Raw genomic sequence first — 72,089 nt, forward strand, 5'->3', positions numbered from 1 at the left:
ACAGCAGTACAAGGTAAGGAGAGTGCTACACTCCTAATATAACTAACCATGCTCCAATACCATACCTGGAACAGCAGTACAAGGTAAGGAGAGTGCTACACTCCTAATATAACTAACCATGCTCCAATACCATACCTGGAACAGCAGTACAAGGTAAGGAGAGTGCAGCACTCCTAATATAACTAACCATGCTCCAATACCATACCTGGAACAGCAGTACAAGGTAAGGCGAGTGCTGTACTCCTAATATAACCATGTTCCAATACCATACCTGGAACAGCAGTACAAGGTAAGGAGAGTGCTGCACTCCTAATATAACCATGCTCCAATACCATACCTGGAACAGCAGGACAAGGTTAGGAGAGTGCTGCACTCCTAATATAACCATGCTCCAATACCATACCTGGAACAGCAGTACAAGGTAAGGAGAGTGCAGCACTCCTAATATAACCACGCTCAAATACCATACCTGGAACAGCAGTACAAGGTAAGGAGAGTGCTGCACTCCTAATATAACCATGCTCCAATACCATACCTGGCGCAGCAGTACAAGGTAAGGAGAGTGCTGTACTCCTAATAAAGCCACACTCCAGTACCATACCAGGCAGAGCAGTGCAAGGTAAGGAGAGTGCTGTACTCCTAATAAAGCCACGCTCCAATACCATACCTGACACAGCAGTGCAAGGTAAGGAGAGTGCTGCACTCTTAATATAACCACGCTCCAATACCATATTTGGAACAGCAGTACAAGGTAAGGAGAGTGCAGCGCTCCTAATATAACCACACTCCAATACCATACCTGGAACAGCAGTACAAGGTAAGGAGAGTGCTGCAATCCTAATATAACCACGCTCCAATACCATACATGGAACAGCAGTACAAGGTAAGGAGAGTGCAGCACTCCTAATATAGCCATGTTCCAATACCATACCTGGCACAACAGTACAAGGTAAGGAGAGTGCTGCACTCCTAATATAGCCAAGCTCCAGTACCATACCTGGAACAGCAGTACAAGGAAAGGAGAGTGTAGCACTCCTAATATAGCCACGCTCCAATACCATACCTGGCACAGCAGTACAAGGTAAGGAGAGTGCTACACTCCTAATATAACCATGCTCCAATACCATACCTGGCACAGCAGTACAACGTAAGGAGAGTGCTGCACTCTTAATATAACCATACTCCAATACCATACCTGGCACAGCGGTACAAGGTATTGAGAGTGCAGCACTCCTAATATAGCCAGGCTCTAATACCATACCTGGAACAGCAGCTCAAGGTAAGGAGAGTGCTGCACTCTTAATATAACCATGCTCCAATACCATAGTTGGCACAGCAGTACAAGGTAAGGAGAGTGTTGCAGTCCTAATATAACTAACCATGCTCCAATACCATACCTGGCACAGCGGTACAAGGTATTGAGAGTGCAGCACTCCTAATATAGCCAGGCTCTAATACCATACCTGGAACAGCAGCTCAAGGTAAGGAGAGTGCTGCACTCTTAATATAACCATGCTCCAATACCATACCTGGCACAGCAGTACAAGGTAAGGAGAGTGTTGCACTCCTAATATAGCCAAGCTCTAATACCGTACCTGAAACAGCAGTAAAAGGTAAGGAGAGTGCAGCACTCCTAATATAGCCACGCTCCAATACCATACCTGGCACAGCAGTACAAGGTAAGGAGAGTGCAGCACTCCTAATATAGCCATGCTCCAATACCATACCTGGCACAGCAGTACAAGGTAATGAGAGTGCTGCAGTCCTAATATAACTAACCATGCTCCAATACCATACCTGGCACAGCAGTACAAGGTAAGGAGAGTGCTGCAGTCCTAATATAACTAACCATGCTCCAATACCATACCTGGAACAGCAGTACAAGATAAGGAGAGTGCTGCACTCCTAATACAGCCAAGCTCTAATACTGTACCTGGAACAGCAGTACAAGGTAAGGAGAGTGCAGCACTCCTAATATAGCCACACTCCAATACCATTCCTGGCACAGCAGTACAAGGTAAGGAGAGTGCTGCACTCCTAATACAGCCAAGCTCTAATACTGTACCTGGAACAGCAGTACAAGGTAAGGAGAGTGCAGCACTCCTAATATAACCACACTCCAATACCATTCCTGGCACAGCAGTACAAGGTAAGGAGAGTGCTGCACTCCTAATACAGCCAAGCTCTAATACTGTACCTGGAACAGCACTACAAGGTAAGGAGTGTGTTGCACTCCTAATATAACTATGCTCCAATACTGTACCTGGCACAGCAGTGCAAGGTAAGGAGAGTGCTGCACTCCTAAAAGGTAAGGAGAGTGCTGCACTCCTAAAATACCCATGCTCCAATACCATACCTGGCTCAGCACTAGAAGATAAGGAGAGTGCTGCACTCCTAATATAGCCAAGCTCTAATACCGTACCTGGCACATCAGTACAAGGCAAGTAGAGTGCAACACTCATAATATAACCACGCACCAATACCATACCTGGCACAGCAGGACAAGGTAAGGAGAGTGCAGCACTCCTAATATAGCCAAGCTCTAATACTGTACCTGGAACAGCAGTACAAGGTAAGGAGAGTGCTGCACTCCTAATATAGCCAAGCTGTAATACCATACCTGGAACAGCAGTACAAGATAAGGAGAGTGCTGCACTCCTAATATAACTATGCTCCAATACTGTACCTGGCACAGCAGTGCAAGGTAGGGAGAGTGTTGCACTCCTAATATAACCATGCTCCAATACCATACCTGGCACAGCAGTACAAGGTAAGGAGAGTGCTGCACTCCTAATATAACCACGCTCCAATACCATACCTGGAACAGCAGTACAAGGTAAGGAGAGTGCTGCACTCCTAATATAACCACGCTCCAATACCATACCTGGCACAGCAGTACAAGGTAAGGAGAGTGCTGCACTCCTAATATAACCATGCTCCAATACCATACCTGGAACAGCAGTACAAGGTAAGGAGAGTGCTGCACTCCTAATATAACCATGCTCCAATACCATACCTGGAACAGCAGTACAAGGTAAGGAGAGTGCTGTACTCCTAATATAACCACGCTCCAATACCATACCTGGAACAGCAGGACAAGGTAAGGAGAGTGCTGCACTCCTAATATAACCATGCTCCAATACCATACCTGGCACAGCAGTACAAGGTAAGGATAGTGCAGCACTCCTAATACAACTAACCAAGCTCTAATACCATACCTGGAACAGCAGTACAAGGTAAGGAGAGTGCTGCACTCCTAATATAACCATGCTCCAATACCATACCTGGAACAGCAGTACAAGGTAAGGAGAGTGCTGCACTCCTAATATAACCATGCTCCAATACCATACCTGGCACAGCAGTACAAGGTAAGGAGAGTGCTGCACTCCTAATATAACCATGCTCCAATACCATACCTGGAACAGCAGTACAAGGTAAGGAGAGTGATGCACTCCTAATATAACCATGCTCCAATACCATACCTGGCTCAGCACTAGAAGATAAGGAGAGTGCTGCACTCCTAATATAGCCAAGCTCTAATACCGTACCTGGCACATCAGTACAAGGTAAGTAGAGTGCAACACTCATAATATAACCACGCACCAATACCATACCTGGCACAGCAGGACAAGGTAAGGAGAGTGCTGCACTCCTAATGTAACCATCCATTAGATGATATATAAAAACAAAGGTTCTCTCTTTCTGAGCTGGTCACAACTCAAGTTGATGAAAACCTTCCTAGGTAGATATAATTTTATCAATATAGATCAAAAGAATTAAAAAAGAAATCATTTTTGAATATATCCTAAACCATTCAGTCCTATAACAGTACAAGCACACATTCCCATTCTTTCTTACCCTTTCTTCCCAACATTAAGCTTTGCCATATTTATAAATGCTGCATGACCTTTGCCCTTTTTGAATGAATGTCATTTGACTTAACCACTACAAGACTTCCTATTGTCTTTCTTCATTCACATTATCATTATTCAACTTTTTGTAAGTTTTCTTGTATCAAAGCACCTAAACTTCCCTACCCCAGTTCCAATTTCTCTACAACCCTTGTTGGCATTTAGTAGCATATATTCATTTTCAGTTCCTTATTGTATCAGTTTTTTTAATAAGTTTTCTTTTTCTGTGGTGTAAGCCACAAAACTTTGGGCTAGGCTTATAAATGCCTTAGGGCAGATAGCCTAGAATAAACCTATGAAGCTATGAACCTATATTTTCTTTTCATCTCTCTTTTCCTTAATACACTCTACTATTTTAATTTTCTTTGTTTTGCCTCAGTACTCTTCTCAACCACTTTCAGTTTCTTAAAAAAAGAAAGGTAAAAAGGACTAAAAAAAACAAGAAAAGTACAGTTTGCAATTGCTACAATCAACTACCCTACCCATGTCTGTACAACACATTTATTTTAACCACATGAAGCCAATCAAGCTCTCAAAAAATAGTGAAGCATATCCCCGAAAACCTACTGTGCAATTAATTTGGTAATATATAAATCACAATGAAATAAACTTTTAAGCAAAATAACCCTGTTTGTAGCATATTTACTTTTTTAAAATATCATGCCAAAAGTTTTCCATACCATCTTTTTTGCCAATGTTTATAGACCTTCCTACAGTTTCCCTAATAATATTTCTCTTCTCACTCTTCTTTCCTAAACCTTCAGATTCATAGGCGCAGAAGCTAATCCTCTTTTCAATTTGTTCCACTACAAAATCCTTACATGCATTTTTTTTCACCTGTGATCCTAATTTCCTTAAAGACTAACTTCCACAAATATCATGCTCATTCCCACTATGTATATCCTTGCATTCTAGAACCATTTTACTAACATAATGGTAGTGTTGTATGACTTACTGTTCTCTGCCTGACTTTTGCTCATTTCTCTTTAAGGTTTGGTTACTTCCATTTTTGTATCTTTACTCTTATTTGGCCTTTTGTTTTGTTTTAAGTTTTTTGTTCTTTTTGGAATTTTAAGAGGTCTTGGCTAAGGTCAGTTAGAAAAGAGCTATTTTACAAGACAGTGAATAACATCCAGCTAATTAGTGGGAGGAGCAGAGAAATAGCATCCTCATTTAATTATAAATATTTAATGGCATCTTTATTTAGCTGTAGTGCTGTATGACTTGTTCTCTGCCTGACTATTGCTGATCTCTGTCTGCATTTGATTTTTACCACCCACTCACCCTACTCTTGTTATGCCTTTAAACATAATGGCTTTTGAGTTGCTCACCCCTACTACAAATCTGAATTTGGAGAATCATCCCAGTCTCACCTCATCAAGTTATTCTACTGAGCAATGATAAATCATCTCGGAAGCCCCCCTTGTCTCTTAAACTTGAACTATCATCTCTTTCCTACCTTCTTACTTACTAACAAAAATCCACTTATGTTCAGCTGCTTTTACTGCATTTGTACTTCGTCCTACTTTATTTAACATTTTGCTGCATGTTCTTAAAGTGTTCAGTTGTATTTAATCTGCTGCATGAATTAGTGCTTGTTAGTAACCTGATTACATTCTAACTGTTATTCTAAGCCTCTTAAGTTCTGTTTTAAGCACTTGGGGTCCAAACTACTTATCTTACATTAGGAATATTTGTGGTCTACACTGCTGTGGTAGGAGAGGAAGCTTACACCTTTTTGAAGTGGGAACTGCTTGTTTAAAGCTTAATGTGTCTGCTACTCTAAAAGTGTCTTAGCCATCCTTTAGGCACTTGTACTCCAAACCAGTATTTTACATTAAGAATATTTGTGGTCTACAATATTGTGGGAGGAGAGGGTAGCCCTCACCCTTCTCACTTGGGAATTGTTGGTGAAGGATTATTGTGTCTGCTACTCTAGGTGTCTTTGTTCTGTTGTAAGCATTTTGGCTCCAAACCACTTATTTTACATTAGGAAGGTTTGTAGTCTATACTATTGTGGCAGGAGAGGATAGCCTATGCCCTTCTGAGCTTAGAATTACTGCTGTTAAGTTTCATTGTGCATTTATTTGCTCAGCTAGCAGGCTAACTTGTTTAAAAATTTGATTTGCTGTGCCTGAAGCATTTGGCAACATTTGGTGACCATGTTCTTGAAAAGAAGAGTGCTGCTGGTTTCTGCTAAATTCTACAAAAGCTAAGACTTAAATTACCATATCCACTATTTTGGCACTTGTTTCTTGTATTGTTTTTGTCACAGCTGCATTAGTTGTGTGTTTCTGTTTTGAATAGCTACACTTTTTCATGTCTTTAGTTGGAACTGCATTTACACATTCCTGGGACAGAAAATGACTCAGGTCCCCTCTCTCTACCCTCACAAAAGGAAAGAAGAATGTGCTGTTTTTTGAAGTGAGACAAGCTCGAGCTTGCCAATCATGTATCTCAGGGTGGTATGAGTCTAGAAGTGAGCAGTATACTACCTTCTCCAAGGATGGTGTCACATTGCCAACAGAAAATGATCAATTTTAACAATTGGCTTGGCTTCTGGTGTCAATCCAAGGGGGTACAATATTTGATGGCCTGGGAGGCCATGGTTGACAGATCATGTTGCTTTGTCAGGGATGGTCTGCACTTATCCCCTCTATGATTCTGGATATTGGCACAGACCTTTTCCACCTCCATAGAGCCTTTTATAGGCAATGCCAAACCGATAAGCCTTCCAACTTAACTGAACCTATGAAGGAATATCTGAATATCAGAAGGTGGTGCTGCTCAGTGCTAGAAGTCTTAACAAGAAACTGCACTCCCTACAAGCCTTCCTCTCATTGGAGAGTGTAGACATTTGTTTAGTAATAGAGACATGGTTTCAAGTCATGGAGAGTACCCCTGCAATGGAAGGTTATAGTGCCTTTCACACCTTTAGACCAACTACTGCACAGGAGGTCACTAAAGGTGGAGGAGTCTCAGTCTGTATTAAGCACAACCTCATATCTAGTATAGTTAAAGTCTATGACTCATTGGAACTCATACATGTACAACTCATCATAAACAGGGTCTTGTACCATACCTTGAAAACCTATAGGTCCCATTCCATATCCCTGGAAAACAATACTAAGTATCTCAATGTACTACAGTCCCTCACCACACAACCCAATATGATATTCATGGGGATCTCAACTACCCATCTATAGACTGAGAATCTTACATCACTTCTAATGCACAAGCCCAGATTAATATCACCATCCTGAAACAGTTGGTACATTCTCCTACCTGGGGTACAAACATCTTTGACCTTGTGCTCATAAACATTGGGGAGCAATGTTCCTCATCCAATGTAATGTCTTTGCTCATCAGATCTGGCCATCAGGCAGTATTGCTTGAAATAAAAATTAAATCTGGGGACCCAGCAAAACCAAAAACCTTTAGGAAGTATTTTAATGCTAACCTCTCTCTAATAAGTGACACCGTGGCTAAATTCCAAGCAACCACAAAACCAGTAAAGATCATATTCATTTTTTTAAACAAGAAGCATCTTTATTGAATTATCACTTATGACATAAGCAATCATAAATTTATATAAATAAAAACAAACCATATTGACACAGTCCCAGCTGCAAGTATTTCACATCACAGACTGTACTGACACAGTTTTAGTTGCAAACATTATATATCACTTATAATCTATCTAGTCATTGTCAGTCAAACCTTACATAGCTTATTCAAATCCTGCTTTCCTGTAAACCTCCTTCCTCTCCTGTATGCATTGTTCCCACAGTTACTATTTTTTCTTTTATAATTTGTCCTTCACTTTTTCTAAAGATCCTACTTACAGTTATTTTAGCTCTGTTACTATTGTCACTACTTCTAGTACAGTCGGTTTAGAATTTGATTTCATTTTCTAGTAATTGTTTTTTTGGCAGCCACCATAATTAGACTCAGTAAGGTTTGACTATGTCTAGGCAATTCCAATTCTGTATTATAGTTCAGAAAAATCATTTCCCTAATTACACCAATTTGCTCATCCAGTATCTCTGATAGAATAGTCTGCAGGGGAATCTTTAAAAACTCATTACACTCCCAGAAAATAAGTTCCCAATTACCTCTTCCTTCCCTATCACACCTCCAGCATTTGCTGTCTACCTCAGAAAAATTCTCTGGAGTCTACTTGGGGTATAACATTATCTATATAAACATTTCCAAGCAAAAATCCTAAATCTTGTGGATTTTGTTGTATATTTGGGAGACAAACATATATTCCCCATTGTTTCTTTGTGAATTGCTTATCCAATCTCTCTTCCCAATTCTTTCTTACCTACACTAATTTATTCTTATAGTTATCATTCAATATTTTGTATATTCTACTAATTATTCCTTTTTTAACAGCAGCTTCTGTTCTAGATTCTACTAAAATCTCCACCATTGCCGGTCTTTCATTTAGGACCCACCCCTATTTCCTTTTCTTTGTCTATACTCTGATAGGGAATGCAGTCTTTAACCTGCAGTCCAGATAAATTCTTGGCATCATCCCGTTCTATTACCTTTCCCTGTCTAGTTTCTTGCTCCCAATACCTTGATTCATTTGCCATTTTCCTCCAATAAATTCCAGACCACTCTTGCCTATCATCTGTACTCCTAGTTACAGTCATCCCTATCAGCAGAATCTCCTTTCTCCATTCCCATTGGCTTAGTTCTTAAAATAGTTTTTACTACTTTATGGATATAATATTCTGTATGATTATTATTATTCTCCTTTAAAGCCTGCATCCAAAATCTCAGTCTTACCTTGTTTCTTGAGTTTCCCCCGTGCTTCTTCAACATCCCTTACTTCTTTGAATTAGAAGTTTCTGCTTATGCTATGTGTAGGAGACTTAAATGGGAGCTCGGAAATACTTCCTCAAATCAGGCAATCCCAATCTGGCTTGTTCTATTGGAAGAATCAGTTTATCCCACTTGAGTCTTGCTGTCTTCTCCTCACAGATAAAATCCTTCAGCTTTTTATTAAAAGCTATCCACAACTTTTCCTCTGATTGATAAAAATGGTTCCACTTGAAACCATCGAATTACCACATCATCGAACCATAAAACATCAAGACCAGAACGTCACAAACTGAGATCATCGAAAACTAAAATTATAGAGACGCGTAACATAGAAAACACATTCTCTACATGTTAAGTGTGCAAACATGCCTAAACACAACAATCCAAGTATCAAAACATATTCAATGTTACACATCTCAATGATGTCAGTTTTCGATGATCTCAGTTTGCGACATTCTGGTCTCTATGTTTTACGGTTTGCTGATGTCGTATTTCGACGGTTTCAAGTGGAACCATAAAAATATTCCTGACCTCTTTATAAAACTAAAGGGACTAAAAAGATTTTAACTGCTTGTATCTTACTATCCATATCCATATAACAATTTTTCCAATTTCTCAGTTTATGTATTATCTTTTGTTTGGTCTCTTCCCAGATATTCTTAGCTGCCACACCAGAATCAATTTTAATCCATACTCCTAAATACTTCATTTTATCATGTCCCCATAAATATGGATATTGCTGAACCAATTTGTGTGTGGGTACATTCATTATAGCTATTGCCTTTGTTTTAGCTTCATTAATTTTGTATCCTGAATAAAACTAAAAATGTCTTAGAATGTTCCATATCACTGTAATGTCTGTCCTTTTCTGGTTTTATCAGGCATAAAATAATATCATCTGGAAATAGTGCCAGTTTTTATTGACTACCATACCAATTATATCCTTGAATTTCAGAGTCCCTTATTTCCTTTGCCAATGTTTCTAAATATAATGCAAATAACAATGGGGAAAAGGACATAGGCGCATAGGTTCATATGTAGGTACTAGGCTATTGGCCCTTAGGCTTATACAAGCCTAGCCAAAAAGGTACTCTGGTTTTCACCACCCAAGAAAATTATTTTCCTGTGCCCCTGTCAAGCAGAACCACATAAGTGATCCCAGGGTGAATTTCCTATTACCCATCCAATCATCAAGATTTTTTTTGAAGAGTGCTAATGAGCTCTGTTTGACATAGATAGGTAGTCTGTTTCAAAGCATGGGAAGTCTCTGGGACAGGAATCTATCCCTCCAGCATGTTTTGTTTATTGTGGTGAGACGGTTTAGGTCCCTAGAGGGTGTAGCTCGGAGGGATTGGGATTTCTTTAAGTGGAGCATGTCCAACAGCTCTGGGTTTGACATAGCTTTGTATGTTAGGCAGAGAGCTCCTCTGAGTAGGCGATATGCGACGGAGAAAAGCTGGAGTTTTTTGAGACGGTCTGCGTAAGGCATCTGTTTGAGGCCAGTAATCCTCTTTGTGAGGTATTTTTGTGGCCTTTCCAGTTGTTATAGATGTCTTGTGAGATACATACCAAAAGGAGCGTTGTACTCTATAATGGGTCTAATGAGTGATGAGTAGAGGGGAACAATTACCTCTTTTTTTCTGGATGAGAAACCTTTTGTGATGAGGTGTGCCATGTAGAAGGATTTCCTGACCACTGTGGCGATGTGATTATGAAAGGATGGACTACTGTCCACCTGTGTCCCAAGGTCTCTTATCACACTTTCGGTGTTAAGTAGATTACCGCCTATGTGGTAGTTCATGGGTACAGAGTTTTTACCAAAGGGGATGACAATGCACTTTTTGGCATTGAGCTTGAGACAATGAATTTGACACCAGGCCTCTGTCTCAGTGAGGCCCTTTTGTAGAATGTCCACATTGTTAGGAATTTTGATTATGGCTCCTAGTTTGCAGTCATCTGCGAATTTAGTTAGCTAAAGACCTTCTGTGTTAGCCTGTACTTCAGAGGAGTAGATACCAAACAGGAGAGGACCCAGGACTGAACCCTGTGGTACTCCACTTGTCACTGGTCTGAAGTCTGATTTGGAGTCTGCTACTTTCACAGTGTGGGTTCTGACAGTAAGCAAGTTGGCAGCCCATCTTGTGACATAGGGATTTATACCTAGTTTAGTGAGTTTTTCTATAATTCCAGAGTGGAGGATGGTGTCAAATGCCTTGGCGAGATCTAGATAGGCTGTGTGAACCACCTTACCCTCATCTATGGCTTTGGTGACTACTTCAAAGAAGTCTGTCAGGTTTAGGAGACATGATCTGCCTTTTACAAGCCCAAACTGTGTGGGGTCCAGAGTTTGGAGATCTCCAATGTCTTTGTTTATGAGTTCCATGATGATACGTTCCATGGCCTTGCAGACGAGTCTCGTCAGGCTAATGGGGCGGTAGTGGGGTCTGTTGTGGCCCCCCCTTTGTGGAGTGGGATAACTGTCACAGTGTGCCATTCAATGGGCACAAAGCCTGAGGTGAGGCTATGACTGAACATGGTACTTAGGTGGGGTGCCAGTTCATTCTGTAGTTCATGTAGAAGGCAGCCTGGGATGTTGTCTGGTCCCACGGATGCTGTGTTCTTGGCTTTGGAGAGTGAGGTTTTTACCTGTGCAGCCGTGATTACAGGAACTTTGCATTCTTCCAGTATAAAGATGGGCCCTTTAGGGGGTGAGAGGGGGGTAAAGTTAGCACTGAACCTATCTGCCAGGATGTTGGCAATATCAGTTGGTTCTGTATATTTAGTGTCATTGTGCTGTAACTCAGAGCAGATCTGAGTGTTGCCATTGAGAGTTTTGACATAGCTATAGAATGCTTTGTGGTTGTCGTTAGAATCAGTGGCAATTTTGTTTTCATAACTAGCTTTGGAGGATTTTATGAGGAATCTCAGCTTCTTACTGAGGCTGATCAGGGAGATTCTCCAATTGTGGGATTTTACTCTTTTTTGCAACAGTTTCTTTCTTCTGTTGTAGAGTTTGTTTATGGCAGAAGACCACCAGATTGGCTTCCTTTTTTTGGAGGATAGCATCCTGGTTCTGTTAGGGATAGCATGATCCATGCGCTCATGTAAGTGCTTATAAAGCGCATTTGTGTAGGATTTAGCAGTCGTACCTCTATTGTCCATCTGCATAGGTGTTGTGAAGTTTGCCACTTCTGTCTTAAGAAGCATGAAATTGGCTTTGGAGAAATTTTTTATGGTTGTTTTCCTAATGGGGGGTGGGAGCGGGATGTGGATGTGGATGTCTGGGGTGATTAGCTTGTGGTCGGATCTGACCAACGAGAAGCTGACCTCTGGTGTGGAACACCAGTCACCCATGTTGATGATGACCAGGTCTAGGATATTGCTGCCCCTGATGGGGGTGTGGATAAGTTGATCCAAGGCATTGGAATTGATGATTTCCAGAAACTGTTGAGCAAAAGAGTTGGTACATGAGTAGTTTTCCCAGTAAATTGTAGGGTAGTTGAAATCACCCATTATTAGAGTGTTGGGTTGTACCTTAATATTTTCCAGTGTATCAAGAAAACAGGAGTGGAAATCCTGGGGCATGGTGGGGGATCTGCAGCAAGCTACAATCTGGATTGCGGTTTTGCCCAGAGTTAGTTGAACTTTGTTAATCCCGGATGCATTATGCTGAGCAACTAGGTTGGAGGTGTGGATATCTTAATGAATATGGACACACTTCCACCTTTAGTGTTTCTGTACGGGTTTGGTGGCCGAAAGGTGTAGTATGAATTATAGCCTGGTAATGCAGGGGTGCTCTCTGGAGCTTTGAACCAGGTCTCTGTCACTGCACAGATGCCAATGTTCTCCATTTTAAGGAGTGCCGCGAGTGAGTGCATTTTGAGGTTTAGACTTCTAGCATTGAGTAGCATTACCCTCAGATATTGCTTGCTTGTACCTGTTACGGTGGATAATTTATCATTTGAACCTTGCCTAAAAAACGCACTATAGGGGTGGCAAGAACCTTTGCCAGTATCCGGAATCCCAAGGGTGACAGGTGCAGGCCATCTCTGGAAAAGCAGCTTGGTCTGTCGATCATGTCATCCCAGGCAGACATATACTGAATTCCTTTAGAATGACACCAGAAGCTTAGCCAATTGTTAAAGTCAATCATTTTGTCCTTATACTGTGGTGTCATTCTGGGTGATGGCAGGATGCTACTCAGGGCTAGGGTCATACCGGCCTGGGCTACAAGATCGGAGAGCTCCTCCATGTCTCTTTTCATGTAGTTCAGGGAGGTACGTCTCAGGTCATTCACACCAACATGGACAATGGCAGTCATATTTGTACTTGTTGTGGAGTGACCTGAGTGCATGCATTATGTGGTGGATCCTGGCACCTGACAGTAACTTTTTCCTTGTTTAGCCTGCTGAGTGGAACATCAGTGTGCCTGACTATAGAGTCACCTATGACTAGAGTGTTGGGTACGTTATGCCTTATGGGCTGTAGCTGAGTGGCACACTGAGTATGTGGGCTATGTGTCATTTGGGTTGTCTTGGGGGTGGAGGTTGCTTGCATTTCTGCTTTGGAGGTCTCTGTTGTTTTGGGCAAATTTGTACTGAGAGCCTCCGCGAATGTAGGTGTGTGTTTTGTGCTTCTGTATGTGTGTTTTGGTGGTGTAGGTTTTGAGGGACTATGTGATGAGTGTGGTGCGGTGCAAGTGTTTACATTCTCCTCTTGACTGTCTAGGCCAGTCTTTGGTGAAGAGAGCTTTGCTTCCAGTTTGGCTATATAAGTGCATCTCTCACAGGTCATAGTGTTGGGTGGTAGGATGAGAGGGATGCTGTGTACATGAGACAATTGCTGCATTGTCCCAAGATGCCCAGATTCATCAGGTAGACAGGAGAAAACATAGGTAGCTGACCTTTTAGACATGCCTGAATAGGTGCTTATTTATTAAGTACTAAAAACTGTTTTCCTCTAGACAAGTGAGGAAAGTTGAGTGCTGTAGTAATTTGTAACTTATTTAGCGCTTACAATGAGTTCTGAACAAGTGCTGAGATCAAAGAAACAGATGAGTGCTAAAACTAAAAAGCTGGCTAGTTGCGAGGGAAATTTTGAAGAACAGACTTTATGGTGCCAGGAATAGCTTAACCCCAGTTAAGTGGGGGGGGGGGTTAGGAGCTCACAAACAGTCCTGGACACAGCACTAGCAACAGTATCGGACCTGCCACAGGAAAGTGGGGAAGCAAGCTTAGAATTTTTATTTCCAGTAAAGTGGAACTGGAGAAAGATGGAACAGAAGTTAATTCAACGTTAAGAATCTGAGTGAGTTGGCCTTCACAAATGTTCTCTATTAGATTGAGTGAACTAATAACACTAGACTGGGAGGAGTATCACAGATCAAATATACAGTATGGGCAGGCAACTGCAAAGCCACCAAGTATAAGAACACACAACACTAGGGAGGGTGGGTGGGAAAAATTACAGTTCCAAGCTGTAGCCACTAAATAAAAGTTTTAAACAGATCAAGGAGCAGACTCGAGAATGCTCTTAACTGTAAACAGACAAAAATGCACAGAAAAGCTCGGATAGAGCACTCACAAACAGAAAATACAACTCTCGGTATGAAAAAGCAGTTTACAGTTAAGTAATGTTAAGACAGTATAAAGCAGTACATAAATGCAGTAAAACAATAAAAAAGCTTTATAACTGTGCAAAATATAGTAGATCAACTATATAGCACAATTATAAGCATTTCAGAAGTGCAGTTCAGTGAAATACGTGTAAGAAATAACTTATCCTGCTCTTGGAATCTTAAGGAATTTCCACTTATGCAATGCAATCTAGAGCCTGGCAATACAATCAGAACTTTTATAAGACACAGGTTTTATATAGCAGTAAGAATGGAAGAGTTGGAAGATCAGATTACTACTCAGCCCCTGCTATTACCCAATCACTTGTACTACAGAAGGTCAGGAGGCCTTGTTACTCTCAATAATAATGAAGACAATCAGCAGAAAATGGCTGCCAGAAACACAGGAAACTCAAACAAAACTACCAGCCTAGACAACAGGCCTCTATCAAGATTATGTCACCTGAGCAGAACACAGAAACCTCACTTTAAAAGCATAGAAAGAACACTCACAAAGAGAAAATACAAGCCACAGTATGAAAAAGCAGTTTACAATTTAGTAATTTAAATAAAAACTGCAATTATAGTAATGCACACTATTACAGATCCTAGCTGTAGCCACTAAATGAAAGTTTTAAACAGATCAAGGAGCAGACTTGAGAATGCTTTTAACTGTAAACAGACAAAAATGCAAAGAAAAGCTCGGATAGAGCACTCACAAACAGAAAATACAACTCTCAGTATGAAAAAGCAGTTTACAGTTAAGTAATGTTAAAACAGTATAAAACAGTACATAAATGCAGTAAAACAATAAAAAAAGCTTTATAACAATGCAAAATATAGTAGATCAACTGTATAGCACAATTATAAGTGTTTCAGAAGTGCAGTTCAGTGAAATAAGTGCAAGAAATAACTTATCCTGCTCTTGGAATCTTAAGGAATTTCCACTTATGCAATGCAATCCAGAGCCTGACAATACAAGCAGAACCTTTATAAGACACAGGGTTTATATAGCAGTAAGAATGGAAGAGTTGGAAGATCAGATTACTACTCAACCCCTGCTATTACCCAATCACTCGTACTACAGAAGGTCAGGAGGCCTTGTTACTCTCAATAATAATGAAGACAATCAGCAGAAAATGGCTGCCAGAAACACAGGAAACTCAAACAAAACTACCAGCCTAGACAACAGGCCTCTATCAAGATTATGTCACCTGAGCAGAACACAGAAACCTCACTTTAAAAGCATAGAAAGAACACGCACAAAGAGAAAATACAAGCCTCAGTATGAAAAAACAGTTTACAATTTAGTAATTTAAATAAAAAATGCAATTATAGTAATGCACACTATTACAGTTCCTAGCTGTAGCCACTAAATGAAAGTTTTAAACAGATCAAGGAGCAGACTCGAGAATGCTTTTAACTGTAAATAGACAAAAATGCACAGAAAAGCTCGGATAGAGCACTCACAAACAGAAAATACAACTCTCAGTATGAAAAAGCATTTTACAGTTAAGTGATGTTAAAACAGTATAAAACAGTACATAAATGCAATGAAACAATAAAAAAAGCTTTATAACAGTGCAAAATATAGTAGATCAACTGTATAGCACAATTATAAGCATTTCAGAAGTGCAGTTCAGTGAAATAAGTGTAAGAAATAACTTATCCTGCTCTTGGAATCTTAAAAAATTTCCACTTATGCAATGCAATCCAGAGCCTGACAATACAAGCACTCTTTCCTGGTTCCTTTGCTCAAGCAGAAATTATCAGTGAGGAACCCATCCACCTTAATTTTCACCTCTGATCCCTCATATATCCTCCTAATCAAATTTACAAAATCTCTGTGCAGCCATATTGATAGATGTATAGAGCAAGCTGTGCCAACTCATATTAAGAATTAGGCAAACTCAAAAGACAAGTCACACTGGTGGAATCACAATACCAATGGGTTATACAACAATAGAAAAATAATCTTGGCTAAACGTAGGAGGAACATAGCCATAAATACTAAAAGCCACCTAACTAATCTAAACAGGCAACTAAGAGGTTTAATTAATAATTTAAAATCTAAATTTGAAGAAAAATTAGCTTCTCCGACAAAGGACAACCACAAAGTATTTTACAGCTATATCCATAACCTCAAGGAAAATACACAACAATGAGCAGAACTTTTTTATTGTAAATGGCATCCCCCACACTGAACTGGAGGCCATTGCCAATCTTTTGGCGAACAGGTTCAGCTCTAATTTCTTCCCCCAATAGTCCAAAATAATTCCACATGCCACAATCCCCCAGCTATTTCTAGGGAACAGATCACCAATGTACTTTCCAAGGCCAAAAACACTGCATTGATGTGCCCTAATATCAACCTGGGGTGATTACTAAACAGTATAAAACATGACCTGTGTGGCCATCTGAATCCCTTTTCATCTAGAGCCTACAGTTAGGTTTTGTGCCCAAGGAATCTAAGATAGCTACAGTCATTCCTGTGCACAAAGGAGGTCCAATCACTGATCTGGAAACTACAGCCTCATAAGTCTGACCAGCTTCATATATAAGGCATTGGAAAAAATCATAATGGACAGGATAAATGAGGACACGGGTAACCTGTTAAAAAAGGTTGTGCCTATTAAATGTGTGCTTCTTTGAGAGGGTCATTAAAGGAATGGATGAGGGCAAGACTGTGCACACAGGTTACCACAACCTGGCCGAGGCATTTGCTACAATACCCCACTCATGCATTATAGATAAGCTCACTAAATTAGGTATAAACCCTTTTATCACCCACTGGATAGCCCACCTGGCTCATTTATAAGACCCAATTCCACCAAGAGGCCAGTCACTAGTAGAGTTTCTTAGGGCTTGGTACTGGGTGTGTACCTTTTTGGCATTTGTTTCTGTGAAATTGAAGCAGGTGCTGAAGTTTTATGGCTGGGGGTTATTATTAACTCCTCTGCAGACACTAGAATTCTTCAAGAAAGCCTATCTGACTAACAAAAGGGGCCAAAGCCATGATCCTAAACTCTGTGATAAAAATGTATAATTGTATCCTTTGGGAAGTCAACCATCCTGGTTAATTACCATGTTGATACTATGCCCTTAAAAGTCAATGCAGTGGTCAGCGATCTAGATATCTGCATAGACAACAACCTTGCCTTCAAGCACCACTTGGTCATAGTGGTGAGGAAATCCTTTTATGTTGCACACGTTATAGGTAAGGGCATGATACCTAGGTCCAAAGAGGTCATTATCCCACTGCACTCTGCCCTTAGCAGACCAATCATAAAGTACAATGCTCCCTTTGGCATGTACCTGACCGGGCATATACAGCAACTAGAGCAACCTCAGAGGTTCATTACAAAAAGAATAGAAGGCATAACAGACCTGCTTTACAGAGAGCACCTTAATGCCTTTTCTCCCACTACTTAGTGTGCTACAGATTGCTGAATGGTAATCTATGCCAGACTTGCAAGGCATCTGCAAAACTCAAATTTATGAATCTCCCACATATATGTAAGTCAAACAGTACCAGAAATACAAGGTCTAGGGACTTGAATTTTGTCAGTGACTTAAATAGAACATATTGAAGTGACAGATATGTGTTGCAGAGACTGTCCCTCCTATGGAACAGGCTGCCCATCCATGTGAAGATGAGTTTGTCTACTACCTAATTTAATAGCAACCTAGACCAGTGAAAGGGAAATGGGAAATTTACAATGGACATGGCACCCATATTCCTCATGGACAGAGGTAGCTTATAAATGCCTGTCTGTCAATGTCCTATTTGGATACAGGATGTCATTATTCTTTTGCAAAACCTTGGCTAGACTTAAAAGACTCCACACCTGGGTCATTAGGCTAATAACAATCTATGAATCTCAGATAAAAGTACTGGTTAAAAAGATCCAGCTTTACATACAACAACTATGTCCCTAACAAATTTACCCTTCTTTTCCTATGTATGTATGTTCAGCTCTTGCTAGACTGTGTACATTCTTATTTGACATTTTTTTGATATGTATCTGCTCTCCTTAAATGCATTTATCACAGGTCTCATTATTTCTCAGTGATGATGTACTGGATATATTCTCCTCCCATTTTACAAATACATTCCATAATTTATAATCTTTCAAAACTACTTCCAGTCTCTCATGTGTTTTTAGTCAAATGCATTGGCTACATCCAGACAACATAAATACTCTTTGTTTATATAATTCAGTAAAGCCCTTTCCTCAGCATAACATCACTTTGATAGCTTTCTAAATACTCATTCCTCTTCACCTCATTCATATACTCAAAGCCTCACTGGCAGCATGGAATTAGTGCTTAGCAATGAACTGAACCTCCAGTTAGCAAAATCCTTCTCTGCCACATTTTAATGCAAAAATGTAGCAGCTCTACCATTCCACCCTTCCCGTCTTTGTCGGTCTCTCAAGAAATAGTAACTAATTCCTTATCTGGATTCCAATCAAAACTAACCTTAACTTGAACTTTTTTTAAATTCTTCCACTGACTGTTCTCTGTTAATCCTATCCATTTTTCATTTATTAATCTGAAACTCTCTTTCTCCAAAGACCATGAATTTCACAATTTGGATTTTTCTTCACCACCCACTACCTCCAACATTCTGCTTATTTTCCTCACTTCTTATACCTTCTTCTTCAAACAATCAGTCTACAAAACCCACTTATTTCTTTCCTTTTATTATACTAAATACATTTGCCTCCTTCCTTTCACTCAGTATCTGAGCCATATCTAGGGTAGAGTTAAGAGAGTAGCTGCCCCAGGCTGAAACTGCTAGGGGCATATTCAGCAGATGCTGATTGTACAGGAGGACAGAACTAATTTCTGAAGCCATGATAATATCCTGGCTTCTGAATGAATGTTGATACTTGCAGATACTGCTAATAACCTCACACATATTTAAAACATCCTAGAATGGGCTTCCTCCACTTTTTGTCAATAAACTCTTATATTTGGTGACTTTAACCTTGACTGGTTTACCTGTTCCTCTACCTCTCCCATCAACTTTACTAACTTATTTGCCTTTACGCAATACATACTCACCTCACAAATATCAACAAGGTCACCAACAAGCATTCTATACTTGAGTGGATTCTAACAAACAAATCCAACAATAGTTATGTTACTGGTTGTCTCCCTGATTCCTTAAGTGATCACTACCAGACCTATCTTATCAGAAAATGTACACATAGTACCAACAATGTTACATTCCACTACGTACATAATAAAAAAACAGTCCCCCCCCCCCACTATATTGAACACACTTTTACAGGAATATGACTGGTCACCTCTAAAAACCCTTCAACTGGATCTCACAGTACAATACTTCAATAATGCTTTCCTGCAGGTACCTAACAACCTTGCTCCAATCAGGAAAGTATGTGGTAAATTCAAACAGCTACCTTATTTATCTAAAGAAATTATTCTTCTACTTAAGCAGAGACAAAGCCTGGAGTCTTTATCAGAAAAACAAAATCAATTATGCCTTTTACTAACAGGTCAGAATTCAAGCCAAACAAAAAATTAAACAAGACAAAAAAATTTACTTTCAAATATGTCAACTGAAATACCAAAATAACCCCCAAAGATTCTGGCAAACAATCAACCTCCTCCTTAACCCCGGGAAACCCACCACTCTATCCTCAATGACTAACTGCCCTACAGACTGTATAGCTACTCAATTCAATAACCACTTTATTACCTCAATAAACTTACTACTTAACGATACCACCAATTCTGCACTCTCCATACCCCCTTTGTGATCTCAACACTCCTTCTTTCTCTATTAAACCTATCCAAACTTGTTATATACAAAATCTACTAAGTGAATTAAAACCCTGCACTCTTGCTGCAGATTAGTTACCATGTGAATTTCTAAAACTTACTGCTACAGCCATCTCTTATCGTATACCTATACTAATTGACCATGCTATCTTTGAACAGTATGTTCTTCTGTTCTGGAAAATATCCCATGTCATTCCCCTTCACAAAGGTCTATCCACTGACCTTTCCAATTATAGACCCATAGCTATTCTTTCTCCACTAGCCAAAAATCTTAGAAAAGTGTTTACATAAACAAACATTAAACTACATCCTTAAGTACAACCATTTATCTGATACTGAGCATGGCTTTCACCCCAAACATAGTACTCATACTACTCTAATAAGTTTTATCAATACTGTAAATCACCTCAAAAACAAAAAACAATTTGTCTCTGCCACCTTCCTTGATATATCAAAAGTTTTTGACACTGTATCTCATCAAATACATCTCAACAAACTTGCCTCTTTCAGTTTCAGCACTGAAACCTTATGCTGGTTTCATACTTATCTCTTTAATCATAAACAAGCCACCTTTAGGGATAATAAACTCCCTTCCTTACTACCCGTTACTGTGGTGTCCAACAAGGTTTTATTCTTGGCCCACTTCTTTTCATTATTTTTACTAATCATCTTTTTTCCACAGCCAATCCCACCTCAGTCATTCAATATGCTGATGATTATTCCCTTATCTGCTCAGTCCCCTCCTTGAATGAACTCCAACAAAAACCTCAGATTGATCTGCACAGCAGTAAAAAATACTTATCAGACCACCAACTCATTTTAAATCCTAACAAAACCAATCTCTCCATAAAAAATAATCAAGCTCCTCTCTCCATCTTTTCCTCCAGTGGTACAATAATTGAACCCGCAGGACAAACAAAATGTTTTGGTGTTACTCTAGACAATGGCCTGAAGTTTGATAGGCACATAGCATTAACAATTAAAAAAGTCCATATATAACCTGGTGCTCTTTCTTGGGCTATAGCATATCTGACCAATCATGCCAGACTTACTACAGCCAGGACTCATCTTCTATCTACCCTTCTTTACTGTTCACAAATATTCACCAACCTTCGTAAATCAGACTTAAATAACCTTGAATCTTGGTATAATAAAATAACTATATTTGCTGTCAACCTCCCTCACAGATCACACCATTGTACTGATCTACACCATCTCAGCTGGATAGAACTCCCTAATCTACTCAGTCTTAACCAGTTAATAGTTGCTCACTCTGTTATTCATAAACCAAACCACTGTCCAGCCCTATCTGTCTTTGCTTAACCCTATACTAATCTCACCTCATTTAGATCAGCAGATAAATTATTGCACAAAGTTATCAAAACCCATAACTTTCATGGTGATTCACTATACAGCCACTTGATAGCCAAAACTCAGAATTCATTTCCACAGCACATTCTATCCATTCCTGATACTTGGAACTTCAAACGGCTCCTAATAGAATACTATTCAAATCACTGGTTATGTTCCTGCACTTCCTCTGGCTAAGTTATCCTTACCCTACTCTTCTGTCTTCTGTTATTTTTCCATGCCCTTATCCTGTGAGTGATTAGCCTAGGAATGTTTTTCAAAATTCAGACCTACATCTTCATTTTTTTCACAAAAAAAAATAGTTTTATCTGCTTGTAGTTTTATCTCTAATGAAATTATATGTAAATTTTTGACTATTTTCTTGTCATGTCTCTACCATGATTATTGTATTTGTTACTGTATTACAATGATTATTGTATTTGTTACTGTATGTTTTTCTTATTTGTAACATGTGTGTGTTTTTATTTAACTTGCCATTTCCTCTAATTCTTGTAAGTATTAGAACATGTCAACTTTTCAGCACTGTGACTAAACTGTTTGCATGTTTGTATTTTTAGTACTCAAACTTTCTGATGTGACAACTATAATTTGTTGTGTATACCAGCATTCCAGTTGTACTCTATTGTATCTTATGTTTAATGTTTATTTTACTTTTTATTGCTGTAGACATTATTGGAGCTTTTCTCCTCAGGTCTCCACTGACTTTTTTTTTTGTAACTTAGCTGGACAAATCCAGTTAACAAATGTGAAATAAATAAATAAATGAATAAATACATAAATAAATGAATAAATAAATAAATACATTTACTTGGGAGCTTTACTCAGCGGGCCTCCGCTGAAAATAGGCTTCTGGCCCAGTCGGACATTACCCGGTAATCAAATGTAAATAAATAAATAATTTAAAAAAAAATAAAGTGATGTAATACTTTGTAAATAGAAAACTGAATGTAGTAAGATGCTACATTTCTCATTAAAGCAGGGCTTTCTTCCGTTTTTGTTTTACTCCTTATGTCAAAATTGGGGAGGGGGTTGTTAGTTCAGGGTAGTGAATGGGGTGACATTATCTAAGTAAAGTTCTGTTCAATATTAATTATTTACCTCACATATACCACTACACCTGTTACACCACTACATCCATTTTTATATATTTCAAATATTTATTTAGCGCCCTCTTCTTCTTAAACTACTCAACCCTTGCAATTCTTTATGATATTCATTTAACTACTCTGTAAATGTGTTCAACCTCTTTTTTATGTCACATTCTACAGATATATTTTTGATTTAGTTTTCATTTTATACCTGCTGATATTCATTTACAGAAGAATACAACTCTGTTAACTCCCAGTTTTTCTCCAAACCCTATCCAAGTGTTTTCTTAATTTTTAAGGAGCACAACTTTCATAATTTACTCTATAATGTCCAAGAGCTATGCTCTGCTTTCCTATTCCTTTTACTCCCCAACCAATATACCCAAGTAATCAGAAAAGTCTGTATGCAAACCATTTCCATCAACAAATACAAACAAATGATTCCCAAAAATGAAATGTATCTCTTCCCAATGTTGTCCATTAAATAGATGATCTACAAGTGATACAAACTTCTCAAGCTTGCATCTTCTGGCAGTTCCTTTACACCTCCCTCCTCCAACCTTATCTCTATTCTGTGTTTATGCCCAAACAGATCACTACTATAATCAGCATGCTCTATGACCTTTCATCCCAGAAAAGATCTTCTTACTTAGCATTATTTGTCTCTGCCTGACTGATACAATTTTATTATAAGCTACAGCCCTTCATCTGATTTCTACAGTACCAAAACTCATATAACTAATTTTCTACCCACCTCAACTTCACACATTTGTACAAAGTTCATGTATGCTTTTAACTAAAACCATAATATTTGAACATTTTCCTTTCTCCCGCCTCATAAACATTTCCATTTGAAGCCCATGTCTCCCTCCAGATGCTTAGTATTCTATAAAATACGGAAGATTATCACTTGATCTTTATCTGCTAAAGGACTCTAACACCTTCTTACAAAGAGTTTGTGCTATTAACACTGAAAGGTAATTTCATATTTTCCTTCCCCCTTTTTGCTCATGGCATTGTTTTCTTTCTTGTTTTACCCTTTCTCTGGTAAAACCAGGTTGGGCTACTTTTTCACACTGGGTTGTAGTCTCTGATTCTAAGCTTCACTGCTGCACACCACAACTACTTTTTGGCTTTATATTACCCCTTTACTCATCTAAGGTTCACTTGGCTGCCTTTCACCATTGTGCCTTTTTTCCATATGTTGTTCTTTTCTAGTTCAGAATAATCATCTTCTTTAGTCTCTTGTTTGTTGATTCACATCTTCTGTTATGACTTTTTGTACAGGTATCTCTTCTTTGTTGAAGATAAATCTATCCAGTAATGAAATACAGTCCAACTATTAGTACATCTCCTGATACTTATTACTTCTAATAAAACAATTTCCCACAATCATTTATCCATTGTCCCTTTATATGACTCTGTTAGTCATATTCAAAGAACATTGTGGTTGAACAACAATTTTAAAAAATGTATATCTTTAGTACTGTAACTTGATTTGGTGGTTGGATTAGTTTCCAGAAATACATTTGTAAAGACACTGAACAGGACCATCCAGTCTTCTAAAATTCAAACTGCCCACATATTTTTTAGCTCCACATCAAAAATATTATGTACATATTGTCCACCAAATACCTCCTATCAGTACAAAACTGTTATATCACATTTTTCATAATTATCGTTTTGTCCAAAACAAAATCATTCTGCACATTCTCATGTACAAAATTGTTCCTATTTGTATAAACTGATGAGTCAAAAAGTCCTTCTGTGACATAAAAAGTAAAAAAAAAAAAAAAAAAAAAACAATAAATACAAATAAAATGCATTGTTTCATTGCATAATCTCAGGGAAACTGTAACTAGTTGTAACACAGATGATCAGATTTGGTAATGGTCTCAGGGAGGCCTCCTTTTCATCTGCTGTGTGAACCAACACATACAAAACATACAACATACAATGTGCTTGGGTTCAGTTCTGTAACATTAGAAAATATCTTCTTGCTAGGCCTCCTCATCTTCTATCTAAACTCCTGAGTCATTCTCCCACATGGACACCAAAACTCTTGCTTCTCAGTACAGGCAAAATATAATTATCAGTTTAAGTAATGCAGGATGCCTGCAGGGACATATCTGGCTCCATTGCTGTGGATGATCCTTAGAGCTATCTTATCAGTAACTTATGCCTGTATATCATCTCCTTACTCAACCTCACTATCTGGGACATCACCCAAAGCATGGAAAGCCTGAGCTTGAAATCATTTACTCTCTAACAGAAGCACCGCCTTTTCTAGAAATACTGAATGGTTTGGCTCCCTCTCTTCTTCCTCCATTACTTTTCTCTCACAGCCCATTGTTATTCAACTTTGGGAGAAAAGGAGGCATTTATTTTGATAAATGAGACATGCAAAAAATTATAAACAGATATATATAAAGAAGAAAAAATAGAGAATGTGAGCTCAACAAAGGAATCTGTGGCACTTCAGACAAAGAATAAGAAATGCAAAAAAAAAAAAAATCATGCAAACCAAAGAATCCTTAAAAGCTGCATACATCTTCCTCTTTTCTAAACAAATACACCAATACTTCCTGTATACAGTCCACAAATAAACATTTTAAACACAAATTGCAAGCACTCAGTCACATCTCAAGCTATAATTATAAAGCATATTTAGGCTGATGTGACAATTTAGCAGCATATTTTTTTTAGCCATATTGCTGAATGAATCTTTGATTACTGCTTTCAGTAGTGTTTGCCTTGTGTCCATTTTTAATTTTAATACATGACAGTTATTACAGACATTGGCACTTTTGTTTCAAACTTGTACTTTTGAACCTGAAATATTGAACATTTCTGGCCCCAGCTTTCTATTAGGAAATACTATCACATATAACTCCCCCTACTATCACTAGGGAACAGGTCCTCAATGAATCTCTAAGGCCAATAACCCTGCATAGATGGGCCATGAAAATATCCCAGGTTGCCTTTTAAATAGCATGAAACATAACTTATCTGGAAGCACTATGTAACTATGGCTTTCAAACTGGCTTTATGCCTCACAAATGAAGGACAGCAACCATCATTCCTCTGCATAAAAATGGGCCATTTACAGACCCTGGAAACTACAGACCAGTAAGTGTCACTGGTCTCTTATGCAAAGCCATGGAAAAAAATATCATAGAAATGATCAATAATAACACAGGAAACCTACAGACATTATGTACATCCCATTTTCGTTTCGTCAAGGGCAGATCATGCCTACTCAGCCTGGTAGACTTATTTGAGAAAGTCACCAAAGCAACGGATAAGAGCAAAATGGTTCACACGTGACCTGACCAAGGCATTTGACACAATATCCCACTTTGGCATTGTTGACAAACTCAAGATGCAAGGTATAAAGCCTTGTGTCATCAGGTGGCTAGCCAACTGTCTCACATGAAGGACCCAAGAAGTTAGAATTGGGGAGTCCACCTCTACAAAGGGGACAGTCACCAGCAGAGTCTTGGAACTGTTCCTTTATATCATCTACTTTCTGAAAGCAAGGTCAACATCAAGGGCCTCTGGCTGACCAAATTGCAGACAGTTACAAATTAGGGGCAGTTATAGAATCTACCAGTGAAACTAGTGTTCACCAATAAGGGCTGACACAGACAAATAGCTGGTGTCAGAACTATGAATTAAAACTTAATGCCAAGAGATACATAATAGTATCCTTTGGGAAGTCAGCTACCACTGGTAACTATCATAGTGACAACAAATCCCTAAGAGCTGACCCTGTAGTCTTGCACTTGGGGACACACATAGACAGTAATCTAACCTTTGACAACTATTTGTCTATGGTAGAGAGGAAATCATTCTGTCTTGTGCAACTTATAAACAGATGTACAGCATTTGGATCCAAGGAGGCCATTTTCCCACTGTATTTGACATTCATCGGACTTATCACCAAGTACAATGCCTCCTTTGGTATGTACCTAACCATCACATTCATCAACTGGGGACACACATTGGAATGTCCACATAGGTTTCTCACTAAGAGAATATATTGTATAACTAACATGTCCTTTGCAGACCATTTCAGAGCCCTATCCATATACTCTGTCTCTGGTATTGGGGGAGGTTTAGGCATGGCATATAAGGCTTTATTGGACCCCAGTCTTACAGAACTCTTGCATATCCACAAAACAACCAGCACTAGAATTACTTATTCTAAAGACTTAAACCTTGCTTGTGATATACATAGGACTTGTATACATCCAAAAGCCTACCCCTTCTCTGGAAGGGGTATTGGCTATATTGTACACTCTGAGACATTGTTAGTCACTGAATGTGAAAATGTTGCACTTTTTCATATGTAGTTTTAGCTATTTTTGCTTGCATTACTTGTTTATGAGGATTAGCTCTTGCTGTAATGAATGGGCATCAAAGAAAGAGATTTGAACATCAGATGGGGGATAGGAAAGTCATCCCTGGCTTGGCATCTATGTCTCTGATGGACACATGCCAAATGTAAATGTTTCATCTCCCAAGCCCCTGCTTACACTTATCAAGGGTACCAGAACTTGTCAGAGATTTGGTATGGATGGCTAGACTTAAAAATGTCCCAGCAGTCATTACTGCAGTTCACACTTATGAACCTATTTATTTCTGTTTTATATATGCATTTACTGTAATTGCAACAGAGTGATGCAACTACAATGAGAAGCTGTGTTGTTCTTTGCATCTGTTTGCTCTTTCTTTATAGTTGCACCATCATGGATTTAGCATGTATAGGCCCCTAATGCATGAGAGTTTGCCACTGTAAAAACACTTGTTTTGTTTGCATTCATTCGTTTTTCTACATTTTCAAATTTTGTTTTTGACTAGCTGATTTTTTTTACCTATGATATGTCCCATTAATACACTCCCCTTCCAAATTTATTTTACTTGATGATATATTTCAGCATTTAGAGAGAAGTTTTTGTGAGCTAAACAGTACAGAAAAATGCAACATACCTGTTTCATTAAATGATTTTTCCATCTCTCACCAATTATATTTGAGACTCTGGTATTAATAAATAATTAATTACAATTGCTTAACTCTTCTGTGTCATTCTCTTCATTTCTTCCTCAGGGAGAGTTTCTCTTCCTTCCATTAAACCATTTTAACTTATTCTACCATTAAAGAATTTCTCTCTGAAGCTTCTGTCTTTTGCCTGTCCATCCTCAAATTAAGACACCATAAAATGTGTATAACATTTTCCAGACCTTTTTTCAATAACTGCAGCACAGAAAATAAGTTTTAAGATCCACCAAGGGATTAACCATTCATAATCATTCCTCATTTACATTTTAATACAGCATCCATATTTTAATGCTGTTAAAAATGAATGCCCAAAATAACAGGGTAAAATATCCCAAAAAGTTCCATATCTAAATTTTCCAGAAAAGGATACATAGAGGCATAAAAAAGTTGTTATCTCAAAATGATCACTTTTAATTAAGGAAGGCTTCATTGGATCATAGAAAATACATGGCAGTTGAGTCACAAGATCATTTGCACCTTGACAAAGCCACACTTTGTTGAACCCCCATCACAATAAGGGCAAAAAGTTTAGTTCTAAAGTAAATTTAGGGGTACTCATCCAGTCATCCAGGTTTAAAATGAAGGATGCTAGGATTTGACCTTGCTTAACTTGTAAGGGATGTCTGTTCTAGAGGTGGGGGGTAGGTGCTGAATAATAGAGTTGTCATATCAGCAAAATTAATTCATGTGCTGTTGGAGGTTTATGCCCCTAGTTTTGGTATTAGCGGAACTACCTGACTTACAAAGATACAGGATATCTAGGAGGATGACATTTGTAAAGGGATAGAACACAGGACATAGGTCACTCCACAAGAGCTTATAAGAGACCAAGTAAAGGGATAGCATTTCAAGCCTTCATGGTAGAATCATTACACCAAAAATCTTTTTGGTTAGCAATCTCTGGGCCCATTCCAGTTGCTTAATACATCTAGAAAGCTATATTATAGTTGTACTCAGTAACCCGTGTAATTAGGGCTGCATACAAAGGGATGCTAGCTTTTTTTTACCTAGATGATATACCTTTAGAAATTAATTGTGCTTAGGACTATCTGACTACTGTTGCTACATGGTGGTTAAAGGAAAGGGAATTATCAAACTAGGTTCTAAGATCTCTAACTGCTTTATTCTTTTTTATTGTGGTATTGGCTGTACATTACACTCTGAGATGTAGTTATTTACCAAATGTGACAATTTGCACATTTTCACATTTAGTTTTAGATCTTTTTCTGTATAGCACTTGTTTATGAGGGCTGGTTCTTGCTGTAATGAATGGGTATCAGAGGGAGCTTTGATAATATTACTCAGTTGTATGTTATGTACAAACTTAGTTAATCAAATGTCTTGATTCTTATTCTGGAGGTCAGAGTAATTGATGCCAAAAACAGGGGGTCTAAGTATTATACCCTGATGCACACTATTAATGAAGATTCATGCTTTCTTTGGAAGTGCTAGCCACCTTAACTATGTGAGTTCTATGTTTCATACAAACTGGCTACCTGACTCATTATTTATGGACCTACTTTTAAGGCTGTTAGCTTATTAACAATGTCAGCATGGTGAACACTGTTAGATGCTTTAGCTAGAACCAAGTCAGCTGTGTGTACTGAATGACCCCAGTTTACAGCTTGTGTACATCTCAAGGAAGTTAACTAAACTGTATAGGCAGGACTGCCCTTTGACAAAGCCAAACTTATTTGGGTCTAGTCAGATAAGTTTTTTGATATCATAGTATATGAAGTCAGATATGATGCCTTCAATGTCTTTGTGAAACAGACGCGTCAGGCTAATGGGTCTATAGTTTACTGGTTCCATAATAGGTCTGCTCTTGTAAAGGGGCATGACCACTGCAGCTTGACATACTCTGGAGAGAAATACTGTAGCTAACTGTAGGGAAAACAGTTTAAGAGGGGTCCCCAAGGGTATGCTTAACACTGTGTTATTAGACATCAGTGGAAATTATCAGGTCTCATGGAAGTAGTGTTTTTGATCTTCAAACGTACTGTCAGATGTGTTTTTTTATGATTGTAGGAGGTGTATGGGATTTGGGAATATGTCAAATTAAGATAGCTGTTTTAAGAATAAAGTTGCACTGCATTTGTCTACTAGTGTATCTACTATATCCTTTAGATCCGAGAGGATAGTGCCATTTTTGGATAAGTTCAGAGAACTGCTGGACACCACTTCTTAGTTTTCTAAAATAGCTAAAGAAGGACTTATATTTCAAGAAATTCCAAAAATGCCAAAGCACTGCAAGTATCGCCCAAAACACAACCTCTTTCCACACAGATGCAGGAAACAATTTTATTAAGCTTTAACAATGCTTTTCGTTGTTTAAAAAACCAACGTCTTCAGATAAAAACCTTTTAAAACACTGAGGTTTAAATTCCCCTCCTTCCTATCACATGTTTAAAAACAGTAATATGAGTGGCTGTCCATTTCTTGCTTAGAAAGCAAACTCCACCTCCCTTCAGATAAAACAAACAATTCTACTATATTGTAAACTTCAAGGAACATTAGTTGCATACATAAGACTACCTAAAACACAAAGACATACTCGGAGGCTCAAATAAAAAACTTACCAAAACAACAGAGGCTCCCAAAGCAGACATCCAAAAATCCACCACCTCAAAACAAAACACATGCAACACATACTTCAATAAATCAGTGTGTCGACCAATCGCAGCCCTTAAGGCCAAACACCTTGCCTGATACACTAGTAATAGGTGACTCCATAGTCAGACACACTGATGTCCCACTGACCAGGCTGAACAAGGAGAAGGTGACTGTGAGCTGTCTATCAGGTGCTAGGATCCGCCACATAACACACGCACTCAGGTCACTCCAAAGTAAGTACAAATATGACGTTGTCATTGTCCATGCTGGTGTGAATGACCTGAGACGTACCTCCCTGGACTACATGAAAAGAGACATAGAGGAGCTCTCCGATTATGTAGCCCAGGCTGGTATGACCCTGACCCTGAGCAGCATCTTGCCCTCACCAAGAATGATACCACAATACAAAGACAAGATGATCAGCTTTAACAATTGGCTCAAGTACTGGTGTCATTCTAAGGGGATCCAATGTCTGTCTGCCTGGGATGATATGTTGGACAAGCCACGCTGCTTTGCAAGGGATGGCTTACACCTGTCACCACTGGGCTTCCGGATATTGGCTAAGGCTCTTACCACCCCCATAGTGCCTTTTTTAGGCAAGGCTCAAAAGACAAACCCACCTCCTTAGAAAACAAAAATGGAAAAAAACTAAGCGTAATGCTGCTCAATGCCAGAAGTCTAAATCTCAAGATGCAGGCACTTGATGCACTCCTCAGCATGGAGAACATCAACATCTGTGCAGTAACTGAAACCTGGTTCAAGGCTCCTGAGAACACCCCAGCACTACCGGGCTATACCTCGTATCATGCTTTTCGGCCCCAAAACCCAGGCCGAACCACAAAGGGAGGGGGAGTGTCCATATTCATAAAGGACACCCACACCTCCAGGTTAGTAGCAGCACATGAAGCATCAGAGACCATACAGGTGCAACTAACCATAGGCAAAACTGCTATACAACTGGTAGCATGTTACAGACCACCCTCCCAATCTCAAGAACCCCACTCAGCCTTCCTGAAGACATTGGAGGATATGAATGTATCACAAAATACCATCATACTGGGAGACTTCAACTACCCAAACATAGATTGGGTACATTATTCTAGCCCTAATACCCTAGTCCAAAGGTTCCTGGAATTCATAAATTCAAATGCACTGGAACAACTAGTCACCTCTCCCACTAGGGGAGATAATATACTAGACCTGATCATCACAAACATGGGGACAAAATGCTCCACACCAGAAGTATACCCCTCACTAGTGAGATCTGACCACAAACTAATCACCCTGGATATACATATCCCACCTCCACCCACAGCACAAAAGACCACAGTGAAAAACTTCTCAAAAGCAGACTTCACTCTTCTTAAGACTGAGATGGTATCCTTTAAGCCCACTGTGCCAGTGGATACCACATCCCACAATGCCGAATCCTTCACAAATGCTTTCTATGGACACCTCCAAGAATGCATGGATCATGCAATCCCAAACAAATCCAAGACCCTCTCCACCAAATGTAAGCGTCCTGTCTGGTGGACCTCAGCCATAAACAAATTGTATAACAAAAGAAGGAAGCTACTGCACGTCAGAGCAAAATCCCATGAAGGGAAGACATCTCTGATCAACATTAGCAGAAAACTACGTTCTCTCACAAAAACATCCAAGGCAAACTTTGAGAGAAAAAATCGCTAAGGACACTAAAGATAACCACAAAGCCTTCTTCAGCTATGTTAGAAACCTGGGCGGAAATCCTCAGATATGCTCAGAGTTGGTTCACAACAACAAAAAATACACTGAACCCACAGATATTGCTAACATTTTGGCTGACAGGTTCAGCGCAAATTTCTCGCCTCCTTCACCCCCAAAAGAAGAAATACTTATCCCAGCTGAATGTAATCTCCCTGCCATCTCAGATGTCCAAGTGAGAACCACCCTAAACAAAGCAAAAAACACAGCATCAATGGGACTTGACGGTATCCTGGGGTGCGTGTTACGTGAACTCCAAGAGGAGCTAAACCCACACATAAAAATGCTATTTAACCTTAGCCTTACTTCGGGATATGTACCTGAACACTGGCGTACAGCAACAGTGGTCCCACTCCACAAGGGGGGTGCCTCTACAGACCCTGGAAACTACCGCCCCATAAGCTTGACTAGCCTGGTCTGCAAAGCTATGGAAAGAATCATTATGGAACTCATAAACGAAGACATAGGGGACCTACAGACGCTTGGCCCCACCCAGTTCGGCTTTGTAAAGGGCAGATCCTGCCTTTTAAACCTGGTTGACTTTTCGAAACAGTCACTAGAGCCATTGATGAGGGCAAAGCAGTCCATACAGCATACCTGGACTTGGCTAAGGCCTTTGACACAATACCCCACTCAGGCATCATAGATAAGCTAAACAGCTTAAAAGTAAACCCTTATGTCACTAGATGGGTTGCAAACTGGCTAAAGGACAGAACCCATAAAGTTAAAATCGCTGGAGCAATGTCAGACTCAAAGCCAGTCACAAGTGGTGTCCCACAGGGATCTGTCCTGGGACCCCTCTTGTTCGGCATTTATTTCTCAGATGTTAAAGCAAACATGGGAGGGCTGTGGCTGACAAAGTTCACAAATGACTGCAAACTAGGCACCATAGTCGATACACCAGCAGATACACACATCCTACAAAAAGGCCTCACTGAAACGGACAACTGGTGCCGTAGTCACGGCCTTAAACTAAATGCCAAAAAATGTATAGTCATCCCTTTTGGAAAAAACAAAGTACCCAGAAATTATCACATAGACAGCAACCCACTGAGTACGGAAACAGTAATCAGAGACCTAGGGACCCAAGTAGACAGCGACCTCTGATTTGACACCCACATTGCCAAAGTGGTTAGAAAAACATTCTACCTTGCACACCTCATCATGATGGGTTTCACATCCAGATCCAAGGATGTCATTGTACCCCTATATTCCTCCCTCATCAGACCCATGATTGAGTACAATGCCCCATTTGGTATGTACCTCACCCGGCACTTGCAACAGCTGAAGAGACCACAAAACTACCTCACCAAAAGGATCAAGGTTTTCCAACATATGTCTTATTCTGCCAGACTAAAGAAACTTCAGCTCTATTCAGTAGCATACCACCTGCTCAGAGGTGATCTCTGCCTGACGTACAAGGCCATGTCCAATCAGGATCTGATGGACATGCTCCACCTCAAAAAATCCAAATCCATCAGGACCACGAGAGCTAAAGACTTAAACCTTGGCACAAGTATGAATAGGACATGCTGGAGGGATAGATTCATAACCCAGAGGCTTCCCATGCTTTGGAACAGGATCCCAGTTCGCATTAGGCACAGCCCCTCACTGACTCTCTTCAAGAGATATCTTGATGAGTGGATGGGAGATCGTAAGTTTACCCCAGGGGTCACATCTGTGTCACTGCTAGACAGGGGCACAGTAAACTAATTCTATTATATAAGGGGACCTTCACTGTGTCACTACTAGACAGAGGCACAGTATTCTGGATTTATTCTGTACATTTTTGTACCATTTCATGGGGTGGCAAAAGCCACATCACTATGGCTAGGCTTACAAATGCCCCAGGGCAGATAGCCTAGTACTATACTATGAAACTATGAAACTATAATAAATAAATAAAAACATTTCTAAAAAATGTTTACAAAAAATATATTTTTTAAAAATACTGTATTGTGAAGCATATATTTATATACATCTGTACAAAATATGTTTTAAAGCATGTGTTTGTATGTATCCAAGCAGTATAAAAAATATTAATGAAAATGCATGCTTCATAGCAAAAATATTTCGTAAGGACACATACTCTAACTCTTTCTTGCAGTACTCTAGCTGTCATCCCTTTACACAAAAGAAATCTGCCTTTATGAGAGATTTATTCTTGAAAAGAGGCTACCCCGTCACCCTAATCCAGGACTTAATTGAAGAAGTCCAGTTAAAAAGGGAAAGGGGAATTTATTTGCCCATCTTGAACCAACACAGTGGACACATTATGGAACTACCAGTTGTCAGACAAACTATTAGCCCTTACAGCTTTATTATTACATACAGCCTAGATGCTAAAAGTGTGGTTTCCATAATCCAAAAGAACTGGGACATATTAATGAATGATGGTGTATTGAGAAACAAATTCCGGGAAAAACCTGGGATTGTTTTTAAATGGGGAAACAACTTGAAAAAAATACTGGAAAGGAAACCAAATAGGCAGGTAAACACAATGGGTATGTGTAAATGCAACATGTGTAGATATTGTAAATACATGGACACCAGTCAAACATTTGAGATTAGGGGCAAGAGATATAAAACAAGAGATAAACTTGACTGTCAAAGCAAGCAGGTAGTATACCCAGCAAAGTGCACATGCTCCCCAGTATTCTATATTGGAAAAACCGACAGAAAACTCAGCGAATGGGTATACGAATATGTGTATGCCATGGGGAGACACAAAGCGGAGAATGCACTTGCAAGACACATCATAGAGTACCCACAACACCAGTTTACATTCCAGGCAATAAATCAAGTTAGGAATGAGGGGAGAGGGGGGCCAGATTCATTGATTTTGGCAATTGAGGCTGGACGCTTGCCATTACCCCGGGATAAATGAACTAAGTTCCATTATGTGTATTTTAAAACTAAAAAGCTTAAATCGGTAGTAAATTTTTTTTTTCTTTTTCTTTTCATTAATATTTTTTATACTGCTTGGATACATACAAACACATGCTTTAAAACATATTTTGTACAGATGTATATAAATTTATGCTTCACAATACAATATTTTTAAAGAAAATACTTTTTTTGTAAACATTTTTTAGAAATGTTTTTATTTATTTATTAGGTAGTCTTATGTATGCAACTAATGTTCCTTGATGTTTACAATATAGTAGAATTGTTTGTTTTATCTGAAGGGAGGTGGAGTTTGCTTTCTAAGCAAAAAATGGACAGCCACTCATATTACTGTTTTTAAACATGTGATAGGAAGGAGGGGAACTTAAACCTCAGTGTTTTAAAATATTTATCTGAAGAAGTTTTTTTTTTTTTATAAATAACGAAAAACATTGTTAAAGCTTAATAATATTGTTTCCTGCATCTGTGTCAAAAGAGGTCATGTTTTGAGCGATTTGACTTGCACTGCTTTGGCGTTTTTGGAATTTCTTACAGTGTTTACATTTTTACATGTTTGTCTTTTGTGAAGGACTTATAATTCTCCATTGTCTTCAGAAGCCTGATTAATGCTAATAATATGCCTTACTAACCCTAAGAGTAAAGTTTAGTTCCTTACTCATATTCTTTATTCAGTCTTTAATATAAGGAGTTTTATCTGTTGAATTATTTAAGAAGTTTTCTTTTCTCTTGCTCTAGATTTTATTTATGCTAGTAAACCACCAGGGAGATAGAGTTTATTTAAGATAGTAAACCACCAGAGTGATCTGTGCTTAACCATCCTGTTATAGCTGGCACAAGGAGAAATGGCCAGGTCTAGGCACTTATCCATATGAGAACAGAACTCCATTGTATAAATATCAGTTGTGACAATGTTGGGTTTGGTGATGCTACAAGTAAATTAGGATAGTTCATCATAAAATTTGAGGACGTTTGTCTGTTTGAAATCCTTGAATTTAGAATTATTGATTGTAGTGGATTTAGAGATTTTTGAAAGAGAAAGTTGCACACTCATGGTCAGACTTAAACTTGGATGGAGAAACTAGATGGATGGTAGATGCAGTGACTGTATTAGCTTGGACCTGGTCAAGAATATTCTATCCTGTTGTGGGTTTGCTAACTATTTGATCTATGTAGTCTTTATATATTAAGCCAAAGAAACTCTGGGCATACCCAGCATTGGAAGTATACACTAGCCCTGTTTATTAAGGTGAAGTTGAACTCTCCCATTATAAAGGCATTTATGGCAATATATCGTTTCTAAGGCACATTTAGGAATATTGCAAGGTCATCCCAACAATTGGAACCTTGGCTCTAGATGATTGTTAATGCTGAGGTGACACCCTGATCCCATGTGCAAAAATGGGAAAAGGGGTTATGGATGGGTGGATGGATGGATCCAGATACATGAAGCAGACCCTTTCTTGTTTGGGTTATGTTGGAGTTGAAAGGGTTCATTTTGTGGGTCTCAGGGAATGTGTCTAAAGATGACAAGGTCCTTGGCAAGTATGGAAATGCCTCATATTTTCTTCAAGCCTGAATGTATGGTAGTCACAAATCTCAGGAAGGACAGAGTGTTACCTGTACATTAAGAACAAGTCTCAGTAATTATATAAACATGAACATATAGAAATTGCTGGAGAGACCATCCTAAAAGACAAAGTTTGATTTTATAACCCCACAAATCACTAATTATATTTAAAATCGATTTCACTCTTGCATCACCATATCGTACACACCATGCTGAACATATAATATTATTGCATGTTTGTAGTGAAATACATTCGTGTGAAATTCTTGCTCGGTTCAATGTCTTATTCAAAAATATATCTAAACTTCACAGAAAATATTTAATAAATCTCTCTTCCTTATCAAAAAACACTAAATCATAAGTAACTATATAGCTTATCAGATATTTCTAGTTTCAACCCAGAAGCCACCTCTTTCATTTTTACAGGTGCTTCATTTGTCACCTGAATAAAATCTAGCATAATGGCCTTCCTTGCCTCATGTCCTTATTCATTTTTCTTTGTTCCTTAAACAACTATTTACAAACACAAGCATATACCATAAAACCCAGATGAAGGCTTATAATCCACAGGACCACTGGTTAGAAATTAGTCAACAAACTTCTAAGACCCAAAGCAAAAAACAGAGCTGAAATATATATTAAAAAATCAAAACAAAATAAAAAACAAATACTAACAAAGCAACTATTTGGACTACAAGACATGCACTTAGCTGAGCAGATTGTTAGAAAGGACAGCACAGCTTCAGTCAATGTACATGTTAATGGACTATAAAGAGCTTGTTCTTTGTTTTCCCTGGCCATGTAGTTTCCAAGCAATCTGTATTCTCATATCTGTCCATATACAATGCACGGACATCCAGAGTCATTAAAAGAGAATCACTATTGATGAAAACATTTCAAATTTTATTAACAATGCAACAATTATCCAGTTTTTTACCAGGCTTTCACCTTTTTAAAATTAAAAAAAGAAACGGACTCCTTGCACCAGCAATCAACCAGATAGTAAAATCTGAACGCAATTTTATTGTTTTGACAAAACAATAAAATTGCGTTCAAATTTTACTATCTGGTTGATTGCTGGTGCAAGGAGTCCGTTTCTTTTTTATTTTTTACAGTGGTTTTTTGGTTTTTATTGGTTTCATACCTTTTTAAAATTGCCATTATACTGGTCAAATAGGCAGTCCTTGAAATCACTGTCCATGAAGAACAGAAAAATACTTATTTCCTTTGTATACCACACAGGATCCCTGATGTTCCAACTTTCTGGGGCACCCATGACCATTTGATAAGTCCACTATAGGAAAAACATGGCACGACATTTATTCATGGTTGCACAGGTGTCAAATAGGTGTCAAACAACTCAGGGCTATACCACAGTGCTACACGTGCACATACTGTATGCATGAACATGCAAGTCATATCCTTCATGCTCTCTGTGACGTACAAGGCACATGTCAGTATAAATGGGTAGTGCATTACATTCCATCAGAGATTCACAGATAGTAGAACAAGCTGGATTTAGTATCACAACAATTATGCTAACTGGCACACGCTAGCATGATAAAATGTTCCTGCATAATTTTGCATAACACCACTTAGAACCACACAACTTCAAAAACAGCAGAATTTAAGTAAAGCCTCTTTACATGCAAGCCTCACAGAGTAAGGAGTCCTGTCTAGCAAAGTAAATGCAACAACAGAAAGAACTGCGGTGGATACCAAAGAGGATGAGGCAGATGTCAAAGTACATGTGTATCTGGACATCCATGACATTGTTATGACACATGTGGCTGGGGCTAGGGTTTCAAGATGCAAATATTGTATACTGTGGGGGATTACATACTTAAAGGGGTGCGGGATACCAAGGCCATATGCAGAGGCATAGATGCATTGCATATAAGTGTATGGGGAGATATCTCTGTGAGCATCACTAACTGCAACTATTAACACGGTGCATTAAAGAGGGAGGTCCTTGTAATAATCATAACTTCAGCAATTGGTTTATCTTCTGGTGGTACTCAAGTGGGTTCAATGTATATCAGCATGGGGGAGGTGGTAGAGAGTCCTAACTGCTTTACAAAGTGTAGAACAGAGCATGTGTGCTGTATCTTTAAGAAGTGTTTCAAGGACTGAGTGTGCATATAAATATCGAGCACGTGTTGATCTCAGTGCCATTTTGAGAGTTCAGCCAGAGAGTGAGCATATATGAGTGTAATAGCAAGTTTGTATATAAGCTTACCTAAGTTAAAATTAATAAGCCTCAGTCCTGATGTGTTTGTACATAATAAAGCTGCTTGAACAGATCCCACAAAGTCTTGTCTATTGTATCCTGACAAGATGAGTGACATGTCAGAACCAGGCTTCCAGAGACTGCTTCCTAGAGCTACGAGGTGCAGAGTTAACAGTGAAGGTAAACTAAGAGAAATGAGCATGAAAAAGAGCCAGAAAATAACCAAATGTAATGAAAACTTGCACAGTTTATTTTATAAAAAAAAAAATGGAGCATTACAAGGGCACAAACTGCGTTATTAAACAAGCAAGGGGCACAAAAGGTTTGTTGATTAAACAAAATGTTTAAAATTAAAAGAGTTGATAAAATGAGCATCAAAACAGTACATAAAGGGTTTGGAGTCACCTTTATAGGTTCATAGGTTCATACTAGGCTATCTGCCCAAGGGCATTTATAAGCCTAGCCCAGAGTTTTGTGGCTTTCGCCACCCCTTTAGTTTGGAGGATACTATGCCCATTATTTTGCTGTGCCTCTGTCAAGCAGTGACACTGAGATAATCCCTGGGGTATATCTGCGATCTCCCATCCATTGGTCAAGATTTCTCTTGAACAAAGCCAGCGAGGTGCTCTGCCTCACATGTACCGGGATTTTGTTCCACAGCATAGGGAGTCTCTGGGTGATGAATCTGTCCCTCCAGCATGTCCTATTAATAACCGTGTCAAGGTTTAGGTCTCCGCCTTGTAGTTTTGAGGGATCTAGATTTTTGAGGTGAAGCATGTTCATCAATTCTGGGTTGGACATGGCCTTGTATGTCAGGCACAGGTCACCTCTGAGCAGACGGTAAGCGACTGAGTAGAGCTGAAGTTCCTTCAGTCGGGCAGCATAGGACATATTTTTGAGACCCTTTATCCATTTGGTGAGGAACTTTTGGGGCCTTTCCAACTGCTGCAGGTGTCGTGTCAGATACATTCCGAATGGGGCATTGTACTCAATCATTGGTCTGATGAGTGATGAGTACAGGGGGATGATGACTTCCCTTGATCTAGATGTGAATCCCTTCATGATCAGGTGGGCAATGTAGAAGGTCTTCCTAACTACTTTGGCGACGTGAGTGTCAAACGAAAGGTTACTGTCAACCTGTGTCCCCAGACCCCTGATAACCTCTTCTGTGCTTAGTGGGTTGCCGCCTATATGGTAGCTAGGGGTAACCTTGTTTTTCCCGAAGGGTATGACTATGCATTTTTTGGCGTTTAACTTTAGGCCATGGCTCTGGCACCAGTTTTCTGTTTCTATAAGACCCTTTTGAAGGATATCTGTGTCAGATGTGTTCTTAACTATGGTGCCCAGTTTGCAGTCATCTGCAAATTTTGTCAGCTATAATCCTCCTGTGTTTGCTTGTACTTCTGAAAAGTAGATGCCGAACAGGAGAGGGCCCAGGACTGATCCCTGTGGGACACCACTTGTGACAGGCTTTGAGTCTGACATGGCGCCAGCAACTCTGACCCTGTGGGTTCTGTCACTTAGCCAATTTGCTACCCATCTTGTGATGTATGGGTTTACATTTAAGCTGATGAGTTTTTCAATGATACCTGAGTGGGGTATTGTGTCGAAAGCCTTTGCCAGGTCGAGGTAGGCTGTGTGGACTGCCTTTCCCTCATCAATGGCCTTGGTGACTGTTTCGAAAAAGTCAACCAGGTTTAAAAGGCATGATCTGCCCTTGACAAAGCCAAACTGGGTCGGATCCAAAGTCTGCAAGTCTCCTATGTCTTTATTTATGAGTTCCATTATGATCCTCTCCATAGCTTTGCAGATCAAGCTTGTCAAACTAATGGGGCGGTAATTTCCCGGGTCGGTGGAGGCACCGCCTTTGTGAAGTGGGACCACAGTTGCCGTACGCCACTCCTTAGGCACGTATCCTGAGGTGAGGCTAATATTAAACAGCTGCCCTAACTGTGGGTTTAGTTCCTCATTGAGTTCATGGAGCACACATCCGGGGACTCCATCTGGTCCCATGGATGCTGTGTTTTTTGCTTTGGAGAGAGCAGTTCTCACCTGAGCGTTAGAGATGTTTGGGGGGCTATAATTCTCTGGTATAAATATCTCACCTTTTGGGGGAGGAGGGGGGGAGAAGTTTGCACTGAACCTGTCAGCCAGTATGTTGGCAATGTCTGTAGGTTCAGTAATTTTTACATCATTTTGAACTAATTCTGAGCATATCTGGGAGTTTCCTCCCAGGTTTCTAACATAGCTAATGAAGGCCTTATGATTGTCCTTTGAGTCCTTAGCGACTCTTCTCTCAAAATTTGCCTTGGATGATTTTATGAGAGATCTTAGTTTTTTACTTATAATGATCAAGGGTGTTTTCCCTTTTAAGGATTTTGCTCTATCTTGTAGTAGCTTCCTTCTTTTGTGGTAGAGCTTGTTTATGGCTGGGGTACACCAAACTGGACGCTTGCCTTTGGTACAAAGAGATTTTGTTTTGTTTGGGATTGCCTGATCCATGCAGTCCTGTAGGTGCTGGTAGAAGGCATTTGTAAGTGATTCAGCGGCTTGAATAATGGTTTCTGCAGTCTCGGGGGCCTTAAAAGAGACCACACTAGCCTTTAGAAGTGTGAAGTCGGCTTTTGAGAAGTTCTTCACTGTGGTCAGTTTTACCTCGGGTGGGGGCGGGATGTGGACTTCCAGTGAGATTAGTTTATGGTCTGATCTCACCAGTGAAGGGTATACCTCCGGTGTTGAACATTGTGACCCCATGTTCATGATGATGAGATCTAGTATGTTATCTCCTCTTGTGGGGATGGTGACTAGTTGTTCCATGGCATTAGAGTTTATGAACTCTAGGAACCTTTGGGCTAGAGTGTTGGGGCTTGAGTAGTGATCCCAGTCTATATTCGGGTAGTTGAAATCACCTAGTATGATGGTGTTTGGAGATACATTTATCCCCTCCAGTGTTTTCAGGAAAGCTATGTGAGGTTTTGAATTGCAAAACAGGCATGTTTAGCATAAAACGAGCACAAGAAAAGTATAATGGGCATGGAAAGAGATTAAATGTGGAAACTGAATATAATATGGGCAAAAAAGGGGATATTAAGTGCAAATTTTCAAGGCGACTGCATGTTTTAGCAAAGTGCTATGTTTTGGCATAACTACTACTACATTATATTCAGGGCATAACTAGAGTTACTCAAAGCATCTCAAACTGTGTAAAAGTGCTTACACTGTGTGCTTATTACTGTCTATGTATTCCGAAGAGTTTGTGTGCAAAGTGCAGGTATTTTGTAAAGTACAGTCAAGGTACAGCCATTTTGAAAAGTTTCTTGTGCTGGGTGTGTCTTTGCAAGGTGCCACCATTACAGCGTGCTTCTTACACGATAAAGAATTATCTAGCGAAGTAACGCCATTTTCAATGTGTTGTGTACTATGTATTCGCAAAGTGCAGTTACTTCAAAATGTTTCTTACTCTGAGCTTCTGCCCAGTTCATTCACACAGTGCAGTTATGTTGAAATGTTTCTTATACTGATAAGAGGTGATTTCTTGCAGTACAGTAATTTCAAGAGTATTACAGTGCCCAAGAGACTTATTTTGCAAAGTTCAGTTATTCAGATGCTTGCTGTGCTGCTGGGCATAGTTACGAATACTGGCATACATTTTTGGCATATGTATATATGTGTGTGTTCGTACATATGTGTTAGTATGGCAGATGGATTTCAAAAGCCCTCACTGCTTGTATTTGATCAGAATATTACAAAGAATTGGAGAATATTTGAGCAAGAGTACAATATTTTTATACAATCAGCTTATTCTGAAAAAGAAGCATGCACCAGGGCATTCATTTTGCTAAATCTAGCTGGGTCAGTGGCCATTGAAAGACAGCATTCATTTGTGTATGCATCAGCAGTATATGAGGGAGAAGGAGAAAACCACCATATTGTTGTACAGGCTGAATCAAGGGAATACCCTGAGTGTTTGAAACACACATTCAGAGAAATGTGTAACCCCGCAGACAAATGTTACATTACAGAGACATTTGGTTTTCACAAGAGATCAGAAACCAGGAAATACTTTTACAGCTTATATTGCTGACCTGAAGAACAAAGCTAAAATATGTCAGTTTGGTGACTTAAAAGGCAAGTTGATAAAGGACAGGCTTGTGTGTGGTATTAATAATGCTGCTGTGAGAAAGGTTTTGCTTCATGATAATGATTTAATGTTAAGCAAAAGTATTGAGATTTGTCAAATCCATGAAGTTACAGAAAGGTGCAGAAGCATGCTTGCAAGTGATAAGAGCATTTTTTCAGCAGGCTACAGAGCAAATGTGGTCAGCATGCAACACGTGGCAAACAGAAGTAGGCCTAAGCATGTGGCAACCACAGCCCCTGTGGGTTCCCCAAGGAAACCATGTCATTTTCCAGCAAGTTCTAAGACTAGTTCAACTAAAGAAGCATGCTCAGTGTAGTATCAGCATGAATCAGCAAAATCCAAAACTAGCTTTATAGTTAACTGTTGCAATTGTGGTGCCAATAATGAGTCTAGAAGAGAGAAATGCTTGGTATTTGGTCAACAGTGCCACAAGTGTAAGAAATGAAACCATTTTCAAAAGATGAGCAAATCAAGTAAACCTCACACAATTGTAAAGATGGGTCACTCAAAAAAGCAAGTTGATTATATAGAGAGCTGCAGTTCTACTTTCTATGTAGATGGCGTATTAGTAATTGCTGAAAAGGTTGATGCAGTGAATTTGTTGGCAAAGAACAAAGCATTTTGTACTGTCCAGATCAATGGTAAATCCACCAAGCTCAAAGAAAGGAAACACTGGTTAAAAGTGTAATGTTATGTCAGCAGACACATTTGCTAAAGTGACAGCTGGCAAACAACACAATGTGGCTAGTAGTGCAAACTTGTTGCTTATGAAGGTGAAGAAATTCAAACCAATGGCTCAGTAGTGCTTTCATGTTATTTGGCTAACAACTGTTACAGCTTGTTATTCTATGTAGTCCAAAGACCTGTGCAGTCATTATTGGGTTTCAGAGACAGATTAAGAATTAATCTGCTTTCTTTTACCAAAGAAGTCCATCATATAAGCACATATCCTACTTACAATTCTTCTGAATCCATTTTTGCAGAATATGGTGATGTTTTTGATAGCAAGTTGGGCAAACTTCCAGTTGTGTATTCTATGAAGTTAGACCCAGAGGTCAGTCCAGTGGTCAGACCAGCAAGAAAAGTTCCGATAGCTATGCAGGCTAAAGTTAAAGCTCAGTTAGGATAAAATGGTACAGCAAGGTGTAATTTGTCCAGTAACAGAACCAACTGAATGGGTGTTATCTATGGTAGCAGCCCACAAGAAAGGCTCAGATGAATCAGAATATGTATTGACCCAAGAGATTTGAGCAAAGCATTAAAGAGACTGCTTCATCCAATGCATACAATCAAAGAAGTTGCAGCCCAAATACTGAATGACACTGTTTTTTCTGTCTTGGATGCAAAAGGTTAATTTTGGCAAATGATGCTTGATCTCAAATCTTCATTACTAACTACTTTTAGTACTCCATTTGTCAGATACAAATTCCTAAGGATGCCATTTGGAATAAATTCTGCAAGTAGAATCTTTCAGCGTGCAATGGAGCAAATTTTTTCAGGTAATTCTTTTGCCATAATAGTAGATGATTTATTGGCTGGAGGCAATGATGAAGCAGAGCATGACAGAAATCTTAAGAGGGTTCTAGAAAGAGCATGTGAAGTGAACGTAAAGCTCAATCCTCTAAAGTGCAAATTCAGACTACCAGAAGTAACATATGTAGGTCATTTATTTACTAGTACTGGCTTAAGACCAGACCCATCTAAGCAAGCAGCTGTTCTTGAGATGCCAGCACCAGATGATGTTCAAGGCCAACAGCATTTTCTTGTGATGGTCAACTATTTAGGCAAGTTTATACCAGACTTCAGTGAGCTGACAGAGCCTTTGAGAGAGCTGATAGATTAGGTTCATAGATTACTACTAGGCTAACTGCCCTTGTGGGCCATGTTTTTAAGCCTAGCCAATTACCCCATGTGGGAATGAAGCCCTGCACCTTGTGTTTGTAAGGCAAACACCTTAACCATTATGCCAACCCCCCATTACATGGTCTAGGTTGGAACAGCACCAGTGAGCATTTGAAGATCTTAAGTGGAAAATTGCCACCTCACCTACATTAAGATACTTTGATGTCAATAAACCAATAATTCGATGCTTCAAAATTTGGTCTTGGTGCAGTTAGTCTTCAAGAAGATAGACCAGTAGCCTATGCATCTAGAACCCTTAGCCAAACTGAAATGCAATATGCTCAGATCGAGAAAGATCTTTTGGCAATAGTATTTGCATGTTTTGGCAATAGTATTTGCATGTTCAAAGTTTCATGATTATATCTATGGTCAAGCTATTCAGATTGAAACTGATCACCAACCTCTAGTTACTAAACTAAAGAAGCCTATGCATTCAGCTCCAGTGAGATTACAAAGAATGATGCTCAAATTCCAAAAATATAACTTCAAATTGGTTTATACGAAAGGCAAACTTTTTTATCTGGCTGACACCTTATCCAGATTGCCCAGAAATACAAGTAACAACTTGACACAGAGAATTTTGACTTTGATGTAATGGAAGTGCGTAATTTTTCTACTATGGGACTTGATGAGCTGAGAAATCATACAGAGACTGATCTAATTTTGCAAAAGCTCAACCACTACATTAATGTTGGATGGCCGTCAAAGGAATCTAGTGTACCACCAGACATGCAAACTTATTTTCCTTACAGAGATGAGATGTTGATGGAAGATGGCATTATTTTCAAAGGTCCTAGAATTGTTGTTCCTGCATCCTTACATGACTATATCCAGATTTTGCAATGTGGTCACCCAGGTTCTAAATTTCTGAAAAGAAGGGCAAGCAAGATAGTATTTTGGCCTTCTCTTGTAAAAGACATTGATAAAGTACTTTCTACTTGTTCAGTATGCAATAGTACTAAACCACATTTACAAAGAGAACCACTTCAGCTAAGTCAAGTTCCTGAACTGTCTTGGTCAACAGTAGCAACTGATATATTCGACTGGAACAATCAGCATTACTTAGTATTGGTAGACTCTTATTCGAACTGGTTTGAGATACATTTACTACCTAATCTAATGTCCACTACTGTTAGCACTAAGTTGAAACATCATTTCTCAGTTCATGGTAGTCCACACACAGTTATTTCTGACAGCAGTGCTCAATTTACTAGTCAGTTTTTTTCAGAAATTTGCAAGAAAATGGAACTTCATACATGTTACTTGTAGTCCAGAATATCCACAGTTAAATGGACTAGCTGAATGTGCAGTATAGAGTGCAAAGCAATTACTTGAAAGGTCAAAGCATGACAATACTGATGTCTTTTTGAATTTACTCAATCTCAGAAACATACCCCGTGACAATATACTTGGCTCGCCTACTCAGAGACTTCTATCCAGGCAAACCATGACAACATTGCCTATTAGTTCCAGCTTGTTGAGGCCAAAAGCTAAAAACATTAGAGCCTAATTATTCAGGAAGTGTTCTTTCCAGAAGTCCAGCTATGATAAATTGAGCAGATTTCTTTGTCCATTGAAAGAAGGAGAGACAGCGAGGATACAAACGGTGAAAGGTTTCAGCTAGATTGGTCAAGTAACAGGTATATGTACGAAGCCAAGATCCTACTTCGTAGAATCTGAGGGTTTGGAGTACAGGAGAAATCACAGACATTTTCTTCCTGTACCAGAATCAATATCACAGGATTGTTCCTGTGATACAGACTCTAGATCTCAGAGCAATCCCGTCAATGTTCCTGCTGCAGAATGTGTCTTAATCTTCCATTCATTATGATGTTCCTGATGTCCCTGAGGTTAAACATTCAGCAGAGACAGTCCCAGTTACTACATCTGATTCTAAATTTGATATCACATGTTTTGGTTGTATTTCCAGACCTAGTGTGAAATACACAGTGACCTGGACATAATTGTATATGTGTATCTAGTTCTGTATAATTGCACGACAGAGAATTATTTGTATTGATTACATCAACTGATATTGTTTATATTGTATAACCTATTTTTCATAGAAGGGGAATGAAGAACAGAGCATGTGCTGTATCTTTAAGAAGCATTTCAATGACTGAATGTGCATATAAATTACTGAACACATGTTAATTTCAGTGGCATTTTGAGAGTGCAGCTAGAGAGTGAGCATGTATAAGTGTAATAACTAGTTTGTATATAAGTTTACCTAAGTTAAAGTTGATAAACCTCAATCCTGATTTGTTTGTACATAATACAAGTGCCTGACTACAACAGAGAAGTCTTGTCTATTGTATCCTGACTAGATAAGTGACACAAAGGATAGCCTGCACCTATCTCCTTAAGGCTTTTATATATTGGCTAAAATCTAATCCAACCCACAGTGTCTTTTTTTGGTCAATGTCTGTCTTCAAAAGCCTCTAACTTAACAAAACAAATTCTGAATAACATAAAGGTATTGCTGTTCACTGCTTGAAACCTCAACAAAAAGCTTCACTTCCTACAGACACTGCTAACCATGCAACAAGGGGTGGAGCATAATGGTTAAGGTTTTTACCTTATAGACACAAGATGCAGGGTTTGATTCTGATCTTAGGTTATTTGCTAGGCTTAAAATGTCTCTTCAAGGCAGTTACCCTAGTATTTACCTATTATCCTATAGGTACTGTCATGGAGATAGAGCATCTCTTCAGTACAGGGTTTAAGCAACTACCACACATTTGGGCTCATTGCACTAGATGACAGCACTAAAGGCAGCAGGGTCTCTATATTCATAAAACAAAATATCACCACCAGGCTTATAAAACTGGATTATGACCTGGAGCTCCTACACATCCAATTTAACATTAACAAAACCCTTTTTCACATCATAGCTAAAGGATCCCCTCTTTCTTCCTCCTTGGACCATACCTCCTACTAGACTAGTATGGAGTCCATATGCATTAGGCCAAACACCATTTTCCTAGGGGATGTGAACTACCCCTGGATCAAGTGGAAGACCAATACATCCCATAACATGTATGCCCAGAGATTTCTGGACTTCATAAATACAATCTCTGTGAACAAGTTAGTCTACACTCTAACTAGTAAACATCCCAATTAGGGGAGATAGAATTCTGGACTTGGTCCTCACTGAGATGGGAGATGTCTGTTCCCCAGCAGTTGTAACATCTTCCTTCATCAAAATAGATCATAAATCATTAACATTTGCCATAAGATGCAAATTGGAAGCATCCACAGATACCTCTATATTCGGACATTATTTGAAGGCTGATCTACGGAAAATTACTGACAACCTGGCTAAATTCAATGGCCTCTCCAATATGATATCCCCACTGCATATATGGAATCATTAAAAATTATATACACATGTGAATAGCTGCACAGAATCACCTGTCCCTCTCCACAGCAAATGCAATATCCTTCTTCTTCTTTCGGCTTTTCCCGGTTAGAGGTCGCCACAGTGGATCATCTAACTGCTCATGATTGGCAGTGGAGTTTTATGGTGTCAAGATGCCAGCCTGGCGCCCAACCTTCCACAGAAGGCACACACATGCACACACTCACACCTAGGGCCAATTTAGAGTGTCCAATCCACCTACAGCATGTCTTTGGGATGTGGGAGGAAACCGGAGCACCCAGAGGAAACCCACGCAACCACAGGGAGGACATGCAGACTCCGCACAGAGGGCACCCCAGCCGAGGATCAAACCGGAGAACATCTTGCTATGAGGTGGCAGCACTAACCGCTGCACCACCATAGGTGCCACAACAAATACAATATCCAATTTAAAAATATTCCCCTATGGTGGAACCCAAATATAATTCAAGCAATAATTAATGCAAGTATCAAAATGTCAAAAATGCTTTTGTTAAACTTAACAAGGAACTCAGGTCATTGATCAAATCAGGCAAAGCTAGAAATAAGGTGAAAATAGCCTCCTAGGAAAACAACCATAAAGCTTTCTTAAACTGTGTTAGAAACCTCAGAAACAATGCCCAGCACTGCACAGAACTAACAGTAAATGATATCACATAGTTAGACCTTAAGGGCATTGTCAATCTACTGGCAGTTACATCCAGCTCCAGCTTTATCCTCGTGTTCCCCCCTACATTCTCAGATCACATAATGCATCTACGGCATCCCCTCGAATCTCCCAAGATCAACTCTTCAATGCATTTTCCAAAGCCATGAACACTGTTTCTATGGGGCCGGAAAACAAATCAGGTTGCCTGCTGACCAACCTGATACAGAACCTGTCAGACTCACTAAAGACGTTATTTGATATCCGTCTCTAAACAGGCTTTGTGCCAGATGAATGAGGGACAGCTGCAGTCATCCTGCAGTTCAAAGGTGGGGCATCAACTGACCCAGATAATAATCAGCTCATAAGTCTGACCTGTTTCATCTGTAAGGCTATGGAGACAATTATTAGAGAATTGATAAATGGCATATGCGACCTACAAACTATTAACCCAAGCCAGACTGGGTTTGTCAAGGGTTGATTCTATCTCCTTAATTTGGACAGATTATTTGGTAAGGTCACAGAAGCAATGAATTTGGAAAGAATCAGTACACACTTCATATCTAGACCTCACAGAGGCATTCAACACCTTTCCAAATCCGCACACAAGTATTGTTGATAATCTGGCCAAACAAAATGCTAATTCCTGTGTAACTCACTGAATAGCAAATTTGCTCATGAATACAACCCAGGAAATTATTCCAAAATACCTGCCACTGATAGTGTACCCCAATGTAATTTATTTTTTGGCAGTCAAAGTTATTCTAAAGGGTTTGTGGCTGACCAAGATTGCAGATGACTGTAAGCTTGGTGTCATGATAAACTCTCCAGAAGAGACCAAGATTCTGCAAGACAGCTTTTTCCAAACAAGCAAAATGTCCCCATTAGCTATCACATCATTAATCTACTCCTAAAAATTGACTCAATATTTAGTGACCTGTCAAGTTATGTGGACAACAAATTGTTCTTTGATCACCATGTATCCACTATTGTAAACAAGTCTTTTTCATTGCACAGGTTATTATTAAAAGTATGACATCTTGATCCAGGGATCATTGTGCATAATGCCCCCTTTGGTATGTACCTGTCTAAATACTTAGCACAATTTGAACAAGCAGAACACCTTCCCACCAAAAAAATCGAGGGTCGAAATCATAAAACTATATTAACCATCTCAAAACCTTGCCTCTCTACTCAAATCATAAAGGCATACATGCCATGTGTACAGAGCCTCAACAGATCCTATCTTCCCTGATCTACTGCACATGCACAAGTCTAACGATGGAAAAACACCCACTTAAGAAATTGTAATCTCTTCTGCAGCATAATTAGAACATGTAGGAAGGGACAGATATGTATAAATACTGAATAGCACTTTTTTCAAATCATCTTCCTCTCCACATAAAGCAAAGAACTTCCCTTATTCTATTCAGATGTAATCTGGACAAATGGATGGGAAACACAAACTGAACCATAGATTAGTTCTCCTGTCCTCATGAATGAGGATAATGTGGATGGTCTACCTGGCACAGGGCTGTTCATACTTAAGTTACAAGGGCTAAAAATTTCATAGGAGTGCATTGTTAAGCTTCTAGTATCCCAGTAAGTACATTTAAATGTATGAACCTATGATCATGGCACAATCTAACATACTACACATTCACTAGCGTATTTTAACCACAGGTATACATGCACTGACATGACCACCAGCGACAGGAAATGCTTAGAAATGTTTGCAAGCCTTCCACATACATGTCATATCCCTCCTGGGAAAAGCTGTGAAACACAAGAATTTGCAGGACCACACATGACAGAGCCTGGTGCAGGAAATGAAGTCTAAAACTCACACACACACACACACACACACACACACACACACACACACACACACACACACACACACACACGCACACACACACACACACACACACATACACACACACCTCCATCACTACAGATATCCCTCTGCAGGTAAAGACTGAGCATATAACAACACTAGGGCATGGCAGACATCCTGTACCAAAGAATTCTTCATGGGCTACAACTGTTTCCCAACCCACATGACATCTCATGTCTCTGAAGAATACATACCCACCATATCAGAGTGATGTTGGTGGACACAGCATCATCATGACTCCAAAATTGTCACTGACATGGCTATAACACGAAGTATGAATCAGCAGATGTGCTAGTCAGTGTAAACCTGGTATTCAGACTGCTAGTCACATTATTGTAGAAATGATGAGTGTGATCTGTGACTTCTTGGAAGATGTTCACAGACTGCACAGTGTCATGGAGTATAAGGACAGGGAGTACACAATGCTGCTTAGCTCACTGTTGAAAATGTTGCCTTCTTAGGCTGTCTCATATGTGCCTCCATGATACATAACTTCCTTCCTGTATGCCACTGCAGGCCATGGCCATGGTAAGGTCCAGAAGTGAGATTGTTCAGCACAGGCTGTCCAAAGTCAGACTACTAACACTGCTTGTGAGCCAGAATCAGTGTCACATGTTGCCACATGGCTTATCACTAGTTATGGGCATTGTCCAGATCGTGGCCAGTGCCACTCCTCCAGCTCAACACCTGCTATTACTCATTAGGCTGCACATGCATGGTCCTGGTGTTCTATCCATTCTCTATTACTATGCACACAGAGTCTGCCCCTGCAGTCATGTGCACTGAACAGCTCATGGTTTCAGTGCTGGTCATTATGGTCAACACATAGTATGCCCCATCAGGGTGCATGTTTATGGTCTCACAGTTCTAACCCATTCTCTGGCATAGAATAAATCAAGACTTGGCACCACAGGTTAACAGAGTGAAGGATAATCATGTTGTGGCAGTGAGACCCAAACACCCCAGCATGTGATCTGTGACTTACCACTACTTCAAGAGTATGTGCATACTCTGCATTCATCCCTCGCTGCTAACTCATATTATAGTGGGGCAGTCACCAGTCACTCTGCCCCCTCTGTCTGTACAAGTAATGTTGTATGTGCCCTGCCCAACCCCTAACCAGTGTAGATATCGTCACTATGGTGGTCTGTTACACACAGTGTGACCATTTTAAGCACTTCCCTGAATAGCCTCAACTTGATACCGGATGAATCTTTGTATTCCATGTTAACTGTGTTCTTGTCCATACTGACAACTGGTCTATAGCAGATTGTCGAATCACTAATACACGAATGCCTCTTTGTTGAACACCTATTCAGTAAACATACCAATCACTGAACTAAGTTTTCAGTGAAAAGTTTCCTAGGGCAAAATGATGGCTGGCCACCATCTGTAATGTGTCCTTTTCCCCACTGTAGTGCAATCTCAGAGTTGGTATACATAGCTGGGAGGGTGGGGCCATAGTCCCCCACATTGGGATGTGTGGGGGCATAGGCCCCCACTTGCATAAGTGTTGTTTTTTATTTTTTTTATGGTCACTAGGGCAGACTATCATCTGTTTGTCCTAGGAAAGTTTTCACTGAAAACTTAGTTTGATGATTAGTTTGTTTGCTCTAAAAGCATTCAATGAAGAAGCATTCACGTATTAGTGATTCAGTAATATGATATAGACCCACTGATAACATGCCACCTATTTCCCACTTCTGCAGTGTATTGCTCACACCTCATCCTCAGCTATAGTACTTTGCTGCATGTTCATCCCCTGCCTCTTTGTATTGTCCTTCTGCTGTTAGATGACTCTTGTGTCAGTCATGCCATGATGGACATCTACTGCTCCATTTATTTGCTACATACTATGGTGGCATAAACAGATATCTGTTTCACTTGAATATTTGCTTAACTTGTTCTTAAAATGTTTTATGTGCTCTAACAACCATTGAGCTTTTCTTACTGATCCTCCACTGAATATGGAGTCAGAGTATCCCATTTAACAAACTAAATGAATGAGTGAAAGGATAAATTAAAAAAAGAAAGAAAGAAAGAAATAGATATTGTGCTGCATGTCTGGGTTATAGTGAATTACTTCTATTGAGATGTCTAGACAATGTCATTATCACTTTAGTATTTTAAATACATGCTCTGTTGTTTCTCATTTCTTCAGGGATCGTGTCATAAACCACTTCTGGCATGGCCGGGGTTGCATATTAGGATTATCAACCAGTACTCTAGGGCATTGTTACCACCACTTTCAGCACACAACAATCACTATGTTATATGTGGACTTCTCCCTGCATATGTGATATTTGTGTGTGTGTACAGACTTGTATATCTATTATCTGTGTGTACTTACCAGCCAGATGACCCTGTGGGAAGTCCCATCATTGGAACTATTGGAATAGGTCAGATATGTATTAAAAGTGTGATTTGCGTGAACTGTCTGGGTGGTGAAGAGATGCATTACAAATAATGCTCTGGACATTGCAGACCGCCTGACAGTTAATGAACTAGAAGTCTTTCCTCAATATATTGTTGGAACTCTGAATGTGATAGGACTTTGATTGCAAAGTGTGCTCAGTTTGTGGCTGCCAGAATCTTAAGGAAATGGGGTATGTCAGAAAAGGCCCACAACATGATGGTTCTGTCATCTGCTGTCTTGGAGAACCAGATGTGTTTCTCTACATGCTGATTACTATAGCAAAATGGTAAAAAAAAAAGATTTATGAACCTATGACACTGATGCATGTGATAGCCTTAGTGTGCCCAAAAAGGTCACTGGAAGGTCATTCTAGCTAAGGTGGTTAATGGTACATATACCTTCATGGCAGCAGGAATGGCCATACCATGCACCCACCTAAATTCTGCTTGTGGAAAACACAGCATGTCTAGTTGCTTTACAGTATCCTTACCTCTTTGAAATGGTTTCTAATGTACTGTTCTGTGGCCTGGTGATATGTTAGGAGCTGACCGTACTTCCTTCATAAAAGCTAATTTCCCTGATGCATAGCATTATAAGCACAGTCTCTGACAGATGATGCCAATATATGCTGCTGTGGTACTGTTTATTCTTTGCATGCCTCCCAGCATGTTCACCATGAATCTTGGGGTTCAAAATGGGTATTCACCACTAAACAGTGCCATTGTCTATATTTCTGAACCAGTTTGCTTTTTGGGGTTCCTCATTTTCATGAACCATGTGACTCATGTGCAGCATGTTCCCTATTTACATGACATACCACCCTCATTAGTATGTGCTCTGTACCGCAATTTGCAACAATGCTACATGTGTCTTAGCAGCACCTGCCCCAAAGCAAGAGACTACCCACATTTACTTACATGCTGCAACGTTGGAACCATCAATTCCAGACTAAGAATTTAATGAGATTAATAGATAATGAAATAAGTCTTCATTATTTTTTCCAAGAAAAATCTGAGTTTAAAATGATTTTGAATTTTGGTTTTGTGTCAATATTAAACATTTCATACCATGATGTTAACTCACTAGATTCATTTCAGAAAGACCGACAAAAAAAAATTGTTGTCACATCTAGTGGATCATGGAAAATATTTGACACATATATCCAAGTGATTTTTTTTAAGTTTAAAAAACATTTTTGTTTAAAACATCCTTGTTCAATCATATTCTAACTTTTGTGGTTAGCAATATTTTTCTAGAGTTGTTATAATCATGCATGCACATATATTATGTAGCAAATACAAGTACAGCTAGTTTAGGAAAGGAATAGAAGATGCACAAATTAGTTATCATATAGCCCAGGATAGATTAAAGAATAAACAAGACTAAAGCACAATTTGTACAAACAGTTTCCTGCACTTCACATCCTTGCAATACAGATCCACCTGTTGTTCCAAGACTTTTCTATAAACTTCCAAAATTAACTCTGAAAAAAGACTTTCTGTTTCACTCACATAATCCAAATACCAAACCAGAATGAGTTCTGTGAGTACAGGCATACATCTCAACTGAACAGATTGTTTTTGCAGAATGTCCAGATTTGTGCTTCATACTTTTGGTCTGTTTCTCATAACATTTGTGTTTTTTTGTCAAATCACTGGCAAATCATTGGGGATTGAATTCAGAAAATAATGACAGACATTCGAGATTCAGATTTCATACCCTTCAGAACATTCATGCTCCTGCAAAACCTGTTATGATGTCAATGTTTTAAGGTTGTAAGGGCAGTATTTAAACATTGCCCCTGTTTTTGGCTCTTTGTCACCCCAGTATTTATAGCTTAGTTCAGATTTCTTGCTGTGAAATGTCGAGAGGTCTGAGTAGAGGTAATAACACCAGCATTCTCCATCCATTCTATCTACATAACATATTTTATCATAAACTAATTGAAAGCCTAATCTTTTCATTATGTACCATCTTGCACATTAGTTTCTTTTCCTTCATTTCCTCTTTTCACTCCATGTCTTCATCCACCTGGATAGTTTCTAACCTCATGCGACCATAAGAAAGGATTCTGTCTTGGGATTCATCAACAATTGTGCAGGCTTTGCACTAAGTCTACATGAAGTAAGAGTGTTAGCGCTATGAGCAGCAGCCCTAATTGAACATGCATGCTGCTCATCACGCCCACACGTTTGCAAACACCTTTTTGGGGCCAGCATAAGTGCTCACAACCATGGAAAGGTGCCTGCATGCACGAGTACAGAATAAACAAAACAGCTTGCCTACAGAATAACCTAATATGCAAGCACACAATGTAGCCCAGAAATATTATGGCCAAGTACAGTGAAAGAATTCTGAAGGAGAGGAAGTGAAATGGGGGAATTGTACATAAGTAACATTGGTTGTACTGCAGAAGTAATTAAGAGGGGAGGGGAAATGAGGAAATGTAGTCAGATACTGCAGGCAAATGTGCTGGTGTCAAAAAATGTGGCATATAAATGTGACATATTGATGTATTGATAATTAATATCAATGTCAGTACTTGACTTGTGCACATAAATAAAAATGGACATGCCAACAAACAATGTGAGAAGAACATACATACACAGGGTAACAAATGGGAGTCAATGTGATAGACATGAATAAAATGCAAGGTTGGCATAACAGTTAGCAAGGACAGTAGATGCATTATGGGATACATGCATAGACTACAGTTATTGCATATGAGATGTATATACAGGGAATGTATGTATGCTAGCTGACACCACTGCTGCATTCTCCAGTTCAAGATGAATACACTAGAACAAATGAACCTTACCAGTGTTCTGTCATGTACATCAGAAAGAGACATATTTTTGCCAATAACTGTTATTTGCAACCATAGGAAAGGGGTTTATCACCTATAAACTTGTAATAGACAAGCATGTGGTGTATATTCATGTAAATGCTAAATTGTAATATAATAACAGTCAACACACATAAATAACAAATGACAACATTAATTTTGAGTTTTCTATTGGTAAATGGCACACATCTTATACACTGTTGTGCTGGGCATGCTCACAAGGAATTAAAGGGAACAGTAACGTAACAGCAAGTCAATAACACCAACACACAGGAAAGTGTCCTAACGGAGGCCCAATGACACTTCTGATGATCTGGCAGCATGCCATACAGTAAGAAATGTTATATGTAAGCTCTTCTCTGCCATAAAGCTGTACAGTGCAATGAAAATAATTGCAGTAATAAAGAAATGTTTGGATGAAGACATGCAATATGGAGCATAGTTATTTTGAAAATAAGTAATACGTGTGAGCAATGAATGACATAATAAACCTTCACATCTTGTCATTTTCGAACACCTGCCAGGACAGATATCAGGGAGATGCATATCAATCATGGATGCCATAGAAATATGCATATTGGTTGTGTCATAAGGAACACCATTGAAGGGCTTAGAGCACTTTCTTATCATAAGGTGTATAGATACCCTATCTTGTAGGACAAGGTCTGAAAAAGGTGGCCCTGTAACTGCTATAACTATTTTCTATGTGTAAGCCACTGTTTTCTGACAGACAGATGTTACCAGATTCAAACCCTTGCCTATGATACTAGGCTCTCTACAGATCTCTGCATTGACTATGTATGTCAAAGCAGATAGCAGTGAAGGCTGCCACTAATAACTGAAATCAATGTGTGAAGAAAGAGTTGCAGTTATAATTTAAACAATCTAACTTAGTCAGAATTATAAAAAGGAGCTACACATGTTGCTGTCCACATAATAGTGAGCAGTGCAAAATCAGTGCTTCTTAACCAAGGTAGCTGTTTTCATCATGTAATATCTTGCCAGAATTGAACCACATTTTCTCTGTGTAAGTATGCTATAGAAGCAAGTACTCAGTGCATGTACCAAAGGAGCACACAGCATGGCATGCGCATATCAACAATTTTACTGCCATGTGATCACAACATGTGATTATATATCATTGTCCAATACAAAAATGGATAACAATATCTAGATACAATCATTTTATGTAATGTCAGTACATTCATATATTGTTGCCCTTTTCTGGAATTGAATAGCAAACTATGTAAGTTTGATGACTAATAATGTTGGTATTTCATGGCATTACATCATGTTATTGCTGCAAGGGATATATGTGCCTGCAATTGCTGTAGTAAGGCAACAACATACAAAATTCTGTCTCATTTCCTCATGTCAGAGGAGAACAATATTTGCTACAAATGTTATGTAAGGAAAATGTAATCATATGCCATCATTTCTTTGAATTAAAGCATTGCTATGTGAGAAATTATCATAGCTTTTTTGTAAGAGGGATAAACATCTATATGTGTACACAGCAGACGTGTTTGACAACAATGTTAGTGACATATCCAGTCACAATAAAACTGACACAATGTAGTCTGAGCAGAAATGGCTGGATTTGAATTAACTACCCAAGAGCACAAGCTAGTGATTAGTGCCTAAATCGCAAGTGCCACATAACATGTTGCTGTATAACTATAACAACATCCATTTGAATGGATGGCATCACCATTATTTATTAGCTGGATCTTATTGCCAAAAAATGGTCGAAAGGCACACTAATATTGTACAGCTACACATCATACATGTATTTGAAGAGTTGTCTACACAGTATGAGAGGGAAAGGCACACACAGTTGGAATCACATCTCCTATGTAAGTACGCAATCTACAAAGCACTGTGTCAGAGTCATATACCACAGGAGATGTCACAGTGTAACTCTGAGATACTGCAATTATGTAAGGATTATGCAATCATTGTGTTGGCAAAAATGGATTTCCATGGGGATGCCAGAATTTGCTAGTGTAACTGAAAATACATCTCATAAATGTAAGTGTACAAAATGGCAGTTGGAGGGTAGCCACCTGTATGTGACAATAATCACAGTCATGCTATTAAAGCAAGGATGGACTCGAACCACATACCTATCTAGGTGACGCAATCTATAGAGCACAGAAACAGTAGCCAGTGCCACATGAGAATTCTGAGTACAAATGATGCATACAGCATCTATGAAGAGAGGACATTAGCAGTGTATTGCTAAGGAGATGTGTCTGTTAAAATGACTTTTACAGCCATCTGGGATTGTAAATGCTGTCACTAAAAATTTAAGAAAACCAGTCTTGAATCCATTTTCAGTGACACAGACACACATACTCTGAGAAGGTAATCACTGCTATTTTCAAACCTCTTACCTATCTAGTTACACATTCTAGAAAACAGTGTAAGAAATGGAAGCACCAAAAGAGAAGTCAGACTTCTAAAGTGTGAGAGTACACTTTAGAAAGAATTACCTCATCAATATGTTGCAGAAAAGACGTTGTTTTGAAAAGTGGGATAAGGAGACAGGGGGCTTATCTACCTGCCTAAAGACTGTCCCATGTGGAAGTAGTTTGATTTCAGCTGTTGTGGAAATTATACTTGATTCTATAGCTCCACACAGACAAGCTCACCACTTTGAGATTCAAACATCCTATTTATATAGTTGCATAATCTGCTGGTCATTGCATTAAAGACATGCAGCGCAATAGAAGTCGGACTACAAATGAGATATGCAGCATCTCTGAGGGACATCATCACCACTTCGTAGAAGAAACACTACTATAATTAAAGTTAAGGGTCATAGCACTGATAACATAAAACAAAAATAGGAATGTAGTATTACACTTAAGCTATTTAGGGCAGTGCATGGGCTGGTATCAGACATGACCATACCTGCATGGGTAAGGGTGGGAAGGCAAGGCACAGAGAACATTACTTGATCAAGTAGAGGAAAGCAGTGACAGATAACTGCTACACTACAACATGGGGCAAGATTATGTGAGGTGAACAAAGTAGCCACATACTCTGGGGAGTATGTAGAATTAGAGATTAGATCTTTCTGTGAGGTGGTTATGCTGCCTTGATATGACCATCAGTCATGTCCAATGTGTTTGCTTGCTGTGCTGTGTCTCGATGTGGCCTATGACAGGGGAGGTGCAGAACTATGAGACTGTGCACATGTTCCCAGTGAGCATCATCATAAATGGCCTAAAAGATGCAAGTGATCATAGGTGGCAGGTCATGTAGCCTCAGGTGATAGGCAAGGTATAAAACTATGGGGCTGCACATGTGCAGCCAAATGAGTCATTGCACGTGTTGAGCTGGAGAAGCAGTGCTACCTAACTCCTGCAGAATTCCCACTACTGTGGGTGTCAAGTCATGTGCCCACAGATGACACATACAGTCAGTGTAACAGTCTGCATAGTTTGGCTTGGGAAGGCCTATGAGCAACCACCTCAAATCTGGACTCTTCCTTGGCCATGGAGAGCATGGCCTGCAGAAATAGAATGGATGGCAGTTGCAATGGTCTCATGGAAGCATTTATGGCAGTAACATTTGTCACCTGTGACCTCAGCAGCAGTTTGTTCTCCCTGTCCCTATACTCTCTATCACTGTGCAACTTCTATTGCTTCCATCAAGTCAGTGAGCACTCTATACATTTACACAGTGTTGTGGGTTGCAGCTGTCTTTCATAGATCACTAACTGCACAATATCTGAGTGTTGCTGTAACTATAATAGAAATAATCCAGGAGTTATAGTGACAGTAATCTCCCTACTTCTGTCATAATCCTAAACTTCTATTTTCTTATGCATGAAACCAACAGACATCCCACATCCAAGCTACATACATTTAATAGAGGCTGCTTCACCTGGTTGCTAAAGAAAATCAAATAATCCTTGATCCTAGTGAGCTACTTCTGTGTTTGTGTCCACCTTCTGTGATGGATGTCTCTATTGCAATGTCGCATGCATTTTCTTTGCATGATACATCAGATCAGTGACCCTTCATTCTTCTGTTATAGAGATTGCCCACAAAATTATATTCTGATACAGGTACAGCCAAATCTGGTCCCAGTAATGTTTAGATGTAGCAACTTTACCCCAAAGTTGCACAGCTTGTGTGTAAGGGACTTGCAATAAAACTTCAATATTCTTGCTAGTGAAATTTTCAAGGCCTTATTTTCTTTGTATAGCCATACCTCTCTCTATCTGTCAGACACTGGGTATGCATTCTACTTTGTAGCATATGTATACATTCAACCTCCCTCCTTTATTCACCTGTTTATCAACTGAAGTTAAAACTAAGTCCCTACTCCAGGCCAGTAATCAAGGAGCCTCAATTCTTACCACTGATACTGGGAAAGGACTGTCACATATTGGTGCCAGCTGGTTGGGATGTTAATTGAACTTCAGTGTCTGTGGGCAGTTGTCACTGAAGTTGTGTGTACTCAGCAGCCACAAGGTAAACATACAGAGTTTAATTTTCACAACAGTTTATTTTTTTTTGTTAGTTTAGTCAGGGAAAGCAGGCAAAGCTGTCAGCAGAGGATTATGGCAAGCTGAGAAAGAACCAGTTGGCCAAGATGTGTGAAGCCAAAGGACTGCATGCCAACCTGACTAAAGAGGAAATGATTTCAGCCTTAATGGCATCTGCAGCACAGACCCACAACCAGTCTGTTGATGGGGATGTGCAGCCTTCAGAAACTGTGCAGTTCACCTTTTCCTCAGAGGACTTAGAAAAATATCTTGAGTTAAAGAGACATGAACTGGAAGCCAAATGTTTGAAAGTAGAATCAGCAGAGAGACTGCACCATTTGGAGGTCGAAGATAATGAGAGATTCCAACATTTGTAGGCTGAAGAAAAGGAGAAACAGTGCCAACATGAGATGGAGATGCTGACTCTCTGTCAGGGTCACGTAAATAATGCTGAAGGGAATAAGCGAACCCCAGAAGTAATAAAGGTCAGTACATTTCTTAAACAGTTTACAGAGGGCGATAATTTTGACAGTTTTATTCATATATTTGAAAGAGTGCGTACACAGTATAATGCTGACCAAGGGCTCTGGGTACAGTTCCTGACCCCCTTACTCCATGATAATGCTGTAACTGCTGTTTCTAAGTTGTCTGATACTGATTGTTTAAACTCTGATAAAGTTAAACAATGTTTATTGGAATGTTTTAAGTTAACACCTGAAGCTTACAGAAAAAAAGTTTTCTGATCGTAAGCGCAAGGCAGATGAAAGTGTAGGTTATTATATTGCTGAGTTAAGCACTTATTTTCATAGGTGGGTGAGTGGGTGTCAGGTCACCACCTTTGAAAGACTGGTAGACCTTTTGATGAGGGAACACTCCCTTAGCAGTTTGCCTAAGGACATGAGAATCTGGTTGGCAGACCGGGAGTGTAGCTCTGCAGGTGAGCTGGGAAGAAAAGCGGATCTCTACTTAGCAAGAAAGGCACCACTGCACAAGAAGGGGATATCCAGTGCTGTACATGGATATAAGGAACCCATGTTGGGTAGCTTGAACCACCCCAACAGTGTCCACCAGCAACAGGGGAAGCCACTAGTTCAGGTATATGGCCAGGATCAAGAGTTAGTTGTTATAAATGCAACCAGACGTGCCAGGTAGCATACAAATGTCCAATGAAGCAAGGTGGGGAACACAAGGTGAGGGATCCAGCAAGTAGGAATAACAGCAGGGCAGTGGTACGTTATTTGTAGACAACAGGGGTACAAACTATCACCAGCGTTTGTATCCTATCTTAATGAATGGAAGACAGGCCACTGCTAAGAGAGACACAGGGTCTGATATAACCATTATGAAGCATGCAGTGGTCAAAGAGGAGCACTACTTGCTTCAGCAGTCCACTCCTGTCAGAGCTTTAGGAGGGACCCCATTCCACATACCTTTGCCAGGGTACACCTTGACTGGGAGGGTAGAAATGGAATAAAGCAGGTAGGTGTGTTTGAGAATATCCCTGCAGATGTCTTGATAGGGAATGATTTTGGTAATGCAGTACCTTGTGTGCATGCAGTTACATGCAGTCAGGCTTGGAGACAGGCATGTGGATCTGGTAGCCTGGATGAGACCCAGACAGACCCCACACATGAAATTGGGGCTGGTGATGTAGCTATTTTAGGGAGTGAGGTACCCTGTACCAGTAAGCCTGAAATTGAGCCACAGCTGTTGGGAGGTACTGATTTTCCTGAGGACAAGGTGACTGGAAGGACAGAGGTGAGTGGTAGTACCCAGGTTGACAGTGAGACACCATGTCAGAAGATACCAGGCTTACTGTGGAAAGAGAGCTGGGAAGGGTCACAAAGGTAGAGTTGTGACAGGCTCAGCTATTTGACCTTACCTTATGAGGCTTGAGGGAAGTAGCAAGCACTTGATTCTCAAGGAAAAGGGGAGTATGTATACTAGAACAAAGGGTTATTGTCTAGAGAGTAGACTCCTGAGGGAGGGCTAGAGGGCAAGGTATTACAGCAGTTGGTACTGTCCAGAGCCTACCATCTGGCACTTCAAGCCATAGCACATGAAATTCCCTTTGCAGGTTATATGGGCATAATGCATACCAAGAGACATATTATGCATAACTTTTATTGGCCTAAGATTGCAAGAGATGTAACAGGGTACTGCAGTACGTATGAGCAGTGCCGAAAGGAAAGCAAGGCAGGAGACAGGATCAAAGCTCCTTTGATGCCTCTGCCTGTGATTGAAGAGCCATTTCAGAGGGTAGCTATGGATATTGTGTGGCCTCTGAGTACCCCAAGTTCCAGAGAGAAGAAGTATATCTGGGTGGTAGTAGATTATTCTACCAGATACCCTGAGGTGGTGTCTGTGTCTTTCATGGAGGCAAAAAAGGTGGAAAATGCTTTGTTAGATATTTTCAGCAGGGTAGGTTTCCAGAGAGAAATACCCACTGACAGAGGTGCCAATTTCATGCCAGACTTGCTAGCATTTCTGTGGAAATGCTGTGGGGGTGAAGCACCTAAAGACCACCCCTACCACCTCCAGACTAATGGTTTTGTGGAGACATTAAACTGTACACTGAAGACCATGCTACAGACATTTACAGACCAGTTGAAGATAGAGTGGGACAAATTTTTGCCCCATTGGCTGTTTGTATACAGAGATGTACCCCGGGAATCCACAGTTACCCTTTGAGTTGTTGCATGGGTATAGGGTGAGGGAGCCTTTAGATTTGACTTGTGAAGAGCGGTAGAGTGAGTGAGTGTGAATTCCACAGGAAGTCTGTTGTAGCTTTTGTCCTAAACCTCAGGACAATGCTTAGGGAGCTCATGAACTTGGCCCAGAAAAAGGAAATTGGTTTGGTATGACAGGAATGATTGAGCCAGAGAGTATGTTGTTGGACCGCAGGTTATGGTGCTCATTCCTGGCAGACACAATAAGCTGCAGGCATCTTGGGAGGGACCCTTTGAAGTGGTAAGGAAGGTCAGTGATGTTAATAATATGGTAAACCTGCTAGGCAGGAGGTAGGGTTAAGAGCACCTTCAGAATGACAGGGAGGTCCTGGGCAGAGTGGAAAGGGCAAGTATGACCATTAACCCCAGTAGGTGTTAGGTGGCTATGGCAGTGGTCTCCTACCTGGGACACAGAGTGGGAAGTGGGAAGATTGGGCCAGAACCTGCCAAAGTGGAAGGTATTCAGGTGTGGCCTGCTCCATTACAAAAAAAAAACAGGTGAGGGCGTTCTTGGGGATAGCAGGGTACTATAGAAAGTTTGTTCTCAAATATAATAGCTGCTTCCCTTACAGATCTGATGAGGAGAAACGGTCCAGATAAGTAAATGTGGACCCCAGACTGCTAGCAGGCATTTCAAAAGCTTAAAGTGACTTTGGCAGGACCACCTGTGTTAATGAGTCCAGATTACAGCAAAGAATTTGTTGTGCAGGTGGATGCTTTGAACCATGGAGTGGGGGCTGTACTCAGCCAGGTTTCCTCAGAGGGAAACGAGCAGACAGTTATATATCTGAGCCACAGACTCCAACTCTGGGAGGAATATTATGCAGCTGTAGAAAAAGAATATCTAGCTATAGTATGGTCACTGCAGAAAAGTCAGCCCTATGTGTATGGAAGGAAACTCACTGTGGTTACCACCATCATGCCAGCCAGCAAAATGCCAAGTTATTAAGGTGGAGCCTAGGTTTGCAGTTTTATGACATGACAATTCATCACCATACAATTCAAATGGGCTCTCAAAGCAGGGTATAGGTTAATGTGTTCCCAGACAGGCCCATTTCTATCAAGAGATATTTTTCCAGGGTCACTTGAAAAGCTAGCTTAAGTCTTCAAAGGAGAGAGAGATGTGTTTGTAATATAGTGCTCTCTGTGCCAGGGTAAGTAGGGCAGTGCATGTGTAACATATGCCGGCATAGCTAGCCTGTGTTTTGTAAAGAATTTTATGTCATTTGAGTATCACATTAATTTTACAGATGCTTGCATTAAAAATGTTATTGTAAAATTGCTTGTGTTAAAAATGCATTATCAGTCAGTCCTGCTAGACAGAAACGAGATATACATGTATGTCAGATGGTATTATTATGACTGATTAAATGTATATGTTTTATCAGAGAAATCTGGAGGAGAAAAAGTTTATCTCAGTGCAGCTAATTTTGAAAAAGAAAATAAGCAGAAAATTAAGTGGGTTGGCTTAGGCCATAAAGATTTTATCTTAGAGGTATGACTGCAGCCAGAGACAAAACATGTCTTGGTAAACCAGGACTAGGAATCTTACTCCCTGGGATTCACGAAGCTTGCACCAGGTGCAGGAGTAACATCAGTGTTCCAACACCAAATATGGCCACCAAGCGATACAGGTACGAGCTGTTTTCATGTGCACTACCTGTGTACGCTATGCTGGCACAGCTCTCAGCTCCTGTATGCCAATCACCCCATTTCCAGCAGTGTAGCATGTAAATGAGGGTAGTTAGCGATCCAGGAAGTGGTGCAGGCATAGTGTAAGCATGCAGAAATGTAAACCGTAAAAAAAACAGTTTACATTACTGCAAACATAAAATCGGAGCCATGTCAGCTGGCCAAACACATGTATTATATTGTTAATATATGCCAATGGCTAAATATATAGCCAGTGGCATAAAAACATGTACAAAATGTAAAAATAACATTATTATTTTTTCTCATGCTATCGCGAAGTTTAAAACATAGGGCAGCGGTGCGCAAACGGGATCATAAGAAAAATAGAAAAAAAGAAAATAAAACAGCATGTAACACACGTCATGATTTCCCCATAACAGTCAGTGGCAGGCATGTTACAACAGACCGTGGTGCAAGGGTTGCTAAGGGGCTGTGTTAGTGTTATGTGCAGTTTCTAGGAATTAGTAGACAATCTAATGCAAATGAGAAGAGTTACACTAAAATCACAGATTCCCCCTGGTGTAAGGATGCACCTCATTGTGTAGTCTTATAACACCGTGGTGTGACCATGAGATAAAGATGACAACAAGAGAGGGGTGTGTCACCTTTGCTGTAAGCACATTGAAGCAATGCCAATCCGGTTTGCACTTAGCTAAGCAAAGCTAACGGAAAGGGATGTATCATGGATGTTTGTGCTGGCAGCCCTGGAAGCTCTCATGACTCCCACATCTGGCATGCCTCATAGCTGTATCAGGCATTTGCCAGGGGGGACATCCCATATGGCCATCTGGAAGGGGATGCTGGCTATGCACTGGAACCGTGGACGATGATACCCATTAGAATTGCACACGCACCCATGCAAAAAACCCATAATGAGGCACATGCACAAACCAGAATCATCAAAGAGCATGTGTTTGGGATGCTCAAATCATGGTTCCATTGCTTGGACATATCCGGTGGAGCCTTGCAGTACTCTCCAGCCACATGTGCCCACAGCTTCATAGTATGTGCCACGCTACACAATATGATCCTGCGGAAACAGCTGCAACAGGGACAGAATGGTGAATGCCCTCACAGCCCACCACCATTGCTAAGGGCCCCACAGGCACAGAGGGACTCAGACCATGAGCCCCGTGAGCCAGCTCCTGTAGGCAGATGGAGGTGTGCCCAGTATGCCCATGCCTTGGCAAGGAGGGAACGTATAGCACACACACTGACAGTATAGGCACCTAGAGACTGACACCTTTCTCCACCTGCACACACAGTAAAAATGGATGGCACACACACAAGACTACCTGTAAATTGTCATGTATAGACAGTCTACTGTGTACATCCAACATAGGGAGCCCACAACTATTGCACACACAACTGCTATTGGCACACGGTAAATCAATACCTGAACAGTAAATGAAGTTATCAGCATGTACTGCTACTGTATGTATCAGTTTGTAGGTTCATAGGTAGGTACCAGGCTAACTGCCCGGGGGTATTCATAAGCCTAGCCAGAATGTGTCACCTTTTGCCACCCCATCGATTAAGTAACTGTCCCTCTGTCGAGCAGAGCCAATGGTGGGATCCCTGGGGTGTATTGACCGTTCCAAATCTACTCTTCATGGTTTCTCTTGAAGAGTGTTAGTGAGGGCTCTGTTTAATGTAATTAGGGATGTTGTTCCAAAGCATGGGGAGTCTCTGTGATAGGAATCTGTCCCTCCAGCATGTTCTATTTATTGGTGTGTCCAGGTTGAGCGTGTGGCTCACTGTGACATAGATTTCCTTAGGTTGAACATATCCATTAAGTCTGGGTTGGACATGGCTTTGTAGGCCAGCAGAGATCATCTCTGAGTAAATGAGATGCCACTGAGTACAGCTGGAGTTTATTCAGTCTGATTGCATAGGACATATGCTTGAGGCCAATAATCCTCTTAGCAAGGTACTCCCATGGTCTTTCCAGCTGTTGGAAGTGTCTTCTGAGGTACATCCCAAATGGGGTATTATACTCTGTGATGGTCCTGATGAGTGATGAGTAACAGGGCACTGTAACCTCAGTATGTCTAGATTCAAACCCTTTAGTAATTAAATAAGTTTTACAACTAGTTTTCTTTGTACCTATAATTTAGATCATTCATTTATTAGGGAAACCCTTAATAAAAACTGGATGCTTATCACTGAGGACAGTAGTTTGAATAAGCTTTTTGGTGACAAACCAAAAATTACTTACAGACGAGGGCCCAACTTGAAGGCATTGTTAGAATATTCTAACAAGCCTTTGGTTAATAAGAACAAGGGCGTGTTTAAATGCGGAGCTTGTCATCAATGTAGATATATAAACACTGCCTACCAATTTAAAATTAGGGATAAACATTACAAGGTCCAGGGTAAATATTCATGTGATACTAAAGGAGTAGTTTACTCCACCTGTTGCCAAGACTGTAAATCCTTTTACATCGGAAAGACCGAAAGGAAGCTTAAGCAATGTATATACGAGCATCAGTACGCTATTTCTATGGGAGACAAGATCAATGCATTAGCTAGGCACATTAACGAATTCCCAGACCATAGCTTCAAGTTCACTATATTAAAACAGATAGGGTTAGATGAGAGAGGAGGGCCATGGCAAATTAAACTTGAAATGGAAGAACTGTTTTGGCAAATTAAGACTGCAGCTTATTTGCCTCTAGGTCTTAATGAAACTGTTTCAGTCAAATGCTTCTTTAAATTTCTAACCTTAAAAAGATAATTTTTACACTGGCATCTTTTGGGAGCATGATTCTTTAATTGTGCATTGTTTTATGTAGCGAGTCTTAGGTTTACTTGTTTTTAATTAGTCTTCTTTTTAATATTGTATTGTTCATTGTAGGGTAATATTCCTTTTGATATATCCACTGAACAATCAAAGGCATTCTGAATAGGGTATTGTTGCAATGTTTTCTAATATGGTTTTTAACAGTGTTTATAATATGAGTACTCTTCACGTTTTCATTTTAAAAATGTGTTGTCTACTTTAAGTACTACACCTTTTGCATTAATTGATTTATTGGTATCTAGTTTCATTATAAAACTACATCCAAGTGTTTATTGTTTGTCTGATGAAGGAATAGTATTGTCTGTTCCGAAAGTGCTTACATTAAATTTCTTTTCGGCTCCAGTTTACTTGTTTTTTGGTTTTACTACATAGAAGAATGTCCTAACTACTTTGGCGATATGATTGTCAAAGGAGAGATTACTATCTACCTTAGTCCCCAGATCTCTTATTAACTCATCTGTAGTAAGGGAGCTGCCACCTATGTGGTAATTTGTGGGTGTTTTACAGACAGAACCCACATGGTAAGACTAATGGCCACATGGTAAGACCAGACCTTAAACGTAACTCCCTGGACTACATGAAAAGAGACATGGAAGAGCTCTCCGATCTTGTAGCCCAGGCAGGTATAACCTTAACCCTGAGTAGCATTCTGCCATCACCCAAAATTATGCTGCAGTACAAGGACAAAATGATCACCTTCAACAATTGGCTAAGCTTCTGGTGCCATTCTAAAGGGATCCAGTATCTGTCTGCCTGGGATGACATGGTCGACAGACCCCGATGCTTTGCCAGAGATGGCCTGCACCTGTCACCCCTGGGATTCTGGATACCGGCTAAGGTTCTTGCCACCCCTATAGTGCCATTTTTAGGCAAGGTTCAAATGACAAATTCACCACCATAACAGGAACAGGCAAGCAAAAACTGAAGGTGATGCTACTCAATGCTAGAAGTCTAAATCTCAAAATGCACTTACTCAAGGTGCTTCTTAAAATGGAGAACATTGATATCTCTGCAGTGACTGAGACTTGGTTCAAGGCTCCAGAGAGCACCCCTGCACTACCAGGCCATAACCCATACCACACTTTTCTGCCATGTAACCTGGACCAGAACACCAAAGGCGGAGGTGTGTCCATATTCATTAAGGATATCCACATCTCCATGCTAGTTGCTCAACATAATGCAGCCGAGGTTATCCAAGTGCAACTAACTCTGGGCAAAACTGCAATACAAATTGTAGCTTGCTACAGATCACCCACCATGCCCCAGGATTCCCACTCTTCTTTTCTTGATGTACTGGAAAATAGTAGGGTTCAACCAAACACCCTAATAATGGGTGATTGCAACTACCCCACCATTACCTGGGAAACCTACTAATGTACCAACTCCTTTGCTCAATGCTTTCTGGAATTCATAAACTCCAATGCCCTGGATCAACTTATCCACACCACCACCAGGGGCAGCAATATCTTAGATCTAGTCATTACCAATATGAGTGACCGGTGTTCCGCACCTGAAGTCAACGCCTCATTGGTCCAATCCGACCATAAGCTATTTACCCTAGATATCCACATCCTGCCTTCCCCATTAAGAAACCATGGTAAAAAATTTCTCCAAAGCCAACTTCATTCTTATTAAGACAGAAGCACTGAATCCTACACAATTGCACTTTATAAGCACTTACATGAGAGCATGGATCGTGCTATCCCAAACAGAACCAAGATGCTATCCTCCAAAAAAAGGAAGCCAATCTGTTGGTCTTCTGCCATAAACAAACTGTACAACAGAAGGAAGAAACTCTTGCAAAAGAGAGTAAAATCCTACGAGTGGAGGAGCTCCCTGGACAGCCTCAGTAAGAAGCTGCGATCCCTGATAAAATCCTCCAAAGCTAGTTACGAAAACAAAATCACCACTGATTCTAAAGGCAACCACAAAGCATTCTATAGCTATGTCAAGAATCAAAATGGCAACACTCAGATTTGCTCTGAGTTACAGCACAATGGCACTAAATATACAGACCCAACTGATATTGCCAACATCCTGGCAGATAGGTTCAGTGCTAACTTTACCCCCCTCTCACCCCCTAAAGAGCCCATCTCTATACCGGAAGAATGCAAAGTTCCTGTAATCATGGCTGCATAGGTAAAAACCACACTCTCCAAAGCCAAGAACACAGCATCCATGGGACCAGACAACATCCCAGGCTGCGTTCTACATGAACTACAGAACAAATTGGCACCCCACCTAAGTACCATGTTCAATCATAGCATCACCTCAGGCTTTGTGCCTGCTGAATGGCGCACAGCAATGGTTATCCCACTCTACAAGGGGGTAGCCACCACAGACCCCAGCAACTACCACCCCATTAGCCTGACCAGCCTGGTCTGCAAGGCCATGGAACGTATCATCATGGAACTTATAAACAAAGACATAGGTAATCGCCAAACTCTGGATCCCACCCAGTTCAGGTTTGTAAAAGGCAGATCATGTCTCCTAAATCTGATAGACTTCTTTGAAGCAGTCATCAAAGCCGTAGACAAGGGTAAGGTGGTTCACAGAGCCTATCTAGATATTGCCAAGGCTTTTGACACCATCCCCCACTCTGGAATTATAGATAAACTCACTAAACTAGGTATAAATCCCTATGTCACAAGATGGCTTGCTAACTGGCTCACTGACAGAACTCACACTGTGAAAGTAGCAGACTCCAAATCCGACTTCAGACCAGTGACAAGTGGAGTACCACAGGGTTCAGTCCTGGGTCCTCTCCTGTTTGGTATCTATTTCTCTGAAGTACAGGCTAACACAGAAGGTCTTTGGCTAACGAAGTTCGCAGATGACTGCAAACTAAGAGCCATAATCGAAACTCCTAACAATGTGGACATCCTACAAAAGGGTCTCACTGAGACAGATGCCTGCTGTCAAAGCCATGGCCTCAAGCTCAATGCCAAAAAGTGCATTGTCATTCCCTTTAGTAAAAACTCTGTACCAATGAATTACAACATAGGTGGTAGTATACGTAACACCGAAAGTGTGATAAGAGACCTTGGGACACAGGTGGACAGTAGTCTCTCCTTTGATAATCACATCACCACAGTAGTCAGGAAATCCTTCTACGTGGCACACCTCATCACAAAAGGTTTCTCATCCAGAAAAAAAGAGGTCATTGTTCCCCTCTACTCATCACTCATTAGACCCATTATAGAGTACAATGCCCCTTTTGGTATGTACCTCACAAGACATCTACTACAACTGGAAAGGCCGCAGAAATACCTCACAAAGAGGATTACTGGCCTCAAACAGATGCCCTACGCAGACTGTCTCAAAAAACTCCAGCTTTACTCCACTGCATATCGCTTACTCAGAGATGATCTCTGCCTAACATACAAAGCTATGTCAAACCCAGAGCTGTTGGACATGCTCCACTTAAAGAAATCCCAATCCCTCCGAGCTACATGCTCTAGGGACCTAAACCTTGTCACCACAATAAACAGAACATGCCGGAGGGATAGATTCCTGTCCCATACTCTGGAATAAACTACCTATCTATATCAAATAAAGCTCCTCATTAGCACTTTTCAAGAAAAATCTTGATGATTGGATGGGAAATAGGAAATTCACCCCAGGGATCACCTCTGTGGCTCTGCTCGACAGTGGCACAGGAAAATAATGTTCTTGGGTGGCAAAAGCCAGGGTACCTTCTTGTCTGAGCTTGTATAGGCCCCAGGGCCAATAGCCTAGTACCTACGTATGAACCTATGAACCTATAAAAACAAAAAACATGTATACCAAAACCCGTAAAATCAACCATTTATTCCAAAAAAAAAAACGAACAACTTAGCGCTTTCTCCAACCAACAATAAGTCTTATTCAGAGTTGTTCTAAATATTTCGAATGCAGCTTATATACTGGTAATTAATCAACATACCATTCACCTACCTATAATTCACAATTAAAACTTTAAAGAGACAGTCTTGTCCCTATCATTACCTAAAACCATACTTATATGTTATATCACTTTAAACATGCCATGTCATATATAAAACATTTTTTTATATCTATGTTCAGGAAATTTGATTGTGCCTGATTTTTAAATAAGGATTAATAGAAATAAAATCATTTAAACCAGGGTCAATAGTGGCATTTATCCTTAATTGCCAGAGATACTACTTGCCTTCCAAAATTAAATTCATGTCTCCCCCCGTTCATTCATTGACACCTTGTCTATAACAAAAAGTACAAATTTTTTGAAATTGATACATTTCTCTGAATGTGTGAAAAGTGCGTTTTGTATATCCCTGTTTTTAATAGCCTTCGTGTATTCACTTATTCTGTCCCTTAGCCGCCAAATGGTTTTGCCAACATAAAAA

The sequence above is a fragment of the Protopterus annectens genome, chromosome 1.part0 (assembly GCF_019279795.1).
Source record: "Protopterus annectens isolate FY-2018-M chromosome 1.part0, PAN1.0, whole genome shotgun sequence".
Taxonomy (NCBI): Eukaryota; Metazoa; Chordata; order Ceratodontiformes; family Protopteridae; genus Protopterus; species Protopterus annectens.